At 37.8% G+C, this 72,089-nt stretch overlaps 3 protein-coding genes across 3 annotated transcripts; 1 reads left to right on the forward strand and 2 right to left on the reverse strand.

The window, feature by feature from the left end:
• Positions 1-18,734: 18,734 nt before the first annotated feature.
• On the reverse strand, positions 18,735-23,534 carry LOC145991603 (uncharacterized). Its single transcript, XM_083127665.1, has 2 exons — positions 23,419-23,534; positions 18,735-20,723 (listed from the first exon to the last, which is right to left on the reverse strand). Exon 2 carries the CDS (start codon positions 20,693-20,695, stop codon positions 19,457-19,459), a length of 1,239 nt encoding a protein of 412 aa, XP_082983791.1. The 5' UTR covers positions 20,696-20,723; positions 23,419-23,534; the 3' UTR covers positions 18,735-19,456.
• A 10,523-nt stretch (positions 23,535-34,057) lies between these two features.
• Positions 34,058-39,095, forward strand: LOC145991878 (uncharacterized). Its single transcript, XM_083127913.1, has 2 exons — positions 34,058-34,178; positions 37,826-39,095. The coding sequence occupies exon 2, from the start codon at positions 37,854-37,856 to the stop codon at positions 39,093-39,095; it is 1,242 nt and encodes a 413-aa protein (XP_082984039.1). The 5' UTR covers positions 34,058-34,178; positions 37,826-37,853.
• Positions 39,096-47,859: 8,764 nt separating this feature from the next.
• Positions 47,860-49,577, reverse strand: LOC145991604 (uncharacterized). The gene has a single exon (XM_083127666.1). The coding sequence runs from the start codon at positions 49,569-49,571 to the stop codon at positions 48,363-48,365; it is 1,209 nt and encodes a 402-aa protein (XP_082983792.1). The 5' UTR covers positions 49,572-49,577; the 3' UTR covers positions 47,860-48,362.
• Positions 49,578-72,089: the final 22,512 nt, after the last annotated feature.

The raw sequence follows: 72,089 nt of genomic DNA on the forward strand, positions 1-72,089 counted from the left end.
CCTTAGGAAAAGGACGTAAACTAGAGTCTTACCTTACATTGAAAAAAAAAACCGCTCACACGTCATCTTGTCAAACTTCCGCGTGGTTGCTACACTGTGAGGGGGTTACATAACCGAACGCACGGAACATTTGATTCACGTAGTCGACGGTAATGGCGGCAGGAGCTATCGTACAACGGAGATGCATGATTGACGAAAAATACCTTATTTACAGGCAAAATACGTTGCACGATTCTAAAAAACTATTTCCCCGGCTTCAGAAAGTTCTCAAGAACGCAATTCCGTAAGTACTTTCTCGTCTTTTCTCCTGTAAATTTTAAGAAATCCGTCTCCGGCTTATACTACTGTTACCTAAAGTAGTTTTTATGTTCATAATTTACGAAACAAAATTCGTTTTTTTACATCTGTGTAAGAAGCTGGTTTTCTACGCGGAACTTAATGTAGAAAACGTAACGAGTAAATTACCTTGCCAACCTTGGACATGGTGCCGAAAGTTTTGGCTGCTAAGAAAATTGTTGCGCACAGGAAAGCACTGTTGGGATGCTGTAATTGACTAATGCAGTAATTTTCATTTATCCATCGTGTGTTCCTGCTGTGAATTATTGCCTGAACTCGGACACATCTACAATAACCATTACCCTTACGTGAACTTTTCCTTCCCTGTTTACCTTTGTTATGAACTTGCTGACAGGCCCGTAGCCAGGAATTGTTAGTAGGGGGAGGGGGGCGAAGTCAATCCTAGAGGCATAGGCGTAGCTAGAACTATATATTTGGGTGTGCACAATGAAGAAATGATAATAGCATTTGTAATATAATTAAGCCTTGTTTTTTCCATATTAAAACCAATACGTTGCTGACCAAGGCAGTTTATTAAGATAAAACACTTAACACGTAACGTTTCGACCCTGTATCAGGGTCTTCCTCAGACGAAGAACTAAACTAAAATGATGAAAAATACTAAATACAGAAAGATTACATACACATAGCAGGGTCACAAGCCACACAACAACAAATCAAGGTGACAGTCCTTATCTATGAAGATTTCTCCAAAGGAATTAAACATCTCACCTCCTGACAGTTGTTGACTAATGGGTCTACTACACTGACAGGTGATTGGCAGGTCAAGATTAGCACCTGCTTACCACTCCCCCACCCCTCCTGCCTTTTTGGTTATGGATGAATGCCTCCTCCTCTGGTCTTCTTCTTTTCTCTTCTTTCTTCCTTCTTCATACTTCTTTTTTCTTCATTCCTTTTCTTCATCCTTTCAACTTTCTCTAACACACTCTTCCATTCCTTGTTTATCTTGAGTCCTCCATTCCAATTCATGATGTCTTCTCCTTTCTTTTCTATTTCTTTGGCCTCCTTCCATTTTCTCACTAGTTCTCTCTTCTCTTTTCCTATTCGCCTAGCCGAATCCCATTCAACTTCATGTCCTGTTTCTCTAGTGTGTTTGAATATGGCATTCCTGTCTCTCTTCAATCTCACATCATCCATGTGTTGCTTTAACCTGTCTTTAAGTCTCTTCTTCGTTTCCCCGATATATACACTTTCACATCCTCTGCACTTCACCTCGTAGATAACCCCTTCCTCTTCTTCCTCTCTCTTTTCTTCCTTCTTCTTGCTGGCTATACTTAAAATAGTGCGTCCTCCCTTCCTGTAAGTTCTTATACCCACTTTCCTCAGCACTTTGCATATCTTCTCTGTGGCATCGCCCATACTTCTTATACCAAACCATCTCTCTTTTTCTTTTTCTTCCTTCTCTTCCAGTCCTCTCTCTTTTATCTCTTTCCTTCTTCTGTTGATGTTGTGTCTGTCTTTCTTTTCATAGCCATTCTCTTCTAGTTGTTCCCACAGGCTATTAATCTTGGTTTCTTCTTCCCCTTTCTCTGTGCATATCTTCTTTATTCGGTCTTCCATGTTCCTTATAAAATTACGTTTAGTTCCATCACCCACATCACTTCTTTTGTGGCAGAACACTCCTGCCGAACACTTCTTTTGATACCATGTAGCCACAATCCCCATTCCTCTCTTCTTTTTCATCTCAATATCCAAGAAATTTAATGTTCCTTCCTGTTCCGTTTCGAGCTCAAGGAATATCCCTGCTTTCTCATCTTCTACATCTTTAACAAGTTTACTCAGCTGCCTTTTTGTTCCCTTCCATATCCCAAAACAATCATCCACATATCTACAAAACAGACTTAACTTATCTCCTCCTTTCACTATCACTTCCTTCTCCCATTCATTCATAACTAATTCCGCCAGCACAGGGCTCAAGCAAGAGCCTATATTCAGACCTTCACTAATCTTGATGATTTTACTCCCCACTCTGCTGTAGCCATTGTCCCAAATGGTTTCCAGCGCTTGTACCACTCTCTCACTATCCCATTCTCCTATAATGCTTTTCCCCACTTTCTTCCTCACTATATCCACTACGTGTCCCCTTTTGATGCTCGGGAACATGCTTCTCACGTCTAGGCTAAACATTATGATTTTATCCCCAGACTCCTTCAGACCTTTTATAAGGTCCACCACTTGCTCACTGTTTTTCACGGCTCTGCTTTCTTGTTCTCTCACTAACACTTCAATTACCTTTTTTAACTTCTTCTCCAATGGTTCCAAAATATTGTCCCTGCAATTCATCACTGGTCTCAACTTTATCTCTTCTTTATGTATTTTGGGAAAGCCTTTTAAACAGGGCAGTCTTCCTGCCTCCTTTGTGAGCTTTCTAAACCCCCTCCTTCCACAATCTTTTATGATCTTTTCTCTAATATTGCGTTCCTCTTCCATTCCACAAATCTCCTCATACGTGTCCCCTTTCAGGTCTTCAAACTTCTTCTCGTACCATTCTTTTTCCATCACAACTGTGGCCCCTCCCTTATCTGCCTGTTCCACCACCACATCGTTCCTTGTCTTGATTCTTTTCATACCCTCCCTTTCCTTCTGGCTCAAATTATCTAATCTTCTCTGTTTATCTGTTTATCTGTTTATCTATCAATGACTGGAAGGACTTGAAGAGGAAGGACATACACAAGCAGGAGCAAGAAATATTCTTGAGGGAGTGTTTGGAGAAGGGCACAACACCAAAGGGAATGAAGATAAGTAAGAAGGGATTGGATTGTCGCACCAGAAGATGGAAGAGGTTAGTACAGAAACTTGAAAAAGAAATGATATGGAATGAAATAAGAAAGAGGAAGAAGGAAATCAGAACAATAAAGGAGAAACTGGCAGGAATGGAAGAAACCATAGAAGATGGACTCACCATTTTTACTAGAGAATTCACATTCCATGAAATGAGAAGCTGGCAAGAAAACTTTAGGGAGAAGGTGAAACTGAAGATGAAGAAGAAAGGAGAAAGACTGGGATGGAGAGAGGAAAGAAGAGAAGAGGAAGAAGGTGAAGAGGGCAGGAGAAGAGTGGTTATAATCGGAGATGTTCAAATATCAGAAGAAGAGGAAGCCTTTTTGAAGTTAGGCCGAGGTTTCAAAGTGATGGAGAGAAATGTGAACTATGAAGAGATTGTATATGATATTGAGGAAGCGGTGCTACATATTGAAGAAGAGGCAGAAAGGGATAAGATTAGAAGAAGAACAGCAGCCATTTTGAAGAAAGAAATGGATAAACAGAGAAGATTAGATAATTTGAGCCAGAAGGAAAGGGAGGGTATGAAAAGAATCAAGACAAGGAACGATGTGGTGGTGGAACAGGCAGATAAGGGAGGGGCCACAGTTGTGATGGAAAAAGAATGGTACGAGAAGAAGTTTGAAGACCTGAAAGGGGACACGTATGAGGAGATTTGTGGAATGGAAGAGGAACGCAATATTAGAGAAAAGATCATAAAAGATTGTGGAAGGAGGGGGTTTAGAAAGCTCACAAAGGAGGCAGGAAGACTGCCCTGTTTAAAAGGCTTTCCCAAAATACATAAAGAAGAGATAAAGTTGAGACCAGTGATGAATTGCAGGGACAATATTTTGGAACCATTGGAGAAGAAGTTAAAAAAGGTAATTGAAGTGTTAGTGAGAGAACAAGAAAGCAGAGCCGTGAAAAACAGTGAGCAAGTGGTGGACCTTATAAAAGGTCTGAAGGAGTCTGGGGATAAAATCATAATGTTTAGCCTAGACGTGAGAAGCATGTTCCCGAGCATCAAAAGGGGACACGTAGTGGATATAGTGAGGAAGAAAGTGGGGAAAAGCATTATAGGAGAATGGGATAGTGAGAGAGTGGTACAAGCGCTGGAAACCATTTGGGACAATGGCTACAGCAGAGTGGGGAGTAAAATCATCAAGATTAGTGAAGGTCTGAATATAGGCTCTTGCTTGAGCCCTGTGCTGGCGGAATTAGTTATGAATGAATGGGAGAAGGAAGTGATAGTGAAAGGAGGAGATAAGTTAAGTCTGTTTTGTAGATATGTGGATGATTGTTTTGGGATATGGAAGGGAACAAAAAGGCAGCTGAGTAAACTTGTTAAAGATGTAGAAGATGAGAAAGCAGGGATATTCCTTGAGCTCGAAACGGAACAGGAAGGAACATTAAATTTCTTGGATATTGAGATGAAAAAGAAGAGAGGAATGGGGATTGTGGCTACATGGTATCAAAAGAAGTGTTCGGCAGGAGTGTTCTGCCACAAAAGAAGTGATGTGGGTGATGGAACTAAACGTAATTTTATAAGGAACATGGAAGACCGAATAAAGAAGATATGCACAGAGAAAGGGGAAGAAGAAACCAAGATTAATAGCCTGTGGGAACAACTAGAAGAGAATGGCTATGAAAAGAAAGACAGACACAACATCAACAGAAGAAGGAAAGAGATAAAAGAGAGAGGACTGGAAGAGAAGGAAGAAAAAGAAAAAGAGAGATGGTTTGGTATAAGAAGTATGGGCGATGCCACAGAGAAGATATGCAAAGTGCTGAGGAAAGTGGGTATAAGAACTTACAGGAAGGGAGGACGCACTATTTTAAGTATAGCCAGCAAGAAGAAGGAAGAAAAGAGAGAGGAAGAAGAGGAAGGGGTTATCTACGAGGTGAAGTGCAGAGGATGTGAAAGTGTATATATCGGGGAAACGAAGAAGAGACTTAAAGACAGGTTAAAGCAACACATGGATGATGTGAGATTGAAGAGAGACAGGAATGCCATATTCAAACACGCTAGAGAAACAGGACATGAAGTTGAATGGGATTCGGCTAGGCGAATAGGAAAAGAGAAGAGAGAACTAGTGAGAAAATGGAAGGAGGCCAAAGAAATAGAAAAGAAAGGAGAAGACATCATGAATTGGAATGGAGGACTCAAGATAAACAAGGAATGGAAGAGTGTGTTAGAGAAAGTTGAAAGGATGAAGAAAAGGAATGAAGAAAAAAGAAGTATGAAGAAGGAAGAAAGAAGAGAAAAGAAGAAGACCAGAGGAGGAGGCATTCATCCATAACCAAAAAGGCAGGAGGGGTGGGGGAGTGGTAAGCAGGTGCTAATCTTGACCTGCCAATCACCTGTCAGTGTAGTAGACCCATTAGTCAACAACTGTCAGGAGGTGAGATGTTTAATTCCTTTGGAGAAATCTTCATAGATAAGGACTGTCACCTTGATTTGTTGTTGTGTGGCTTGTGACCCTGCTATGTGTATGTAATCTTTCTGTATTTAGTATTTTTCATCATTTTAGTTTAGTTCTTCGTCTGAGGAAGACCCTGATACAGGGTCGAAACGTTACGTGTTAAGTGTTTTATCTTAATAAACTGCCTTGGTCAGCAACGTATTGGTTTTGATAATAGCATGTTTTGCAACACAATCACTTGCCTCTTTAACTGCACTGATGTTTGTAAAGGAATATAAATTCACTTAATGACAGTGTTGAAAATTTCTGAATATATGTAGTAGAAAAAAATCAAATTGCATAGAAATTACACACACACAAAATGTTCATAAATATTACAAACAAATACATCAAAATACACGTCATCTATAACGAGAGACGTCTGTCAAAAGGTACAATGTACTTAAACTCATCAATAACTTCATTTACATCAATAGACTAAGCTTTTTCCTGTTCCACAAATAGCAAGAGCAGGGCTTCCAATCTACCCTGCATCTGAGTTGCTCTTAATTTAGTTTTAACTTGGGAAAGCTTGAAGAAAGCTCTCTCTCACACGTGCAGCTTGTGACACGTATAGAAGAAAGGCGCTGTAGTACAGAGTAGAATGCAGTAAATATATTTTTTCTCCAATGACATCAAAAAATCGAAAATCTATAGACACCCGTTTCATCAGCGATAATGCACACGTTTGTACCAAGTAATGACATTTTCAACTTCTTACAAACTGCCGCTTATTTTCTCTCTTATTGAAATATCTGTCTTTAATTCTCTTTGATAAAGCAACTTCAACGAACAAAAAAAGTTTGAGCAACATCAAATAACAATATTTCGATAATGAACTTTCGGACTACCAAAGAATACAAAGATAAAGTTTAACATAAATAGGCTAATTGGGACTGTATCTACTTTATATTTACAGGTCAATAATGTTAATAGACGATTAATATGTACCAACAGCTTTGGGCTTCTCTGCAAAACTGATTAAGGAAGTCCTTTATTAATCGTGCTTCATAATGTTTCCCTCTAGTTTCCAGTATGGAAGATTTTTACGCACAAAGGAATCTAACGAGAATCCAACAACACCATTGTGTTGTGTTATGCAAAAAAAATCGAATTAATTAAATAATAATGGTTACATGTTATCTACACTTTGATGAATTGGGTAAAAATTTGTAATACATTTTTTGTAGGGCAACTTGCTAAATCATTAAAACATGGGTCCCTTACTCCACCACGGATTCTATTTGCTTCAAATGAAAGACTCTTGCATCATTACAGACAATGATTGCCTACTGGTTACGTTAACCATTTTGCAAAATATCGTGTTGTTGAAATACATGTGTTTGACACCCGACAAACAAATAGGAATCCCTTGATTGATCAATGACTTCTTGGATTACAGTGTCATCATTAATATTTCATATCAAGTTTTATAGAGGGAAATGTTGTATCATCTTTACATTATGAAAAATACCTTCCTTAATGACTATGCTACGAAACCGAACGATAATAATATGGCGGGTGCAGAGAATGATAGAAGGACGTAAGGCACAAAAATTATTTAGCGTAATAGTTAAGATGAATTATCGTCAAAGTATATCGTTTTGGACTGTGTTTTAAGTATGTGTAATATTGGACTGTGCTTAAGTAAGTGTAGTGTTATGTATTTGCTTGTACGTGTGTAAGGGCAAAGATATGTATGTGTGTGTGTGAGTGTGTGTGTGTGCCCGTACCTATAGGTTAGATTACCTTTCTTATATGTAATTTTTCTTTGTATTTTTTATTTCTCTGTAATTTTTATATTTTTTCTTTCTTTTTTTCAATATTTTAATTATTTCATATTCAATTTTTTTTGTAAACATGGTCAAGTGGAAGAAAAGGCTCCACAGCCTTAACTTCGCCATGTAAAAGAAGACGAAATAAATAAATAAATATAAGGGGCCTCCTTCACCTTATTCCACTTCCGCGGCACCAGGTCTCTCGGCCGCTTAACGCCACCACTTTTTTGAGTAGAAGCGTACAAACCCCAAATATCAGGGTTTTTTAAGCTGATACTGATTTCTACCAGTCGCAGAATGACTTAAGATATATGAATAAAATTAGGACAGTCCACTCCATAGCAGAAGAGTTGACATAATTATATGTCAAACAATTAGGTTGTGCCTGAGGTACTTTAACAGACAACGTCTTCTACGGGCACAATGTATTGTCATTTTCTTGAACCTATATTCATAGGGTGCCGCGCCTGATAACACCGACAACTTTCACAGCATGTACAGGACATCAAGGCAAACAACTTTTCTCAGTCACTATTTGATCGTCTAATTCTTCTTTCCATGTTACAAGCAATCGAAATATGGCATCTTCTGTCCTGAATGTATGCAATACCATTGATAGCTTCGCAGTTGCAAATGTTCATTTATTTTTATTGCCGTTTAAAATTCTGAGAGCAATATATAACATGCTATGGAAACGATATCATGCAAACAGTCAGGGTTAAGACTTAACTTTTCCTTTATAAAATAGATATCATAACAAACACCTATGTTGCTTATCATATTTGTCTATGCCAGCGAAGCGAGCAAGAATATTTTACGAAATGTAGTTTTATTTGTATAAAATTTGAAATCGAGGGGGCAGTTGCCCCTCTGTGCCCCCTGCAAGTGCCCTTAGCCGCCTGGAAGAAAAATGCAAGAAACACTTGAAAACTAATTCCATCTTCCCTAGATTGGACTTCCGTCCAAGATTGGGGGGGGAGGGGACAATGCCCTTGCCCCCTGTGGTTGCAGCACTGTTTGCGAGTGCCTCTTCATAAATTTCACGTCACGATTAGCTAGATGTGGCAGAAAAGCAACGCTAAGTAACAAAAATCAAACATCCACTCCATCTCTCTATCACATGAATCGCTATTACCAAAAGGTAGACTTGGGAAACAAAAAAATATGCAGTTCAAACTTCATAGCAACACATCCAAGAAAAACATCCAAATACATTAGGCACCTTCAATACAAGACTACTCAAAATGTCACAACTGTTCTAGATACTTCATATCACGAAGTCTGAATCTGGAAGGGAGTTTTCCCCCCAATTCTGATACATCATTATATGGAATCCCACACACCTTCATAAATCAGAAAATCAATAAATGTCTTTGTTATGTTGCTAGAGTAATACAGGATATAATTGTAAAGATTAGTGAGAATTCCAAGTAGGAATGTGTTCTGTATTTTTCACAGGGGGGGGGCAAAGCAGGCTCTCAGGGGGCAGTTGCTTCCCCCATGTCCCCCCTCTAGCTACGGGCCTGGTTGCTGACATCGCAGGCACGATATTTTTGTATACAGAGGAGGCTGCGAAACTAGAAGTCATGGGTTATAATGTCTGGTAAGATCTTTCATTGACTTCAACAAATGGTACTTACTCTGTTTAAATGAGCAACATAAATGATACCAAGAAAATGACGTTCGTATGAAGATTGGATATAAGCTAGAAAATGTAACAAAAAAGACAGAATATAAAGAAAATGGCTTTCATTCATAATATGATAAATAGTTCATTCATAATATTACACTGCCACAATGCTTTGGATCGGACCAACGGAACGCACTTCCAAGATTCCAGCAGGCCGTGTAGCGAGGCGGAAACGTTGTGGCAGCCAGCGGGGTCTGAGAATGGCAGCATCTCGCCATACGTCATCCGCTCATTTACCATATTAGAAGTGGTAAATAATAATTATCTGCATTCACACTTGAGATACACACGTGAAACGTCTGGATTTGGATCAAATGTGTCATGTAATTGGCTTTTTACAATTTCATTGGATTTGCAGTTATGAATTTCAAGTTTGCACTTTCCATCAAATTTTGGGACCTGCAACAGGAAACTAAAACTGTATATTCGCACATACTAACACACTCCTCCTTCATCGCTCGCCTCAAAGACACAAAACTGAGAGCTGTAAGTCGAACATAAAAAAATCAAAGCAATCTAAACGTCACAAGCTTGAATGGCCTTGTGTGCAAAAATGTGTTAAAGCAGGGTCAAAACTTGGTGTAACGCTTAGAGTGTTCACTTTGCGAATAGGAATAGCCTACATTTCGTATCTTATTCCTCTGTTGATAGTTTCTAAATCACCTAGTGTCAGTTTGTCAATATCCTATGTCCATTTTCCCCTACCATGCGGGGCAAACGAACACTGCAACACCAGGTGAATGGTCGGACTATTTTGAGACAGACGTTCCTTATTTTAAATACCATATTCTATTATTTGTTTCTTGAATGTTCACACCTTGTGAGCCAAGCATTATTTTCATTTTGCAATAAAAAGTTTCAGAGCTATTTTTAAGAATGTGCTTAGGGTGTCCGTTTGACCCATCCTTACCCTATTTCAATATTGCAATCAGCAAAATGTGTGCAAGGCAACTTGGATCGGTATCATCTTCCAACCCTCTTCTGTCATTCCTAAGTCGTCTGTTCCCATCAAAAACACTTGTACATGATCTACAGTGCTTTCATTTTGGTGTGGGCCGAGAAAGCGCGTGTGTTATAAGAATTGTTCAAATTGCTGGCCAACTGCATTCACACATTCCCGGCATCTTTTGATGAAATTTTGATTGACACGAAAAAGTTCCTCTTGCAAGTTCTGTTCGTATATTGTCTTTCAGTTCATCTGTAGTGTGGGGGCTGTTTCTGTAGACTCTATTTTGTAGGGTTATTAAACATACACTGGAATTTTATAGAAAAAATAACACGCAAACGCGCGCTCACACACACACACACACACACTGAAATTAGAGAGAAATTTCACTGCACGCTAAAACGAACAGAACTGTACTCATAAGTAAAATATTTAGGCCTACAACGTGAGTTTCTAACAGTGTGAACCCTTTCGAGTGGCGGGACCTTGAATCGGCTGTCAGTTAGTCGGTCCCTAGAAACAGTGCTTGGTTAAATTTCACCCAACGCGCGGTCATAAGTTTCAGTTTGGTATTCCAGTATCTATGTTATTTTTTTCTCGTTTTTGTCAATTGTGTGATTTAATTAAAATGTTCAAAATTAAATTTATATTATTAAATGAAAGATATTACAAATTAGAAAACAATTAACATTCATACTTAAGTCATTTTTCTTCTGGGTATTTTTTTACCCAGCGCGCGTCCTGCCGAGTTAACAATGACAAGAAAGCAACTTGCAAACAGAACAAATATGTCAACAAAAATGTCATCAAAAGATACCGGGAATGTGTGACTGCAGTGGCCACGTAGAGCTCGGATAGTTATGCACTAAAAGAACGCAAAATATTCTTGAAAATATGCACTAAAAAGTGTAAAATATGCACTTTAAAAACCCGTTTAATTTATAAATGCTGTATATTACAAGCTATGAAAGATTACATGCCAGGCAATGAATATGCATTATTCTGAATGCTCATTCGCTACACAGATTTTGTTTTCAATTTTTATGGTTCTGCGTTAAATGAAACACAATACATTACAGATCAAGATCATGATTGCATTTGATAACAAATTTTCGAACTTGAAACTCCTTCCGTTTTCAGCTAGAATAGTCTTATATTTAAAAAAACACATGTTCCACTTCGCAAGATACAAGTGGACTGTATTTTAGGGCAACAAAGTTGACACATCAAGTTCCAGGTCATCCACACATTGGCCATTTGTATGCAGAATTTTGCAAACTTTCACCATTTTTGCATACCCACTGTTCTTTTTCAATACTGCATTAAATTTCTGTACATAAACAGGATCTTCAACCTGGGCGAGGGCCTCTTTAACGTCTTCTATAATTTTGATGCTTGTTTGAAGTTGTTGAAAGAAGAAATACAGAGAAAAGATACAGAAAAGAGAAGAGAAGCGAGGAGAAGAAAAATAAATACAATATATTCTCGGTGTTGGTTGTGGATACAAAAATATGCACATCAACTTATTTTCATACAAATATGCATTTTTAGTTAAACATCCTTAAATATGCATTTGCATGTGCAAAATGCATAATTATGCCGGTATCCGCGCCATGCTGCGCCGTCTACAGGCACGTGCTATCTCAACCCAGAGCTAAAACGAACTCACCGTACAATAATTACAGCAAGGAAGTACATACGTCAAGAGATGGAAATACTCCTTCGTGGAATTTTCCCGTCTCTGCAGAAATTGCTACTCACATTGTTTAGGTCCTACATTAGCTACCAGACTTAAGTAATACGTCACTGCATAAATACTCACCGAATAGTCTGAGCGTAATAATAATCTTAATATTTACAACACTAGAACAATAAGGAGCATGGAACTCTGCCAATGTTTACTTTCTTGCTGTTCACCTTCGATACTAGGGAATGTCCCGGGTTTTTTTAGGGTTTTTTCGTGGCTTGTAGTTGTGGACCTGTGTCTAGGTACTGCATTTAGCTATGTTTTCTTTTGTTTCCATTCGTTTATTCGAAATTCATACAATGCAATGTTGCTTTAGCGAAAAAAAATTAAAATATTAAACAAAACAATTAAATTTTAAGTATTTGTGGTAATATTTAATGATTTTGATAACATTTATGGTATTATCCAAAACTTAATACTTTCCATTTCTTTATGGAGGAAAGAATACGGCGACCTGCAAATTACATGTTTATTTCAGAAGACGGAAACCAAGAAGAGCAAAAAAATAAAGATAAATAAAAATAAGTCAATTCACAGCCTATAATATGTATGAGAAATTTCCACGAACATATTTGAGTATGAGTATAAGAACCAAATATTTCTAACAGATTTAAATAGATTATTTTCTGCATGAATTTATACAATGAAAAACAATTTTCTAACCGGCTTGTGCATATGTTCATGTTGCAACAGTACATTGTGTTCTTTCATTATTTATGAGCAAGTGTGTGATATAAGATTTGTATTTGCACAATACATTTGTATTTCTATATTTCCGATATAGCAATCTTGTTTCGATTGAAAATGCGGTGTTTTCATTGGCATTGTCTTTAGTTAGTATGTTTCGAAAGTTGTTATTCTTGATTTTAAAAAAATACATTTCTTTGTTGCTTGTGCAATCAAAATTAAGCATGAGCAATTGGATTCCAAACTGAAATAAACATAGGTAATGTTAAATTTTACATATATTTGTAGTAGAATTATTTTCTTATGTTCCACGACATAATTGTTATGGCCATTCCTATTTCTTCTGCATTAAGGAAACACATTTTTAAAATTGGAAGTGAATTGATGTGGTTTTGAAGAATAGAATCTCAGGTTTTAAAATAATTATAATAGATGTAATAGCAATAATAGTATGTAGCGAAATCTGAAAGATTAGCGTTTTGTTTTCTGGTAAACATAAAGAAACCGAAAGACAAGAATCGATTTCTAGGATCTCAACTTTGTATTGAGGAGCTGAATTATTCCTTTGGATATGTGATTCGGCGATCCTTACACTGACGAACATAACATAACATACTAATTGTTAAATACAATTTCATACCAGTATATCTATAGCTATTTTTGGATTGCAAAGTGTAAGAAATTCACAGTCAAGATCATGTCTCGTTCTAATATTATAATTATACACTGTATTACGTCCTGTGAACAGAGATATTTTCTTTTATGAATGATAGTACAGAATACATTTATACGTATTGAGGGAACCATCATGATCTTAAGTTTATTGAAAATAGGTTTACACTATGTCATGTTTGTCAGATCTCTGATACACCTTATTGCCTTCTTTTGCCATTTAAATACCATAGAAGTTCCAGTCGAGTTTCTCACAGTATTCTTCCATACTGTACAGTATATGGGTATGAAAGAAAGCATAGTATGCATCAATAATGTGGCTCTCACTTACACACGATTTCAGTTTACGGAATAGGAACCTCAATTTTTAAATGCAAGGCTATAACTTTATCCTATGTTGTTAGTGAGCAATCGAAAATTGTCATTTGCATAGAGATTCAAGTACATATATACAGGTTTATTACAAAAGTAAAGTTAATTTGGTAAATGTCTGTTATATCGGAGACACATTTCTTCATTTATACAGAAGAAACTACTTACGGAAATGAGTTTCTGAAGCATTTTGAAAGTTCGTGGAGGTATTTTCTCACTGTAGAATGCTGCACAACAAGAAATATGCAATTTTGATATAATAAACTTGCATTTTGTGCAAAGCGACAAGATTATGCCGTTGTTTCCATTATGTACCTGTAGATGACGCAAGCGTCGAAAGTCACGCGGTCTCGCCAGTGTTTCCAAACGTGCCTTTTTTTACGAGATTTTTTTAACTATGCTTACCTAACCTAACCCAACCTAACCTAACCTTGCCGGAAATGGTCCGTGGGGCTATCGTGAATGGTTTTTAGGGCTATCCGTCAATGGTTTGTGATGACATAATGAACACGAACGTAGGTATTTTTCGGTTAAGAAGGTGGAAACACTGCATACCGTCCATATTGTATGTTCCGCAACGAAAGAAGAAACCAAAAGAATTACTCACAATGTGAAAACTCTAAGTTATTTTCGTGTAAAAAGCATAATGGCACCTTCAACTATGTTCCGCAATACACAATTGGTAAGTACAAACCATCCGAAGTACAAAATATCCGATTTTAATGTGTCTCCGATATAACAGATATTTACCGTTAATTTATTTTTAAGTGAAAAGAGATACAAAAGCAATTCTGGTGGGAAAGAAGAAAGGAAGTTGTAAATTTACCTGGGCAATTACAAATGTTGGATATGAGCACCCTGGGTAACACGGCAGATGTCAAAACGATAATCCATTTCTTATCGTTCCAACATATCCTCGGTTATGAGCTCCACTGCATGAGAGATCCAGTTGATTCAAACTTCTGCACCCAGCTTGTAATGCAGTGTCTATGTGGTGGTCGTTTCTTGAATTTCGCACGAAAGTCTCTCTGAACTGTAACAACTGACCCTGTTCGTGCAAATTCCATTATGCAATATGCTTGCTCTACCTTGTTTGCCATTTTAGCTATCAACAAGTAGCGCCTCTAGCGGATTTTACGTCAACTACAACCACATGTATCCCTTTTCACTTAAAAAAAATTAACCTTACTTTTGTACCATTCTTTATGAATAACGCTATATTAACCACAATTAAGTTAGAAGTTAGAAGGTATTCGACATATTGTTCGTTTATTTTAATTTTTTATATTTATTTTGTTTTCTATTGTGTGCCACCCGTGACACCAAAAAGCAATTAATTTCTCCTTTAAGTGTTACATTTTCCCCTCACCTCCACTAGAATATTCAAAGGTCAATTACCTTCTCTATTTGCCTTAAATAATTTATTCTTCGTCATTTGACAATTCAGAGAAATTAAAATAAATTTCTTATTAAGTGAAGAGGCAGTGTTTCGTTTGTCCATCCCGTGACACAAAATTATTCACTTGTAGCTACAAATCGGGACAAATATTTTAAGGGTAGTTACGTTTAATCAACAGTGTAAAGTTTCATATTTCATTGCACAGAAACTGTAAGAAAAATGTTGCTTACCTATGAGTAGAATATTTACTTTTGGAATGCCCCATAAGTTACTACATAGCTGTTCGGTGTGAACATTCCATGTAAGTTTGGGATCTAAATGAACACCAAAAATAATAATAATTATAACTGTGGTAATAATAATTAATGTATTATTTCTACTACTAAAGTTTTATCATTGGCCTGATCCCGACTTGAAAGAAAATAATTTTTAGCATTATTGTTATTGTTGATTATTATTTGAGCTAGAGTTAGTTACTTTTAAGCTTACAGTTTACGCTTATTATCTAACTATAAGAAACAGCTTTTTGCACTGCATGAAGCTAAGAATTATGCTAATTGTTCATAAATATAGCTACAATATATGGAACATTACAAGTGTAGGTATAGGCCTATAACTGAAAAACATAAGAAATGCAATAATATAATACACTTGCGTGCAAAGAAATAGACCCACCTCACACTTTTAACATAAAATGTTGTTATATTTTTTAACATCATACGTATTTATTACTGAACTTTATCTACATATAAGTAGGATTAGACGCTTCCATTTGGATAAACATTTTATGAGCCTTCAAACAGTTGGAAGAAAAAGTAGGAACAAATAAACATTTTTATATACATTCTTTGCACGCAAGTGTATATAATAAAATGATATGGACCCTATGTTATACTCGTAATATATATTGTAGGTAAAGGTAAATTTGTATTAAAGGAAACAGTGGCTGCGGTGGCTCAGTCGGTAACGCGTCTGGGTTCGGCCGGCTCAAATCCGGGAACTTTTCTGACGTTGGAAGCGGCCCAGGCGCCCACCAAGCGTCGAATGACATGGGTACCTGGGGAAAACCCTGGGGGGTAAAGGCGGTCAGGATCGTGACCGCCTTTATTTATTTGAGGCTGGGTGAGCACCTCGCTTAATGCTAGGTTAGTTTATAATATTTATTATTGTACAATAACAATTTTAACCATGATAATATGTTGCTGTCAGAAATAATAAGTTATGTCAGCGTTACGTTAAGAAAACGCAACAACTGATGTAGTTTTATAGTGGCTAAAAAAACTATTTTGCTTGTTAGAACCTATTTTAGGTTTATGCACCTAAATCAAGACTTTTTTTTAAAGGTTTTACAGGATTTTTATGTCACACAGAGGCATTTGCTTTGTTTGGTCACAAAAAAAATCAATGACGAACGTGTTTGAAACGTGCTCCCTGTCGATTTCCCTTCCTCCAAGTGCCTGGTGATTTTTCAAAGCTCTAAACAAAGCAAAATGTCTGGTGCCACTGTTACCTGTAGAATCCAAAGTGGTCTGATATGTTCACTTTCGCGTCACTTCGTTGCTTTGTGACATTCACGCCTTGCAAACTCACATTTCAGCATTGAATTTTGCACCACTGACTATGTTTTTGTTGTGCGGAGTTTGACTGTGGATAAGATGAAAAAATATGTTTGCCTAACTATACGGCGAAGAGTGGATTTTAATAACAAATTCCCAATGGTAAGTTCTGCCATCGCCGTAGGGTTAGGCAACACACACAACATTACAAAGATAGTGCGTATTTCAGGACATGGGTGTCCCATTTTCATTGCCGGTGACTGTACCTAATCATCATTTTGAAGTATTTCAAGTTTTTTTGAACCTACTTCAATATTTTTCGAGCCTAACTTAAGATTTTTAGAATCTATTTTAGGATTTTTAGAACCTGTTTTAGGATTTTCAGAGCCTATTTTAGGAACCTGAAAGCACACTTTTTAGAATCTAAAAGTCCGAGGTCTAGACATCAGCGGTGTGCATTCAGGATACGCAAGGTACTCACTGCGTACCCACAACACAGTAAGAAAAAATAAACATTTTTTCGTCTTCCCCGAACATGAAAATTCAACAATTATCGCTCCGAAAGCAGTTCCACTGCAAGAAATTCCGATTTCCGCACGAACACGCTGCTGCCTTCCTGAAGGCAGTCCCGAATGATCCCGATTGTGACCGACACCCACCCGATCCGCGTTCCTGCCGATTTCCGCAGAAAGACGCTGTTTCTTCTGCTTGGTACCCTAGAAATTCGGAAGGTAACCCCATTGGCTCATATCAGCCCGACCACGTGTTTGTGTCTGCCCGCGCTTACCCTCTCTCCCACTTCTTTCCAGGTTCTAAGCATCGAGGGTACCCAAGATTTTGACAGCGTATGCAGTGTTGACAGTAGTCAACATATTTTTTTCTGGAATGCTTAGCTTACTAGCATTTAGCAGCCACGCGTAGATAGATCACTGTTGGGTTGCAATAAAAATACATTATAAAAAGTGATACAGGAATCAGACAGGAGGGCAAGAATATGTAGTGGTGGAAGATCATATTTAATATACGCGTAAACTATCACATATAAAATATTTATGTGAGATTAAAGTTACACTAGCAAGTTTTTTTTTTTTTCGTATAGGGAGGTGAGGACCAGAATGGACTGTCACTGTGTCGAGGGGAAAATATGTGAACAATTTGCAAGTTTCGCACAATTCTCAGAGTATGAGAATATCTGTTTATCTCCTTTCGGGATCAACATTTCCTTTGAGTTCCATAGCATGGGTGTTGATTGTTGACCCAACGATATGAATGAATGATAAAAGAAAAACATAATAAAACACAATGCTTACAATGGGATTAGAATGAGCCCCCCCCCCCCCCCTTCTTCCGCCAGACATTGCAAAGTGATGTACGGTAGTTTAGCTTTTGAAGTGTTCTGGGATGTATGCTGACGTATTTTCTACTTGTCCTTAATTATCTCCCTTCTACAAAATACTTTGTCGACTGGCAACTCCGATTCATTCGTCCACAAGAACGCGTGGTTTTCGGGCATAGCGGACTGGACACAACGTACTGTGGGAGGTTGACTTTTGCTTTCTTCTGTCGTGTGAAATTTGCAGCGAGTGTTTCGTTCATATTATTTACATTACAGGATCTCTATTGTTTGTCGGTGCTGTGAAGTGATAAAATAGGGGGACCGGGAGTTATTGATGAGTGATGACATACTGGAGAAGGGATTTTCGGAATTTACGAAAAAAGTGTAAACAATCCGAAATGGAAGGTCTGTTCCTGATTTGGAAAAATTGTTTCAGGCAGGAGTTGTGAAGGATGGTAAGCAGTATATTAGTCATTTTGATTTTTGAGAAGAAGAAAAAATATCTCTACAGAGTGATTGACTGAGTAGAAAAACAGTGAAACTTTATTGTTGGCCTTATTCGTTGGTTTCCTCTGCGAAAGATGTTGTGAAATAGTACAGGATACTGAGATTTATCAAATTTATTACATGAAATTTGAAAGGACGGAAAATGATTGAGCCATTTCCTTCCCGTTCAATGTTCATCGCACTGCATGAAGGAAATAATCAAAGTTGAATTGTTGGACTCTACGTAGCTACTATCAGAATATATTTGCGAATATAAAATATCATACATATATTTTACCTCGTTACATTTGGATATTGATACAAGGATGAGAAATTTCCCATTATAAAATTGTAGAAAAAAGTTATTTTCTGAATAACATGATGGCCAGGGAGGGGTGGGGGGGGGGTTCTGGCCCCCATAATTCATTTCGGTTGGCCACTTGTTGTGTACCCTAGTTTAAATGTCACCGCACGCCACTGCTAGACATGACACATGAAAGACGACAATGACAAAGGAATTAAGTATACAGGTTCATTGAATTATCACAGAAGGGCTAATGTTTGGTCTAAAAGAGTATTTATTTAATTTGTCTTCCTTGTTAGGGACGTTCAACCGCCGCCCCTCTGGCTCAGCCCCTGTCTACACTCCATTAAAAATGTTGTTTTGCCTCTCAGAAATAAAGACTGAATAGGCTAATGAGGACGGTGGGATCCGAACTCCTGTGCTCTTCTCCCAGCCTGGATCGTTGCACGTTTCACCCGTATGAAATGAATGTAGATCGGCAAAATTGCTGAATTTTTTGAGGTGCCATGTGCGCGATTCTCAGAACAACGGTTAGATTGGTTGATTGATTGCGTTGGTGTTTTAAGTCCACTTTATGCACAGCAAGGCTAATCGGGACTGTACCTACCGTTTGAAGTGGAATCAGAACCACTACGTGCCTCCACCGGGTATCGAACCCGGGATCCTTTGATTACAAGGCTACTACTACGCCATCGGGGAGGTCCAACATTGGTTAAATATAACTTTAGCCTTGTTTTTTACCCGGTGGAGGCACATAGTGGTTCGGATCGCACTTTAAACTGTAGGTCCAGTCCCGATTAGCCTTACTGTACATAAGGTGGACTTAAAACAACAATTCAATCAATCAATCAACACAAAAAGAAAGTTGTGTTGGATATCGCTCGCGGACCACATTCAAGTTCTACTAGTTGCACCCATGTTTACTGCATGTACACTTGTATTTCATCGGCTGCTCATATCCATCATCTGCATGGTACTGTTCAATTGAGGAATGGCGGTCGCCTCGGATTTTGTGCAACAGGTCCTCGTGGCATCTGCGGCAAGGAAGGACAGGCATGTACTGCATCGGGTTAGTTGGTACAAACTCGGTTGGGTACTTTGGAGGGGCTGGTGGAAGTCGCTCGAGTTGCTCGGCGTACCTTTGGGAGGGTAAGATGGGTACCTCGTACCCCTCACCAGGATCTTCGATGTTAGTTGTTGTCGTGGTGCTCAGCGACTTTGCCACCAAACGCAATGGTCGCCTACGAAATTTCCCCTGCTGAAGCCGTGATGTGAAGGTGTCCTCTGTTGATTGAGAGCTTCGGCACTTCCTGTGAAGAACCACAAGTAGTATCAACAACAGCACCCCACACAAGGACACCAAGGCGCAAAGGAGTAGAATTCCTGTGGTCTGAAGATTCAAGATTCCTTCATCTAAGTAACACTTATCACTAGAATTGGCATTCTGAATAACACTCCCATACTTTTCCATGACAACTCTATGTTTCTCATCACACAGTGGAACCCCATCAGAGAGATACACGTTCTTTAGCTGTGGAAGATATTCCAATGTTAGTTCGAACGCTGTCGCGTATATTTCATTCCCTCTAAGATCCAAAGTCTCCAAATCAATTAGCCCCATAAATGTAGCATGAGACAGACTGGTTATTCCACACTGGGATAACCTTAATGTGACTAGAGAAGGTATAATCAAGAATGGCTTGTCGGTAGGAACATGCAAGTAGATATTGGAGCTAAGATCCAAATCTGTCAGCTTCATGTTGTGAACAAAAGTGTGAAACCCCAGTTTCGTGATCTCGTTGGACGATAAATCCAACACTTCCAAGTCCTTCAAAGGCTTGAAAACTTTGTGCTCTGTTTCGGCGATTGAATTATGACCCAAGTACAATCTCCTCACTCGATTGAATTCAGTGAAGGTACTATCTTCTAGAGTTGAAATGATGGTGTATTCCACCCTCAGGATTTGAAGTAACCCTCGCTTGTCTGAAGGAATAGCAACCAATGAGGTTCCATTGCAATATCCTGCTATACTTATTTCCTCATTTCCAATTAATTTGCAACATTCGCATTGGTAAAACTGACACCAAATTGCCACAACAGCAATCAGAAGATTCGGTTTTCCAATTATCAATAAAAACTCCATTTTGAGCCTTTTCTTAAATTATTGGAACCTGAAACGAAAAAAGAGTGTGTGAATTTACTCTTATGTTGAAAGAACTAACTGGTATTGTAAATTAAAATAATCTGATGACGCCATTACTGAACCAATAGGACTATTTCATTCAATTTTTTCACCGAAAAACTTATTTGTGTGAATTAATACAACACGTTTGCACACAAAACTTGGTAACTTTTCCAAAATTGTCATATTTTGACCAAATTACTTGGTAACTCTAAGCAAATGTACTAAAATAATTTGATTTGTGCATACAGGATTGATTTGTTGTTTTGAGTCCACTTTATGCACAGACAGACTAATCGGAACTGAACCTACAGTTTGGAACCGAATCAATGAATCATAATTCAGCAGAAGATGCAGGGTGCACAGAACATCTATACATACTCCACATCTTCAGTTAACCCTTCTACTGCTGTTATGTATTCGTTAAAGATGATTATTTGAAAGAGTTAAAATAAATAGAAAATTGTCATTATTACTCTAGCAACAATAATCTATTGCTTCTCGCATCTTTAAGGATCATTTATTGCGTAAAAGCTGTGAAACATTCATTGAATTTTTACCATGACGTCTCTCTTTATACTCATCAAAAATAAATGCTTCCGTGCTACCATCTATGAACGAAAAGTATAAGCTTTATGTTTTAAGAGTGTAATTACATAGTCTGTCAAGAGTGGAGTAATGGAGATAATACAATCTGTAATTAGATGTTGTTGTGGAAGGGTGTCGAGTACATGCATTTTGATGGAAGGGTGGTGAGTTTGACTTGTTTTTTAAGTCCATTTTTTTGCACAGATGGGTTAATCTGGACTAGACCTACGGTTTATAGTTGGATGGAACCATTATGTGCCTCCACCGGGTATCGAATCCTAGACCTCTTGATTACAAGGTGACAACGCAGTGGCGGCGATTGGGTTCTCAACAGGATAGTAAGGTGCCAGAACTGGGAAGGCAAGGACAGTTTGGTAGATAAGGTTTAGCATAGTTCTGCGGAAAAAGTGAAAAAAAGTGGAGGGGCACTTCCCACTCCGCCCCTAATCGCCTCCACTGTGGCGACGTTAAGGAAACGAGGCGACATGGTCAAAGGGCGCATTGGAACCTTGCCCGATGGACCAGTCCGCCCCTGACCGGAACCTTTGACCTTGCCTTGTTGTGAGTAATGCTGACTTCGCCAGTGTTTATCTCTTATGTGTCGATATTAGGAAAGCGAAATTGATCATTCTTAAAGTTTTCGTTAACATTAACTTGATTTATAGCGGGACATATCCTAGCATATCTGTTCGAGAAATTAATATTAAAATGGCATGCATATATATATAGCCTATATATATATATATATATATATATATATATATATATATATATATATATATATATTAGTTTAGCTGCCCATTGCGACATACACAAGGTTTTAGAACGTGCACATAGGGCTGGAAGAGTTGAAATTTTAAAAAAAGAATAATAAAATAAGGAATTTTGCTCAGCTGTAGAAGTTTGAAGAATATATTTGATAGGAATCCCTTTCGTCACCACTTTCGTGTGATGGATTTATAGACATTCAGAATTAGACAGCGTGATAGAATAAGAAAATCAGAACTGTTAAACTGTTCATTAGCGAATAAGGTAAGCAGTCAAGCATTTTGCATACATTTCACAGGGGCCCCGGGTTCGAATCCCGTGTATTCTTTTCACCACTCATTCTCATCTTCGCCATTAGCCAAAAGTGGTAGAAAAGCAACGCTAAATAAAAATAAAAAAACAATCACTCAAATCCTCCTCCGCCTAAGGCTTTGGGTTCCGACTGTGGGACGCCACGGGTTCGAGTCCGACTGGATTCACTCTCTAGGTTCTTGGCCTGTGTATAGCACCGGTGGTAATAGACCATCGTGAGATATATGCGGACCTACGAGTGAGTAGCCGGATATCTCCTGTATCGGCTGAGGGTTCGACGTGCTGACCCCACGTCACCCCATTACCGGTTGAAGATCTCCACACCTCTAGGTAGGATTGTGGGAGGATAGACTGGCAGTCGGGAGATAGGACAAGACCCTTACAGGCTGTAGAGCCACGTGTTATTATTATTATCATTTATTATATAGGCCTAATCTATTCTCGGTCCAGTGTAAGAATGAAGTCACTGTAAACAGATGCATGTGGCTTTTGCTAGATCTTATTGGTTGGTCTCGATTACACCTTTTGTTTCGCTAGGGAAAAGTATAGCCAGGAGCTCAACCAAGCTACTGTAGTAAAGGCGTGTGACTTAAATATGTGCATTACATTAACAATGGAAGAGCTGAGTTAAATTAAATTAAGGCTTCATCAATTGGCAAGCAGGCACTTCTCACAAGTCACGTAGTTTTGTTTACAATCGCTTCATTCTTTCTGTGGACGAAGAATAAGTATGAGTGATGATATGATGAAATTGATGAATGAACACTCACAAACATCCATGCCCAGGCCAGGATTCGTACCCGGGATACCTGGCTTCGTAGTGCGATGTGCTAACTACTCCGCCAGGGGGGCGGCAAAATCAATTTGGACACTCGTTTCGATAAAATCTAATAAGTGAATGCATCATTGAAAAATGAATAATGAGCAATTCTACAGTATTCTCATCACTCAAACTAACATTCATACAAATATATGTTAATATTTTATATGCACATGAATATGGCGTAATCAAATACCTTCAGATCGGTTTGTTTTTCCTTCCATACCCGTCTGTTCACCGAGCTAAGTTTTTCTCCTCCACCCTCCTCCAGCAAGTAAGAAACGTTTTCCTGACTTTAGACACTAACACGCCACAGTCATCTGAGAGTCTTGCAAATCCTTAAAAATAAACAGCGTGCTGATAAAGTGAGCTTTATCCTATGACGCCTATGACGCCTATGACCTGCATGGTTATCAGTCATGAAGTAAGTAGAGCTAATATTTACATCGTAAAAGCACACAACTCTCCAACGAACAGTTGAGTCATGCATCTGTTGATGAGAAATGTACACGGTAATAAAGAGGTTTCGGATTGGATCCCGATGGAGGCACATCGTTGTTCAGGTCCTACTTTCAACTGTTCGTAAAGTCAAAGGCGGGCAGAGTCACAGAAACTTTATTATTATTATTATTATTATTATTATTATTACATTATTGTTATTATTACTACTACCACTACATACATTTGTAATTTCCACATTCTGTATATCTATAGGCTATACAGTTTGAATAACTGTATACTTAGCATTCATTCATTCATGTAGGACAGAAAGCTGTTTTTTGTAGTTAGCTAAAATAGACTGTAAGCTTAAAACCCCTTTCCTGTGAGATTTTTCTGACAAAATGGTTTCCCGTTCTGTGTATTTTTTTTTCTGAGTTTGCGTAGCAATATTTTTAAATAGCTACTGCTTCAGCACAATTCATTCGAGTATCATCGTTCATACGTCTTTCTCTTCAAAATAGACCAGGCTTTCAAATGGTACTACGCACATGTGCACATCATGTATGAGGAAAGGGAAATCGGGGATAATTCGGGAAATGTCCCTCCGAAAAATCCCTTTTGGTAACTTTGGGCCCCTCTGGACCGGCCCTGGATATAGGTACCCGATTACAATCTACCTTGAAAAATACTATGGTCTATACGTAATGCGTCCGCCAAGTTTCATTGCAATATCTTCAATAGGTATGAGGGATGAGGGAAAAAAAATATTTCGCAATCCTGTTTGAAAATACTATTAGATAATATTAGAAACTCACAAACTCAAAAACCAACAATAAATCACCAACAGTTCAAATAACGCCACACCAAAAAAAATGTACATAAAGCAACTGACTAAACGTTGCACACAAACGAACTCACGTTTGAACTTTGTCAGCATAACACAAAAACAGTTTACTTTCCTCTGAACTTCTTCTTCTTCTTCTTCTTCTTCTTTGTCGGCACTGAAAATCGTAACTAAATAAAAGGTCGTTGTTTCTTCAATAGCAAAACATATGTTTGACCAACAAAAAACTTATTATTCCGTTCAACACATGTTACTTCAATCAGAGATGTTTGCGGGCGTAATATTACGCCCAACACAGAATAAGCTATAGTGACAAAGGGCGTAATATTACGCCGAACACAGAAGTAGTAGTTCCTTACGGCCTGTAAGTCACAGGAAAACATTTTTTTATTATAAAACATATCTCAAATTTTACTGTTCGAATTACATTAACCCTTTCCAGGGTTTCCGAGGGTCACATTATAGGTCAAGATCAAATTGCCAGCCCCCGTGGCGGAGTGATTAGCACATCGCGCTACGACGCCTGGGGTCCCGCATTCGAATCCCGGCCTGGACATGGGTATCATTTTTGAGTGTCCCTTCATCAATTTCATCATATCATCACTCATCCTCCTATTCAGGATTAGCCAAAAGAAAAGCGAACTCAAACAAATTAAATCAAACAGTCAACAAGTCAAGTATGTCTGACTGTCAAGGTGTTCAACTGTTGTAGAAATTCATTGTGCCTATTGCAACAACTATAGATGTTCCAAAATGTGAAATTCTATTTCCTTTGTTGTAATAGGATAACGAAATGTCATATAAATTGATATACTTGTAAATTACGTTTACTCACTTGTTTCTCGTTGGCAATTTAGATATTTTTGTCTTCTGCAACAGATTTCTTTATCACAATGATTTACAACACTTCTTTCTTTGTATGAATGCATCAACCTATTCCGAATTTTTAATATGTCGAAGATTATGAAGCTGCATATAGAACATAAATTTTGTTCTTATGGAAATGGGTTATCGTCTCAAAATTGAAATTGTGTGACCAGTGGTATGAATAATTCACGGATCTAGTAACGAAGAGAATTTACCAGTCGTAAGAGAATTATTTAATTTTTCCTTTTGTGGAGAAATACCAGATACAGTGGCACCCTGACAGGCACAACGAGAGTAACTAAAGTGCTGAAATTGAGTCGAGCACTACAGAGACATCTATCGTAGAATAACCAAAGACAGAAACAAGGAAAACGTTCGTGGGGCCAACGATAGTATAGTCCAGGGGCATTTGTAATCCCGTGGGTTTTGAATGAAGGGAATATATGATTATCGGTAATATGTTGCTAGTGTGGTACACAATAACACACTATCAGGTGTTTTGTCCGCAATTGTGGCAGAAAGCCTGTGTGACGTCATAAATCCAAGATGGCTACCGCTTCATGCACTAACTAAGAAAATCCATCATAACTCCTTTAATAGTGGTTTTGGAAAATTTTTATAGATACATGTTCTATTTAGAATTGAAAAAGGAACAAAATTGATTCTTACAGTTTTTTTCATATCTCGCACTGTTATAGAGATATATCTAGTGAAACTATTTCGTGCCCTTTTCTGCAAGGATTCTATGCATATTTTACACTTTACTTGACATTCTGGCATATAAAGGGGGAAAATTATGGCCTGTGATATTTCGTTGATGCCTACTATTGTGGCGTATTACCTGTGTGACATCATACATCCAAGATGGCTGCCTCTGCAGACATTAACAAACAAAAATGACCATATCTCCTTAACTCCTTTGGGAGTCATTGACCATTTGTAAGTTTGTTGGGTTTTTACACGAAGGGAAGACATGTGTATGGAGGATGCTTTCATTTGGAGGCATGCAATCATGTATTACTACAGGTGTTTTGCTGGATAATGTGTCAGAGACCATACAGGACTTCCCAAATCCAAGATGGCCACCTTGAAGGTTCTGCACATGAAATACTGTCTATAACCTGATTTAGAGTTCGTTTATCAGATTTTCTGTTAATAAATAACAAGTGAAAAATATTAATTATTATTATTATTATCGTTATCATTACTATTATTATAAAAATTACAGTAAAGGAGTAATAACATCACCTGTGAATTCCGCATTGTCTTTTGAAATTTAAGCAGCTCACCTGTCATCAAGATTGAGAGGGGTTGTAATCATGAACATTTCCTCTTTCCGCAACCACATTTCAACTGTAATCTTCTCTGAAGTTCTAGGTAGTGTGAATATGACAAAAATGATCATTTTGTCATCCTCATTTTCTTCTTTCTTCATTGAACAGCCTATTGGGCTGGGTAGATTTGGATGTTTCTTTTCTTGATTTTATTTCACTCCAATACTTGGAAGTAACTCTTCCTGGTGAAAGGTGTGAGGGTCACTTTGGCGGCAGCGTTCACACTATCTACTAAAGGTATTCCAGTTTGTGTTTGTACTTGCAAAGAAGGCAAAAAAGTGGTTGTTGAAGGCATTTGATGGCGCAGAAGATGATGTGCTTGAATCTCTTGCAAATCTTGGTTCTCCTGGATTCGATGAACCAGATGACAGAATGAAAGAATGAATTGTTTTATTTTACTTCTCGTTTCTGCTACTTTTGGCTAATTTCAAAGATGAAAATGAATTATAAGATGAAATAGCTGAAAGGACAATCACAAACACATATGGGCAGCACACAACTCAAGTCCCATGGGTCCAGACGCTAGAGCATTGATTGATTGATTGAGATGGTGATTTATTAAAGTCCACTTTATGCACAGTAAGGCTAATTGGGACTGGGCCTACAATTTAATGTGTGATCTGAACCGCTATATGTGTTTCCACCGGGTGACGAACTCGGGACCCCTTGATTACAAGCCGAGAACGATACCACTGTGCCATCGGGGAAGCCCTAGACGTCAAACTAATGTTAGTCTGCAAAATGCAGTCCTGGGTGTACTTCGTGAAAGTGAGGTTGATATTGGTCTCTTACACCCCGAATATGATGACAGGATTTTGCATGACACCTAAATAAAATATTTCGGCAAATTACGATGGTATGTGTTTGCGAAAAGGGATGTTCAAGGCTCACGTCTTGCTTCAACCAAAGGTTCCCTCACACTTTTTATCAGATGGAGTTATTTCCAAGCATTGGAGTCAAATAAAAGCAGAAAAGGGTCATCCAAATCTACCCATCCCAATAAGCTGTTGATGGGAAAAGAGAAAATGAGGATGACAAGAAGATCATTCCTGTCATATTCACACTGCCTACAGCTTCAGAGAATGTTGAATGAGGAAGTCACCGGCGACGTCATTACTCCTTTACCATAATACGGTAGTGTCCAAAAAGTAGAAAAATGGAAGGGGGAGACCTGCACGATCACCATAAATAATCATCAAGGAGTGTAACTCACCTTACGTGCTTAGGCAATAGTACTGCTGTGTCAAGAGGCCCGTGATTGAAAGGTAAACAAAACACAACATATCAGAACAAGAGTGCCTCATTCTGCATCGAACGTTCATTGTGATCGGAGGACAATCTCTTGGTAAAGTGTTCAATGTACAGTAAGAACATGGCACAAAGACGTCAGCGAAGAATCATCGGACCTCTGGAAGCAGGTCAAACACAGACTGAAGTCACGGCAGCGTTGACTGTGCCACAGTCATTTCCAGGTTTTGACGACGGTTACAAGAAACAGTATATGTTCATGATAGGCCAGACCAAGGTTGTCAACGAGTAGGAACGCCACAACAGGGCCGATATCTGGCTTTAACTGCACGACTAAACCGGACGATGCCTGCAAGACAACTGTCCTCAAGACTTAGAGTTTCTCTCGCCAAACTGTGTACCTGAGACTCAGGACAGCTGGTTTCTATGTGTGTCCCGCTTCATCCAGTGCACAGAAGAGCCCGCTTACAATGGAGTCAGCATAATCGAAATTGAACCCTGAACGAACGGAGGAACGTGCTCTTTCACAAATTCAGTTTGCAAAATGATTTCCGTCGCACATTTATCTGGAGAGAACCTAGATCACGATTTAATCCAAGGAATATCGTGGAAAGTCAGTTTCGTAGAGATGGAATACTGGTATGGGAAGACATCATGCTCAACGGGCGTACAGAGCTGCACGTCTCTGCTGGAGGTACTCTTACTGCCCAGAGGCACAGAAACGAGGTATTCCAACAACATGTGCGACTTTTCAGAGGCGCAGTCGGCTCAAGGATGAAAAGATGATAATTCATGTGCGCCTCGAACCAAATTGGTGGATGACTTTCTCGTGAGTAATTCCACCGCATGGACTGGCCAACAAGGTTCCCAGACATAAATCCTGTAGTGTCTTACGGAGACAAGTTAGCTCGCGATCCTCCACCAAAGACATTTCCAGAGCTCCGCACTCCTCTTCATGGGAAATGGTACCAGCTGCCTATAGAACTCTTGAACCACCTTGTAAATAGCGTTCTACGTCGTTGCAAGGTTGTGTAGCTGTTATAGGGGTAACTTCACCCCATACAAACCTCTTTATTTTTCGTCAAGGAAGTATCTTCTATTTTCTTTTTTGCACTAAAAACAATTGTTAATTTCATGTATTCTACTCTATTGTACACCATATAACGTTTTGATTAATTTTCACTATGTTTTATGCAGTTCTGTCACTTTAATAATAAAACATTTTCTCATATCTTAGTTATGCTTAACTTTTGGACACTACTGTAGTTATAAAAATTATAATAATTTTTTTCACTTCTTAATTATTAACAGAAAATGCCTGTGGAAAAATCTGATAATCGAACTCTAAATCTAAGGTGGCCATCTTGGATTTCGGACGTCATGTATGGTTTTTTGACACATTGTAATACATGATTGCATGCCTCCAAATGAAAGCATCCTCCATACACATGTCTTCCCTTCGTGTAAAAAATCCAACAAACTTACAAATGATCAAAATTACTCCTAAAGAAGTTAAGGAGATAGGGTCGTTTTTGTTTGTTATGTCTTGGATTTATGATGTCACACAGGCAATACGCCACAATAGTAGACATCAACAAAATATCACAGGCAGTAATTTTCCCTTTATATGCCAGAATGTCAAGTAAAGTGTAAAATATGCACAGAATCCTTGCAGAAAAGGGCACGAAATAGTTTCACTAGATATTTCTCCATAACAGTGCGAGATATGAAAAAAAACCTGTAAGAATCAATTTTGTTCCTTTTTCAATTCTGCACAAAACAGGTATGTATATAAAAAAATTTCCAAAACCACTATTAAAGGAGTTATGATGGATTTTCTTAGTTAGTGCATGATGTGGTAGCCATCTTGGATTTATGACGTCACACAGGCCTTCTGCTACAATTGCTGTCAAAACACCTGGTAGTACGTTATTGTGTACCACACTAGCAACATATTACCGGTAGTCATATATTCCCTTCATTCAAAAACCCACGGACTATAGAAATATTGACATATGCCCCTGGACTAGTATGCCCACTATCAGATATACTCAGATAGTCAGACCCAGCGCTTGAAGTGGAAAATGTTAGCTGGGGGGATGTTTTGTTAACCTTGAGTGACATTCCTATGGTCTAACATGGTAACAATGATGCAGTTTAGAGGGATGCTTTGCTAAAATCCTACTAGCTGGGGGAATGCCATCCCCTCGCATCCCCTCACTTCGAACATTGGGCAGACCTCGAGTGGGCGTACAGTTTACAGTGCAATTCAAACCAATACACAGAGTGCCTAGCATAATAGCCACTACGAGATTGGCGATACCCAGTTAACACCCACCACGATCTTCTCAGCTAGTGAACTTTACTCCAAACACAACTTTCATATGCAAATTCACGATTCTATTAATTACGAATTACGATTTGATTCATTGATTTGATTTATTTTACTTCGCTTTTTTGCCACTCTCGGCTACTCGCGAAGATGAGGATGAGAGATGATATGATGAAATTGATGAAGGGACACTCACGAAAAAAACTCTAAATTCGAACCTGGGACGCCTGGCGTAGCGGTATACTAACCACTCCGCCACGGAGGCCGGCTATATTAGTTACGACTCTCCAATGGTCGAGAAGAGGTGTGTGTGGGGGAATGGTATCCTCCCTGTTAGCAAGATTTTCGCAAAGCATCCCCCCAATTAACCCCAAGGCTCGACCAAACATCCCCCTCCAGCTAACAATTTCCACTTCAAGCGCTGCACTCTTCGCTCACGCTTGAATTGATATGCACTTCACCTCCGACCCTTTCCTTGGCACCATTAGTCAGTCAGTCACCTTTCTCAATAACCAGATAAGGACATAGAAATAAACAATGATAATAAATAGCCGTTAGTCACTTGTGAAGATGCACAAGTCGAAGAAGTTACCAGAGTAGTCAAGAGATGGGGCTAATAACATAACGCCGGAAGTTAAAAATAGCGCCGCTACGTAAGTATCAGACGTTAGAACTACAATCAGCGTAATCGTCGAAAATCCTAAATACATAAAAAAATGAACATTTATTTTACTAACTGCGCTTATTTGTACCTTAGTGTGTCGCCAGAGAATTTCAATCACGTGGGCTGAATAGTGGAAAAAATATTTACAAGTGAGCTCTACTTTTGTGATCATGTACGATTACACTATGTTTCTTTTTTCTTCTGTTTTTCTGTCTTTCTTCCTACCTCTCGCTCTGTCATTTTCCTCAATACTTCCTCTGTTTCTGTATTTCCTTCATTCCTTATTTCTCGCTCTCTTTTGTTTCCTTCTTCCACTGTTTCGATCTCTTTCATTCATTTTCTATTTCCCTTTCCCTATCTATTCTCTGTCCCGGCTATCTCTGGAGCAAGCGAATAAAAACAAGCCTCTGCGCAAGTAGTGGCGAGAGACGGTTCCACCAATGAATACGTGAGAAGGAACGGTATTGCGTGGAGGGAAAGGGAAAGCGACTCCAGTTACCAGCCTTCGCAGCAGCGCGTACTTACTTCTTCGCTCTGCCCACTCGATTCCCTCCTCTTCTCTGCCGCTATGCACGGCCTTGCTCCAGAGATAAACGGTACAGAGTATATGATCTTTGCTCTGCTTTAGTGATTCTGAGAATTTCTCCTGTAAGCCATTCTCGTGGCAGGTAGGTGGATTGAGTCTATTTTACGGATGGCTAGAGCCAGTGACGTATCTCACTGTCAAGTGGTCCTGGGCTATGAATAGAATTAAATTTACCAACTCATAAGAAATCAGGTTGCCAACTCATAAGAAATCAGGTTGCGAACTCATAGGAAATCATGTTGCCAACCCATAAGAAATCAGGTTGCCAACTCATAAGAAATCAGGTTGCCAACGCATAGGAAATCAGGTTACCAACTCATAAGAAATCGCGTTGCCAACTCCAGAATCAGCATCATCAACTCACTGATATGAATAATATTATTTAGAATTTCTGATCGATTTTTCTCCTGTATTTTATTCTCTAGACTTTAGACTTCGCAGATATCCTAGCTAGCCCAGAATATACGCTCCTGGCTAGAGCTCACCTGATCGCAGTACGTGAACGAAGTGGTGGTAGAACTTATGACAAGGAAGACAAGAAAGTGAAAGATACTGATACTGTCCAAGCATCACATTGAGCGGACAGTAAAACAGTTCCTCTTCATAAGAGCATCGGATATGTTTTTAATAGTAGAACTCTGAAATGCGCTCATAAAACACAGCACGTCTTTGTAATGCAGGAAATCGGGATAACACCGAACTACCGAAGGAATATTAAGGTGATTATTTGCGATAAACACATAAGCTTCTTGATTGGCACGTTATCATATTGTAGTAGATGTGGTTGTTAGTGACAACGAGGAAAGATTGTTATTAGAGGAAGTTATGTATGTCAATCTGGTGATACGTGAGTCAACTTTAATGAAATTATGTTGAATTTATCAAGGAAGTTGTGGCTTCTGAATTCAAAGGAAGCTTGACATGGAGAAAAATGTATTGGCCATGGCATCCTCGTAAAAATGTCAAAAAAGGCAAGGTAGAAAAATTGTACGTATACCCTCAAATACAGTTCTGTGCCTGACCTCCTAGAAACAAATTTTGGCAATGTCCATGGTTTAATTCAATAATCGACAGAATCTCTCTCACTCTCTCAAACACCCCCCCCCCCCCCGCACACACACATGTACACATATTATTTTCTGATTATTACCCATGGAACATATCGCGGTGACGCACTAAAAGCAGCTCCAATATGTTTCTGCACATACATATAGAAACTTGAAGACAATTTATAGCTATTTCCCTATCAAGTGCAAAATGAGAGTGAAATGCAAAAGACGTAATTAAACATACACTAACATTGTCACCAGACAAAGAAGCATCGATATAATCTAAACTTTTTTCTTAGATAAGAACGGTTTGAAAACATTCTTTCTGAAATGAAGTCATGATTCGGGAAAAACATGTCAAATAGACAATGGAGGAAAGATAATACATCTTAACATTCAGTGCAAAAGAGTGCAGCGTAGTTGATATTCAAAATCTCATAAAAAAACGTTAGTCCGAAACAAAACACAACTGCAAAATAAAGTGTTATCTGCTGGCATCATCAATTATACATATACAGGGTGATTATAGATGGTCTGTTCAATTTTAATATTTACTGCCATCTCTTTTATGGATCGAGTTAAATTTGCCGGCGCTCGGGTCGACTTTCGATCTCGCCACAGAAGTTCCCTGGTTCTAATTCCGGATGGATAAGTCTCCATTCATCAATTTCATTCCATCCTCATTCATCCTCGTCGCCGCGATTAGCCAAAATGGCAGAAAAGCAATGTTATATAACAAAGAAATTTGAAATCGAATACAGATTGATAACGCAGAAAGCAGAGTGCAGCAGCACTTCAAGTACTTAAATGGTTTGTTTACTCTTGTGCTGGGGAATGCTAAAGGATAAATCTCATGTGCTACAATAAGTAACTGGTGTTGGAGATACAGGAAAAATATACATTAGATCCTTCTGATGATCTAATATGCATATTACATCTCGAATTATACAGGGTGGACCACGGAAAATAGTAATTTATCCTTTACTTTTAAAACTACTCTTTAGAGGATGTTTTGGTGAGGTTGAATGCACAAAATCCAAAGCCAGTGTAGGCCTATGTTTGTATCCGTGTGTGTTCGTCACGATCATTCGTGGTGCATTCTTCCTCAAAATCTATAATTTTAAGCATGAACTAATCATGAAGACAGAAAATGCAAAGATTATCTTTGTTGATATATTGAACGTCGACTTTTACGTGATAAGGTTCAGAATCGCGTCAGCATACTATTGTTTTCTTAAGAACTTTTGATTCTCTAATTTTTTAAAAAAATAATAATCGCTCATCTCGATAAGAATATTTCTTACAACGCAGCACATTCACTTATCACTTATCATGTATAAGACCCAATGAATCCCCGACAAAGTTTTTCAATAGTATCTCTAATACTCTAATAATATATTATTGACTTAATAACGATAAGATAATAATAATAACAAACTTCCGCAAACGACAGCTTGTCTGCAAGAGTTTTGCCTTCAGGGAAGCCGTGTGAAGGCACTGGAGGTGTTTAGTGTCGGACAAGGGACTATTTTCAGATAGGGCATGCAGGATTTAGTGCACATATTGTGAAAATTGCATTTTCAATAGTCAGGTATGTTATCTTTAACATGTGTTGCCATGATTTTTTTTTTTTAATTTTGAGCTCTTTGGTAATTAGTGTTTCCATGTCCTCCCCCTTTCATCTAACTTTGGTAGAAGCTTAAAACTCTTTCTCCAATCATGTAATAGCTACCCTCATGTTTTTTTTTAGTTCTCTTTGCATAAGGTTTAACTATGGACTCATCATTTATTTTACACCGCATGTCATGTTTCTTATTTACAACAGTTTCCAATGTACTGCTTGGGGCATTAAGTCAATATTTACATTTATATTGTTTATAAGCAAATATTTAGTAACTAAGGCCGGCTTTAGGCGAATGCATTTCCTTTAGCATTTTTGCTAGCATAAATGCTATGTAAAAACTCCCAAAATTCTTATAGCAGGTAGTACTTTACATGCGAGCATTTCATGTAACTTTTCGCCTAGCTTTTGCGATTACAATGTATAACATAGACAGCATGAAAGGCACGTCGAGTTACACCATCTATGATGAGTGCACGGTGTTTATATTTGAAACAACTAAAATATTCTTCTATACGTGTACAGTAAACGTTGTAAAGTATGTGTTTAAGGAGCGCCATTGTTTTGTACCTAATACCGTTTTATGCGAAACGTTATTCCTCTCGGTTGAATAGTTATCGGCTTTTAAAAATGTGAAGTGATACGTTGTTTACATCTCAGCCGCCATTACACCTGCACTCGTGATCTAGAGATCGCTTCTGATTGGTTACGCTACGAAAAATGATTCGGACCGAGCCTATCCTTGAGAAATGTCATGAAACATGCCATGGCATATAAAATGCCATAAGATTTTTCACTTTACACGGTAACATTTTGACCATGGTACAAATGTTAAGACAAATGCTTTCGTCTAAAGCGGGCATAACTCTCTAGCCTTCTTAAACCCGAAGGTTTATGGCTGTAGCAACACAAGCCTCCCATCTGTCCCTATCCTGGGCAAGATCAATCCAATCTTTTCCATACTTACCGATTTCCTTTAGGTCCATCTCAATGTTATCCCTCCATCTTCCAAATATTTCCTCCACTGTTAACTTTTTGTAAACCTTAAGACATCATTGAAAAATAAAATAAAAACATATACATTTGGAATCAGGAGCGTATATTCTACGCTACCTAGACCAGGCCCGTACCTAGAACTGGGGGGGGGAGGCAGATCCGAAAATGTGAAAGATCCGAAATGCTATCGGATTGACTGGGTTGGGTTTCTTTGACTTCGCTTTTCTGCCATTTTTGGCTAATCACGACGGTTATGTTGAGTGATGATGTGATGAAATTGACGAAAGAACACTCACAATGAACACTTATTCTCAAGTGCTATGGTGTCGTCATAGCATACTGTGCTAACCATCATGGTGGTCCGAAAAATGATGTTGGAGTATTAGATGTGACCAGAAATGTTATGGTAGTATTTCACCTAGAGCTAAATTACAATTGTAAGTGGCAATATTATGGTCCAAAGTAACGGAAAAAAATCCAACTCATCGATAGACACCCCTCCTCCCCCAGACCAGACAATCAGAAACACAATCGCTTACAGACAAGGACTGTCACACGAGGTACAGCTTGGTGCTAATTGCTCACATTCAGTTCTCAGAAGTATTCGAATAGTACCTAACTTACTGTCCTGTTCACCCCCTTTGGAGGAATGGGGCCTTGCAGCGGATTCTCTTTTCTTTGCCATCTTCTTATCTCGATCCACCTATTCCCTTGTCTCTCTGCCTCTCTTTGTACTGTACTCCTCCAGGTGTTTCTGGGTCTTCCTCTTCTCCTTGCACCTTGTGAATTCCAATCGAAGGCTTTTTTTGCTATGTTTTCGTTGCCTTGTCTCAAGGTGTGTCCTATCCATTTCCATTTCCTGTTTCCTTTCTGCACTTCTTTTTGATTTGTTCTTTTCCATAACCCCTGCTTGGGTATTACTTCAAAGTATCTGATTCCTAGGATAAATCTCAAACATCTTCTTATGTATGTATACTTTAAGCTTATTTCTTATACTTTGAGTTTCTTTCCATGTTTCACAGCCATAGAGTAAAAGAGATTTCATATTTGTATTAAATAATCTCATTTTTGTTTTGCTGGTTATATATTTGGATCTCCATATCGATGAGAACATTGAGAAAGCTGTTCTTGCTTTCATTATCCTGGCATCCACATCTTCTTCTGACCCATCTGACGTGGAAATAATGCCTAGGTAGATAATTGTTTTAGCCTCTGGATGTCCTCATGTCCAAGTTTCAACTTAGTTTCAACCTTATTGTGAACCATATATATATATATATATATTTGCTTTGTTTATATTTATCTGTAGACCCACTTCTCTTGCTGCCTTATTTAGGTCCTGTAATTTACTCTGAATGTCTGTAATTGGTTAACAGGGCTAATAGGCATACATCATCTGCAAACTTTAAATCTTCCAACCTTCCTGTCATGTCCCATAAAAATCCTGTTTCTTCTTGCTGCTTCCATAACCTCATCCAGAACTAAAACGAACAGGATTAGAGACAGAAGACAGCCTTGTCTGACACCACCCAGACAAGGAAAAGTTCCCTTTGTGCAGAACACAGCAGAAGTAGTTTTCATACATTTTCTGGATAATGGATAGTGGATCTTCTTAGGTACTCCCAACTTGACCAGTCTCTTGTATCTTCTTTTTTTATTTACTGAATCAAATGCTTTAGCGAAATCAATAAAGGCTAGATACAAAGAGGCTATTTCATTCCAATGATTGTTCCACTATCACCCTGACACAAGTTATTAGATTTGTACACGATCTTCCTGCTCTATATCCATATTGTTCTTTCCTCAGTCTTTGTTCAAATTCCTTTTTCATTCTATTCAGTATTATAGTTGTAAACACTTTGCTTGGAATGGATGAAAGCGTGATGCCCCTCCAGTTTTAACATTTGGATAAGTAGACTTTCTTCAGGATCTTAACCAACAGCCCCTTCTCTCAATCCTGTGGCAAGGATTCTTCATCCGATATCCTGTTGAATATTGGATGCAGAATTTCTGAGGTAATTTTTGGATGTACCTTTGGCACTTCTGAGTTTATATTATTAATCCCTGGTGCTTTCTCTGTCTTTGTTTCCTTTATTGCTCTGATGATTTCTGCTATAGTTATGGGGTCTATGTTAATGGTTAGTTCACGTGTTCTTTCTTTCAAATCCTGAAATTCATCATGCTCTTGCACTTCCTCTGGATCACTTCCAATTCTATTCAGCACTTCCGGGAAGTGTTCTCTCCATCTTTCTATTTGATCTTTTTCATCCGCCAAAAGCTTGCCATGTTTATCCTTTAGTGGTCTGTCAGCATTGAAGGGTCTCTTTGACAGATTTTTTGTTATCTGATATAAGTAGTTTTCTGCTGTCTTTTAAGAAGGCAGCTCTCTGCGCTTCTTCTGCAAGGTTGTTAATGTCTTTACTTCTCTGTTCTTGCTTTGGTATTGTCCATTGACGTCTTGGCATTGCTCCCATGGTTTCAAAACAAACCAGTTTTTCTGTGAGACAATAGATTAGATGTTCCTATGGGTGCAGTAATGACATCACAAAGTCTGTTTTATTTTTAATGCAAATGTATCCTTTAAATATGCCAGCTAATTAAATTTTTCTTTTCAATTTCAGGTTTCAATTTATTTAAAAAATTCTCGAAATGGAGTTCAAGTTGAACAATGGACTATTGAACTTTCTGATTGTTGTTGTGCTATTTTGTTGTCAGCTCTACCAGTGTCAACCTTGCAAATTAATTAACAATGAAGGAATGAGCATGACCGGATATTGCAATGGAACTTCGATGGTTGATATTCCACCAGATAAGCGAGGGTCACTTCAAATCCTGAGGGTGGAAAATACTAAGATTAAAACTTTAGAAGATAGTACCTTCAAAGAGTTCCCTCGAGTGAAGAGATTGTACTTGTGCCATAATTCAATCGCTGAAATTGAACAAAAAGCTTTCAAGCCTTTGAAGGATTTGGAAGTGTTGAATTTATCGTCCAACGTCATCACAAACCTGGGGTTTACCACTTTTATTCACAACACGAAGTTAACAGATTTGGATCTTAGCTCAAATAGATTCTTGCATGTTCCTGCCGACAAGCCTTTCTTGATTATACCTTCTCTGATCACATTAAGGTTATCCCACTGTGGAATAACCGGTCTTTCTGAATCAACATTTACGGAGCTAAGTGATTTGCAAACTATAGACCTTAGAGGGAATGCAATATTCGCTAAATCATTCGATCAATCATTGAACTCTCTTCCAGAGTTGAAGTCATTGTATGTCTCTGATGGTGTTCCGCTGTGTGATGAGACGTATGGAGATGTCATGGAAATGTATAGGAGTGTTATACATAATGTAAATTCTAGTGATAAGTGTTACTTAGATGAAGGCAACTTTGATCTTCAGATTTCTGAAACTCTGCTACTCTGCGCCTTGGTGTCCTTGTGTGGGGTGCTGTTGTTTATACTACTTGTGGTTCTTCAGAGGAAATGCCGCAGCCCTCAATCAACAGAGGACACCTTCACATCACGGCTTCAGCAGGGAAGATTTCGCAGGAAGCCACAGCGATTGATCTCAGTCTCTCTGAGTACCACAACGGCAACTACTAACATCGAAGATCCTGAAGATGGGTACGAGGTACCCATCTTACCGTCCCAAAGGCACGCCGAGCAAGTCGAGCGACTTCCACCAGCCCCTCCAATGTACCCAACCGAGTTTGTACCTACTAACCCGATGCAGTACATGCCTGTCCTTCCTTGCCGCATATGCCACGAGGACCTGTTGCACAAAATCCGAGGCGACTGTCAGTCCTCCATTGATGAATACTATGCAGATGATGGGTATGAGCAACCGATGAAATACAAGTGCAAATGCAGTCAATATGGGTGCAACTAGCAGAACTTCAATGTCTCAACATGCAATGTGGTACCAAAGGGAATACATTAACAGACCCTTTTTCTAATGGCTTCATTGGCCAACCTTACCACAAACTTGGTATGTATTAAGGCCAGAAATGGTAGATTGGCAGTTGGCAAACTGTACCATCCATAGTGCATTCATAGCCTTGTATTAATGGTGTGAAAATGCCTTTACTAAGAACTAAATGATCTTAAATGATTCAATGTGTGGAATAGGGGAATAAAATTATTTCTTAAGTTAACATAACATTAGTGTGACAATAAAAAATTCAAGGAATCGTTTGGATACAAATTGGAATATTGCACTACTTAAAATCATGAATTTAACGATGTTGTATTCACTGAAAATGAATGCAATGATTCGTTTCTAGCTGAAAATTAAAGAACGTGAACTCCATCTCTTAAACTTACAAAAATGTTTCAGCATTTTCTGAGAGCTACATGTGTAACATACTTATAAAGCTATTGCCGTATAATCAAAGGGACTAGGATTCGATTCCAGGTGAGAGAGCAGTGCAGAGGTTCAGATCAGTACATCAGGTGGGACTAACATCAATATTTGCCAAACTTGTCAATCCAGGGTAACACTGTAATACAATTCCAAACAGTACAGATATCTACACACTTGATAAGCTGATAAGTTTCCACATATAAATGTCTTTATATTTTTGTAAATGTACCTGAAAGAAGTCACAAGATGGGACGGATTGAGTGCAATTTCTAAATACTAAACTATGCACGAAAATGTTTTAATATGTAATACATATGTGCTGATTGAAGCAATACAATTTTGTTAAAGTGATTGATAAAATAAGATGTAATCGTTAGAAGAAAGGTTAATGTGATGCAGATGACATATGTTATGAAGAAAGAAATGGACAGAAAATTCTTGCAGAATTTTCTCGAACAACAATACTCATTACTTTTAATAATGTAATTTTTTAATTTTGTGAGTACTGAAGACTGGATGTTCGTACGTTAAATAACATAATTTTGTATTTTATCAGATTTTTGTGACACTAGGGTGAATAATACAGAATCCAAGGTCAATATTTTGGTAGAAATGAATGTTGATATTCAAGATTCGACTGGCACATGAAAATCCACCTTCCTTGACTGAAATTTATTTTTATATCAATGTTTTATAAATACATCTACAAAGTGACTTGAGTTATGGTGTGGTGATTTTTATGTAGTATTTTTATATTATATTATGACTCATGTGCATAATCGTATCAGTAAAAGTGGCAATTGTGTATTGTGCTTTTCATTGTTAACTTTTTGTGGTATTACCAAAAACAACAGCACCTACTGCATATGGATGATGTATTTGACTCAAACCTCAAACAGTGAACTCTGTTCGTGTTTCATTGTGTTACGAACTGCTTTGAAACGTTCTTGACATCTTCTATACGTAGATAATGACAGAAATAGGTATTTAAGTAGAAAGTCAATTGTTGTGAGTTTTTCTATAAAAAAAAATATATCTTCAAGTTTCCTTAAAGAGGTCAGATGCACTTAGAAAACTTGAAACAATGGAGTTACATAAGCAATGATAGCATTGACAGACAGAATTGCAGTAAATCTACTAATCAATCAAGATATTATTCGCTGTTATCAGATTGCAAAGTTATTTCGGTTGATGAAAATTGAAAACATGTTTATCTTTCATCCACGATCAACGCAAGTTGTGTGTATCATATTCACACCGATTTCATTAGTTATGTTAATTGACTATGCGCATGCTCTACCACAAGGTTGCCCTTCCCCAACCCCAAAGCCTGTGATGCATCCCCCTCCAAGGAGTACCCACAAGGGGGGAGGGGCAATGGCGACACCATGCTGCAATACATGCGGTGAGGAGGGGGTAATTCACAATGTACAGTCAAGGACATTTCTGTGTTGTAAGGATCCCATTGAAAGTCAATCGAATTGTTCCAACCTAGAAGTGTCCATGACTGTACTCCATTAGTAATTCATTTACTTTAGCTGGATGCAAGCCACTTTTGCTACTAGGTGGAGGGGAGATTTGCCACTAAGCTATCCTAGGCTATAGCCTAGGGGCTGCAAGTCAAGAGGGAGCGCACGAGACACTGAAGGGGCAGAAGCGACACAGACCATCGATTATTACATTTGCTTAATATTATAATAATAGCAAATAAAACAACTATTTAACCGTGCAGTACGAGAAAGTTAGTTTTGGGGAGGGAGGCCCACACTTTTTATTTTATCATTAACCTTGAAGAAACCATTTTGTTATTAAATCACTGCTTCCTTTGTTGATCATATATGTACAGTTATTTATTAATTATAATAATTACAAAAATTACCATCATTAATAAGAAGTAATAACCAATTATTGCTTGAGTGTCACACACATATTTTACCATTCACTGAAACTCACAAACACCATAATAACTTTTCATTAATGCTATTTTGTTTATTAATTATAATAATTACAAAAATTACCATAATTACCAACTAATTGCACACTCTCAATGGCATGAGTGTCTCGAATGACACGCATTCAAAGATGGCACCTGATATGCCTACCGAGTGCACTTTGCCTCCTATTTACATTACATTTATGTTTTTATGAACAAAAGTATTACAGAAATATTGTGAACACGCTAGGGAACAATGAAATTTGTTTTCAATAGTTTATAAAAACATTTACAGTTGAAGAATCGAAAATATAGAGGTGGTGGGCCTCACAGCCGCCCTCGGGTAAGCAGGGGTTAAAAATTTGAACAGTGATTTTCCCAAACTTTGGTATTGCTCCGATTATCATTAAATGCCAGTGAAGGTGAGTGTTCTCTTGTTAAATCTAACTTTATTATTTTATTAAAGTTTAGTGAATAATTTTTGATCGTATGTGTCTCTGTTTTAAAGTTTACAAGTGTTATTAATACAGAACATGGAATTAGTGGAAGTGAAGTGTCCTCTGTGAGTGTCCATTCATCAATTTCATCATATCATCACTCATCCTCATCGTCGCGATTAGCCAAGATTCACAGAAAAGCGAAGTTAAATAAACCCAATCAATCAATTATATTAGAGAGCTTTAATTGCTATCTACATATGTATGATGCACCACTCAGGTCACTCATTGCCGAAATATAAGGTTCGATGGTACAGGGTGATCCAAGAAAGTTTGACAACATTTATCAGACAGCACAATACTTGTTGCTCAACTATGTGTTCTATATGTCTTCCGTAATTGTCGATGGCAATCTCCATACATAAGCATAGCAACAATAGCATGGAAGTGCTCCCTTGTTACATTCTGCAGATTACTTGAAATAGGTATGAAGCACTGTTTTTTCAATAATTCCCACAAAATGCATCACACGCAGACAGATCAGGACTTAGTACAGAATAAGGAAATTCTGAGTTTCTAAAAGTCAACGATCTTAACACGTGGTTCTGTGCTTTATACAAATGCGTTAACTGATATTATGCTCATAATATTTAATTCAGACTACTTAACACTTTCGGTTACCTCTTTTCGTCCACCCTGTATTATCATACTTTGTGAAACACAAACAAGTTGCCACGTAAAAGTAATGGTATTTAGTAATATAGATCTACAATGTGGAAACAATATCATTGGCTTGTACAGTATTTCTGTAAAACCGGTGTAAATTATGGTCTGACACTAAAACAATGTTGATACAAGAAAACCTAACCTGGCATTACCAGTTTTTGTGATTGAATATTTCTTGATTTAATATAGCTAACCAGCCTACATGATATGATCATACTTTATTATATGGATTGCATATGCATATATTTTAATGTAGTGTATGTAATTCATACGATATTCATACTAGCAATATATTTTCGTTCTTTCTTATATCTTTACTTTGGCCTGTAACACTCTTTGTTTATAAAAATCCAGTGTTTGGAAGTAACTAGTTATTTCTAACGCAGATACTATTTTTTAAGAATTGTACCTGTAACTAGCTACTTTTAAAAGCAAGCAGCTGCAAATACATCAGATGCTTAAAAACTACAATAATTCGTAAATTTTCCCTACTACATTCCAACGTTTTGAGTTGTTGGAAACCGCAACAGATATGGTCATAACAGCTATTTCGTGATACGCAAGAAACCTTGTCGATTACAAATATCAAAATTAACGCTACCTAGGATTTATTTCATTTTAAAATCTACAAGTCATATTTCATTTGATAAGCATTTATTCTACAATAACAATTTTCGAAACATAACAATTAAAAACAATGACAATAAAAGGTACTGCAATTTAAATTCAATCAGATTATAATATCAAATATGAACTAATCGAATAAATATGCATGTTTAAAGAATAAACATTTCAAAACGTTAGGAATTATAATAGAAATATACGTCAAGTAGTACTTCTCAAAGGAAAATTAAAACAATATTTCAGTACCATAATGTGTTTTCGATATTTTCATCTTAAACTCTCTTATCACACATAACTTTCAAAATTAAAGTTGGAAAAATTAAATATTTCTATTTTTATAGATTTAAAAATTAGTGTAAAGATAAAGTTATAGGAAGTTATTTTGGCAAGTCATACATTGTCAGTTCAAAGCAACAGAATTAAAAATTACTATCATAAATATTATATTTTAATATAATTTATTTAAAATTTCCGTCTTTGTTTTATGCACAGAAAGGCTAATTCGGACTGGACCTACAGCTTAAAGTGGGATTCGAACCACTACGTGCCTCCACCGGCATCGAACTCGGAACCCCTTGATCACAAAGCGACGTCGATACTACTGCGCCATCGGGGAGGCCGAAAAATGTATTTCCAGTAATGAACTGGAATATAATGTAATTCAAACTAAAGCACTGTGGAAGCGTCCCCGTTAGGGTAGTGGTAACGTAGTCAGTGACCTTGTAATCAAGGGGTCCTGGGTTCGATACCCGATGGAAGTACATAGCTGTTTGGATCCAACTTGAAACTGTAGACACAGTTTCGATTGGCCCATCTGTGCATAAAAGTAGACTTAATTCAAATTCATAGTCAAACAAAGAAATTCAAGCACGACGAGTCGCAAATTTACAGAATCATTTCACATACAAAAACATTATATATGTGTACATTGCTAACCAGTCTTTTAAATTTATTGAAACATCATTGTGTTGATAATTAACATTAATTATTGCATACAAAATACGTAATTTTTACTAACTAAAATAATTTTGAATATTGTATTTCAAGATAAAATCTCATGGATTTTTAAACGTCCTTCAAAAAAGAAACCATTGTTTATCAATATAATGCATATATATATATACGTATATATACAATATAATATTGTATTTTAAACCGGGTTCATAGCTAGGTCGTCATATATACTCTCCGTAAACTCGTGTTGAATATCCATCTCAAATACCCTTTAATCTATAGCCAGGTCGTCATCAAAATGTAGAGTTTGTATTGTTTAAAACTTTAAATATTATTTTTTAAATTTTAAAAGTTTGCATCAAGAGAAAAATTAATGCCCAAAAAGAAGGTGTTATAAACTCCTACTAAAATTGATATCACAGATATCTTCGTAATTTTGTTTTATTCATATGGTACCACCATTTTATTACATCCACCGTTAAACGTAATTTTTATGTGAATATATTCTAGTTCAAATGATGTTGCTCTACTCACTATAATTTTTCAGGAAATTGTTTGCTGGTTTATCATTTATCACTCAAATATATTGATAGAATCTAAATTAATTAAGTTGTAATGAATTGCCAACTATTCTACATGTTTTTATCAGTTTAAGTTAATAAAAATAACACATGCACACAAACAGAAATACTTACAGCATACATTTACTTATATATTAACATACATGTTAATACATGAAAGAACATAGTGCAGCCATGGCTGTTGCAACATGAAATTACGCATAAGCCGCTTATAAATCGTTTTAATTGTACCAAATGTTGATCCAATCCAGAAAATAATTTAAATCATTTACATGTAATTTTATATTGTGACGAATTCTTAAAATTTACTTCTTTTGAAATGTTTTCTATTTCCCTAAAGCAACAACGAGTTGTATGAGCTTGGAATAAAGTACATGCATGTACAAACATAAACAAACGCACTCACAAGAATACATACAGTTAGAGATTCAAAACCACGAGGTGCGAAAAAACAAAAACGGGAATTCCCCTTAAACCGGAAAGTGAAGAGTGAAAAAGTGAGCATTAGCATAAATCCATGTTCCATGTAGTATAGTATTAACTTGATTATTTCAATCAGACCAGTTGATGCGTGTTTATGCAACGACGTGTCATTTCTGTCTGACAGATAATGTCAGACCTAAGAAAATGTGAGTAATAATTTCTGGCGAAACTGGAAAATTCCACAGCAAAGACTGTGCAGGTCTTGACCAAAGCTTGCTGGAATGCTTGATCGTCATGTACACGTGTTTTTGATGGGAACCGACGGTTTAGGAATGGAGGAACAAGCTTGAAAGAATTATATCAATCCAGGCTGCCCTTGCACACATTTACTGATTGCAATATTGAAATATGTTTTCTGCAAGACGATCCTGCTAAGGGTCACAGTAAAATCCTCCATCCTGAAATAAGTTAATTTGTTTCGCTCAAATGCAATTTAAGTCCTAGATATCTAACGTTCGTGATTTCAGCTCAAAAGTTCTAAATGTACAAGATATACAAATGTCACAAGACTGATGACTTGCTCCAAAACTCCAATGGGTTTCTATGAGAGGAAAAATGGTGGAAAAACAATGTTATTACTAAGGACATTTTAAAAGGAATAATATATACTCGTGCTCTACGCATCGAAATCAATCTATGAAACATAACCAGGACCAAGATCTTACCATGACAGGGCCCACACACTAAATATGAGTGTTACTTGCAATTTATGGTAAGTTAAGTTTTCGAGTTGTCGCCGACATGCTAACTTCAGCACAGTTAAGTAAAAAACAATGCTGGATTTTATTGAATCACACTACATATTTTTTTCTGTGTTGCCATCAGTAAATATGTGGAAGGGCAGTCTGTATGGAACACTCTTTTAAGCTTGTTCCTCCATTCAAAAACCTTCAGTTCTAATCATAGACACCTGTACGTATCATGGAATATTGCAGTAACTTAGGCCAAGTGCTGCAAAATTTCATCACAGATTATTCCCGTCTCTCTTGAAACTTGACACTGGCGTGTTTTTTGGATCTGACTTTATGAATCAAACGGGAATGAACATATCTTTGTGTAAACTCTCATCAACCCTGTCTGAATGAATCGATCAAGTTGATACTTGCACTCTAACAAGATGGAACATGCCCTTTGCTCAGTTTGCTTTTTCGCTCTTTACTTTTGAGTTATAGGGGAATTCCCGTTTGTTTTTTGTTGCACCTCGTCCGGTAAGTTCAAAACCAAACCTTCTTTTGCTTTCTTGTAATTTTTTAATACAACTGTTGTATTCAAAAATTTGAAGAACGCAAAAGAAGGCACGTGCTTTTGTACTTACAAATATGAATTCTCAAAAAATGTAAAAAAATATAAAAAGTATACAAAACTGATATTTAGAACTCAAAATTATGATTACTTTTGTTCAGGAAGAAATAGTCTATCTTAATGGAACATCGAACTTAAATATTTATTAGTAGTATTTAATAGTATTTAATTAGTATTTAAGAGCTGTAGCATATTGAAAGTTTCTTTGTCGACAGAATGTTTTAATGTTATAAGGATTTGTATCGGATAAAATAGGGTGGCATGTTTTAGAACATATGGGAGACGTACTATTGTCAAGAAGTAGGAAAAAATGTAGTTTCGACCAGGACTCCAACTGGGCCTTCGTTAATGCTCTACAAACTAAGATATTGAGCCAACCCTGCCTTCGCCTGATTGTTCTATCAGTTGGTGGATCAATGCCAGTGGCATGGGTTCGAATCCTGGTCAAGACTGTTATTTTCGCTAGGTTTTGCGATAATTTAATTTCATTCTTTATGAGTATGACTCATTAATGTATATTTCTGAGAGACAACCATGCTGGATTTCAAATCTATATTTCTTGTTTACAATTTCAGTTAATTGATCTTTAGATATTTCTCAAAATTATTAGAGCTCAATTTTAATTGCAAAATTGATTTTCCAATGGTTTTATATAATGAGGTTTTATAGTTTTTCTAATATTATAAATACAATCTGTTTTGGTTTAACTTTGTCTTCCAAAACTTACCTGAATTCTTCATTTATCAATGATTTTTGAATTGTAGAGATTTTGCTATCCAAATTCACAACTTCCGACGCAAGATAAATATTCAAGAATTGCACCAGTGATTTAGTATATTTGACAAACTAAAAATGCTTGTAGTTGAAATATCGAAAAGTCCAGTAATTTGTGTTTAGATCGCATTCCAGGGCAAAATGGCAGTGTACTATGATTAAAGGTAGTACATAATTGCACTGCTGACTACTATTCTCAGAGAAATATGGTGTTTTGTATTTTGTTTGTTAATTTTCAAATTAATAGTTAATGCTCATATCTACATTTCAGTTTTAAAATAATTATTATATAACCGAATATTTTATAAATGTAATTTCACTCCAATTATAAGTACTTTATATTCAAATAAAAATGTATTTGCCCTTCAAACAATATCTGTGCATATCATATATTTTTTACGAGAAATAACAGATACTGAAATTAAAGATTACCACATTATTTTAGAAATATTACGAAATTGTGAATCGTTGTTCTCAGTGAAGTACTTTGACTGAAATCGTATTTAAGATAAAATACAGAATGAGTTATCATAAATTTATGTCGCGTTCTATTCCTTCCAGAACAAAAGTATATCTTTGCTTCTCCGAGACTCTTATGTATCAGAAAAAATAACTTAAGATCATGCGTTATCCATTTCCAAACTTAACTCATGGCTTTTTCAGAACATTATTTCTTATTTTCCCCGAATATCGTTCATTTTAACCTAGTTTATAAGTTCTTACCTATAATCTTATCTTACATTACCACTTACCTTGTTCATCAACATTTATTTGTTCATTATTCCTACAGGTTGGTGTAATTCCTGTCGACAAGTGCTGAAATATTCTCCCGAGTTTTGGACCACATGTGTTCTGGAGAAGATGACATGCTTTCGAGAGCTAAGCCTCATTCTTTTGCTGAAGATGAGTTGCGCTAGCTCTCAAAAGCTCGGATTCTTCTCCGATCACCTGGTCCATAACTCGTAAGAACATCATTAGACTAGCCTCCTGGAACTACACTGTCTCTATTTGTATCTGTATCATGATCAGTTTCACGTAAACCTTCTTCTAAATCAGTTGTTCCTGTAGATGCACTAAATATTACCCAAGTGGCGCACATTTCAGACCTCACTTCTATTACAACATCAGGATCCTCTTGTCTCAAAGGGTTCATACCTCTTCGCCGTCTCATAACATACACGTGCCGAGCCCAAGACAGGAACACTACAAACAATAGCGAAATTATAACGGAAATAATTACTACATAAATATATATGCTGTACTTTGAACTTGATGTAATGATAAGTGTGCTGTCAACTATTGTGGACTGAGTAGTTGAAGACGTTTCACCGTAAGTCGGATGGTTAGTAGTGGTGATTGTTGTAGACTCAGTAACATTCACAGTAGTTGCCGTGATAACGTCAACAGTAGTTGTCGTGGTTCTACTCGTCGTGGATGTGCTGCTTTCTGGAGATGATATGCAGTTGCCAGTAATGTCTTTTAGGCCTTCCAGGAGATGACCACAAAAATGCTGGTTGTCATGGAGACAGGGTTTCAATGATGAACACTGAAGAGGATTGCCTTGCAACTCCAACACGCGTAAAACAGGTAGCTGTTTTGTCAAGAGAATCAAATCAACAACCTTCAAGTTGTTTCCCTCCAGATCAACACGACTTAGTTTAACCATTCCTGCAAATGTTTCTTCCGGAAGATCCGCCAGCTGGTTTCCTCCCAACAATAGCTTCTCCAGATTGGGTACGTTGACGAGGAAAGGAGAATTTTGAGATATTTTTGAAATCTGATTGTTACGAAGATCCAGGGATCTTAGTTGTGGGTTTTCTGAGAATGTGTCAGGATTCAGATGGCTAAGGCGGTTCCAAGAAAGTATTACTTTTCTCAGATCTGGAAGTCCATTAAATGTTTCCTTGCACACGTTTTTCAGCCGATTGTGGGAGGCATTGATGTGAGTCAGTGAGTTCAAACCAAAGCTTTGGAACAGGTGACATGAAAGTTCTTCTGACAGAACATCTACTAGTGTTATAGATGTTGTCTCCGGTGGCAAATCAGCTGGAATGATGTTCACGAAATCCAAGTCTCTACACTTTGCAATCTTCTCCAACCTCTCCTCAAAGCAAAAACATGGTGATGAGCACATGAAGTCCTTACCGTGGACTAACGTTATCAGGAGCAACAAGTCTTGAACTCTCATTATGATCTCTTTCTTCGGACGGACCTGCAAGAGAAAATTATATTAGAGTTTGTAAGTCTTGAGCTTTATTGTCAACGAATGCTGAAGTTCTCTCCGGTTGTCGACGAGGTCAGTTCTGGAGAAGATTCTGAACTTCAAAAAGAGTCAACGTCACTACCCTATTCTATCGTGTGCCGTGTATATAAGGCCAAGAACGCGAACTGCCGAGAAGACGCTGCACACGATTGACCTGCCATCTATCAAAATACCGGGATGCTCAAATACGCAATCTCAAAACGAAAAGTGTTTTCCAGAACTCACTTGGTCGATACCTAAGGGAAGCCACTTCTACATTTTATATTTTATGGATATCTAGTACTTCTTTTCAATAAGGTATGCACTGGGATGTATTCTGCTTTTTACTAGTGAGTTAATACAGAATTTATCATGAGTAAGTGATTTTTTTTAGTGGTCTTGTGTCAACCTGACCGCATGTCAGAACATTTTTGCTGTGCTTATCGTTTGATGTTTACACAGGAGCATTAGACCAGAAAGTTTAGTGTGCGTTGATTGTCACAAAATAATCGGAATTATCGAGATATTCTCTCCGATGGAATTTCTGATATTGGAAAGATACGGTGTTTCACATCCAAACGAAGGGAAGAGAGGGTCGTTAAATGTACAAAAGTTGGTGTAACTGGGAAGATAAGCAATACTAAATTGTTGAATATTATACTCTGTCCCTACCTAACAACTTATTTTGTAGAATAATCATGTTTGTCAAGTGTCGTAAAAATATTCTGGTTACTTTCTTGAGTGTTATCTTGAGTAGCAGGAAACTGTTGGCATGTTTGTTAAGATTCCTATCTTCATGATATGTGCCTTTATGGCACGGGGCTATATGCACACTCATCTTTTATCTACAACAAAATGTCCACGATAGGCAAACTAAGTTCTTCGTAGTTACGTCCATCTGTACTTTTTATTAATGTAAAGACTTATTTTTACACATAGCTGAATGCTCTTACAACATGGTTTTGTAGAATTCATAAGATTTAAGATGTGGTTCATACGAAACTATCTAATTGGAAAATCTTTTTTGACTTCTTTCTTAGTGAAAGATAGTACGTTTTCATAACATATTTCTGTCCTTTCCGAAGTGAATTTACTCGACAAACATATTGTTCAAGTGCATTAACATTTCTTTACATACAAATTACATGAGCATTAGAACAAGTGCTGGTCAGAACGTCCAAAATAACGGTTTACACACACAATTATATGCAGTGTCAGCTGCTTAATACGTGCTAGGGTGCAATAGTACGTTACTCAATTTGCTAAAATGAAAACAAGGAATAGGACAAATTTCATAGATAAAACACTGAAGTGAAATGAGACTTCTCACGTTAAGAGGCTCAAAAAATTCCAGGGTGCTATGTATTTTCTGCACGCTGTTAAGCTACAACGAATACCGTGCTATTGGCTTCATAGCACGTTTTCGACACCTCGCGCACGAATACAACCCCGTCATTCCCCTCTGCTAGCGTACTGCAAACAACCGCAGCACGGTAAGTGTCGCTATCTCGACATAAGAAAGTTTGCGTCCACCTTATCGTCTCTGTCAGAATAACATCTTTTAATGTCGTTTCCGTTGGTTATTTGTGTGCATTTATGTAATGTGTCATATATATTAGCACCAGCTGTAAGGATTTGGACCACAAATTAGCCTTTAATCTATTTTGGTGGTAAATTGTAAAGATTGCAACTATGAGAGTATAATCCATGCATTTCTGGCTTCCGAGAGTGTTTTCTGCTATGAAAAATACATGTTTGAATACGTTAAATTGATATTTGATCTAAATTACCTCTTTTTAATGCTAGAAATCTATTCCCTAATGTTTTTGCAGCACTTCGGTGGTTAGGAGGAAACAAACGTGCATTTTTCAAACCGGCCTCAGACCGGTTTATTGTGTTAGGTTTGTGACAGTGAGGCTAATTGTTCATGTAAAGGATCAGTTGTGTTTTGTTATTCCAAGCCCTGGCGTACGTGCGTGGGGGTGGAGGTGGTAGGGCTACATCCCCTCCAGAAATTTTGAGAAAATCAAAAACTTTTACATGAAAGTAGTAAAGAACTCGAAAAAAAGTGGTAAAATTGCAAAATCTCGCCCCACTTTTACAATCCCAGCATCCTCCAAAAGAAAATCTTGCGTACTCTAGTGTTTCCAAGTGCGTGTGTGTGTGTGCATGTAGGGAGGAGGGGGAGGAGGTTCATGTAAATGCAAGAAAGAATATCATCACCTGCGACACTCATCTTTCCAAAGTCACGAGAGCTTATAGATGCTTATAAGCCAGTTCCTATCTGCCAAACCATACATATGTTATGTGTGACTTTAATGTCAAAGTTGTTATGTTTGTGTTATTATGCATGTATTTATCTACCTTTACCCGCATAATATTTCCAATATTATATCACTTAATAACAAGGCTACTTACAGAGATGTTAGCCGTTTCCAATTCCATCACAGATTGCACATAACGCATTTCAAAATGGCTCTCAACTCATTGTTATCTTTAATAGATAAATTCTTATCTTTCTGTTTTGAATTGTATCATTTCATCTTTCCACTGATTAATAAGAATAGAAAATGATCGAAATTTTAAGTTTATCACTAAAAGTGTTGCAACTTATATCACTAACAGCTTTTTTTTAACGAAGAAGTCCTAGGTTTGATGCCCGATGGAGGAATAAAGTGGCTCGGAACCCAATTTGTTTTGGTTTTTGTTTTAAGTGCACTTTATGCACATATAGGCAATTCGGGACTGGACCTACAGTTTAATGAGATATTCGAGCCACTATGTGCTTACACCGGGTATGGAACTGCGTACCCTTTCATTATTAGACGCCGACGTTACCACTACGCCATCGAGGAAACCCAGATCGCCACTTTAAATTGTAGGTCCAGTCCCTATTTGTCTATCTTGTACATAAAGAAGACTTTAAAACAAACTTAACCAGCACTTAGCCTGTTTCCACCTATCAGACGGGGAAGGTCCCTTAACAAACATGAAACTTCCACAGATCACACAATCCAAATAACTACAAATAATTTTTACTGTGAAATCTTCAAACATTCTGAAGTATTTTGTCATCACATGGGCTACTAAAATATGGAGCGTGCTTTAAGTGTGGCGGGGAGATGAAATACAAGCGTATTTAGATGCTATTTTTATAACCATGCTCACTGTCTTAAATTTAGATATTCTGAGTTAAAATAATAGCTAGTTATTTGGAGGGGTTCAAATAATTTGAACTTGGTGTAATAATACGTGGGTTGTAAACTAAGTAGTCGAAAACGTTTCATTCTCAATGGAATGATTAGTGGTGGCATTCGCTGTAGACTTAGTACCCCCTTTCTGTTAAATCTTTTTTCCTCCTGTTCTATATTCTCCTGTCCCTCTCTTCTCCTTTCCTCGGTGCCGTGCTGTTAGCGAACGTGCTCGTATCGAACACGTGCTCTTAGCGAACACAGTTACTGAAGGATTTGCAGGTGCGTGCTGCTAGCGAACACGCGAACTTGTCCTGTCTTATTTGTCCTTGAAACTGGTCAGCATGCAAGTGTTGCCAGTGATAAGCCAACTTGCGTGAAGAAACACCTCAGTGGCTGGTGCCTCTTGACCTGCCCTGACTCACCCCTTATCATTCTTCAATCGGATCTTCCTTGTCGCACAACAGTTTTGCTACCTTGTGTTCTGACGTCAGACGAGGAATGCCTACAAGGTTAGGTTAGGCCTGTTACGTTAGGCTTCATTAGCATAAATTCAATGAAAAATTATTATTTAAGCTAAGCGAACTAAACATAGCTAGCCTAACCTAACAACGTAGGCATTTAGCCTAAAATTAAAAACCTTTCTCCCGTGACGTCAGAACAAAAGGTTTCTCAAGATAAATATATCAATATTTTAACAAAAACTTTCATGGAGTTAACCTAAATCGTTGAGGATCCTTCATTTAGCTAATTTTAAACACAAAATGATTATAAGGTATCACTGGCAACACTTGCATGTTGACCACTTTCAAGGACAAACAAGACATGGCAAGTTTGTGTGTTCGCTAACAGCACAATCCTTTCCTTCCGGTGTTCGCTAAGAGCACGTGTTCGCTACGAGCACGGAATCCTTTTCTCACGCTCCTATTTCCAGAGTTGTTAAAGGTCCAGGAATTTTAAATAAATTCAATTCCGGTCAAGAAGAGAAAATCAGCAAGAGTAAGTGGGGTCAGAACCTTTTTATCTGTAAAATATTTCAATTTGGTCCAGCAACCATATTTTCGGATCAATTTAAATACGATCCAGGAACCTCTTTTTTTTCCAGATCAATTTAAATACGGTCCGGGGGCCTTTTTTTCGGATCAATTTAAACACGGTCCAAAAACAATGAAACAATTACGCAACTTGGATCGAATTCAAATTGTGCGAGAAAAAAGGTTTTGGTCATGTTGCGGAACCCAATAAAACCCATTAGAATGTCTGAGTTCCTGGGTCTTTAAGAAACCTGCCTATTTCTTGCCATGTCTAATTCCCCAGATCATCTTTTCCTTATTATTATTTATTATTATTAAAGTAGGGTTACAATTAAGCTTACATTTTTTTTACATTGATTCCGAACTACAAAAACAGCTTTTTGCCCTACATGAATTAATATACAGTTACGCTATTTGTTTATAAGTATACATAAAATGGAATATTATAAATTTATATAATTGAAAAATATAAGAAATAGACTAAAATAAACATTTTTTGGAGCTACGTTTTATGAAGGAGGAAATGAGGTAGAATAGGCACAGTGTCAGTATTCATAGATTAATGTCCTAATCTCTTGTTTAAATTTGGCCAAATTTCTCTTCTTTCTGCAATTTACAGGTAGTTGATTCCACGCTTTACTTGCCACAGATGACAGGAATTTTGATCCGTATCTTGCCTTGTTACATTTTGGTATTCGGATACTGTTGGTGTTGTTGGATCGCAGATTGGGATAATGTATATTGCTAGATATCATTACTTTGTCGTTTAATAAGTGGTGGTACGTGTTAATTGCCTGGTGAATTTTTAGTAGAAATGCATATTTTCGTCTGGATTCCAGCGTGGGTAATTGGAGCTCTTCTCTGCTTGCACGTGAGGTCGTGTGCGCTGTATTTCTTATGCTACGAATAGCCCAAATTTGCATTTTCTCTAGTTTCGTGTTGTTATTTCTATTAATCCCATAAAGTACAGAGGAACAGTATTCAAGTAACGGCCTAATAAATGCTTTGTAGAACGCTAATTTGTGGGCAAGGTGTACATATTTGCAGACAAATTGAAACTGCTTGATTCTAGGTGCTGCGCGTGAACACATTCTTTTTACATGTTGTGAAAAGGATAAACTTTTATCTAGGTGCATACCGAGATATTTTAGAGATTCACATGGTTTTATATTGAAATTTCCTATTTTAATGTTGTCAATTAGCGTAGTGTTATTATTTTCACTGGATAGTATTAATACTTGGGTCTTAGACTCGTTCACTTTCAACATGTTAGATTGATACCACTCAAGAACTTCGGGCACATTTTCCTCAATATTTGAAATTACTTTTTCTTCTACTTACCCCCTTTCCTTCTTCCCCTTGGTCTTTTCCTCTTGTCTGTGACTCTACATTCACAAATAACTAATTACTTGATTTCTATTGCGTGCAAGTTTATAAAATGAACAGGGAACTATTGAGATTAAGAACGCTGTATCAATGTCGATATTTGTTTTAAGTTGTTGATTTCGATTCGTTTTTGTTATATGTAAGAAGATTGACTTAAAATGTCTTGTGTCAGAAATCGAAAATGAGTTTATATCAAATGTTATAAAGTGAAATAATATTTTGTAAGTTGAGTTGCGTTGTTTAATTCTTTGAATGTAAGTATAATAACATGATGAAAACCAGTTGAGCGCTGAGGACTTGAAATTTAATTTTAAAATTGTGTTAAAGTCTGCTCATCCTTAGCGTACAATATATATTCAGTGTGAAGTATCGTTGCATGTCCTACACCCTGTTTCTTTCTCCTGTTTTTATTCTGCTGCTAATTTTACTTCTTTCTTTTCACTGTTCATTTTTCTTCTCTAATTTCCTCTTTTCCTTTCGCTCTGTTATTCCTTTTTCATCTTAAAAACTAGTATTGAAGGAGTACTACTGGTGACATGTTAAGATAGATATCTATGATTAGCAGACAAAGGGATTTCTCGAAACTTCTCGAAGCTTCCGAAGCCTTGAGTCATTGAAGCTAATCAAGAAAATTAAAGATTCGAGAGGTTGATTGTGTTTACGGATCACCTGACTGATAACGCGAGAGAACAATTCATGAGCTCAGGGGAAAAAGAGGTGAACGTGACAAAATTGTGTGTGGTGGGGGTGTGATGGTGCACGCGCGTGTGTGTGTGTATGTGTATATAATGGAATTCATGTAATTTCAAGCTCGTAGAATAGAGTGGTAAAGATGCCATGCCAATTTTTGACTAATATTCGCCCTCCATAATGACAAAATCGCAGGTTTGTTTAAGTTCACTTTACGCACAGAAAGGCTAATCGGGAGTGTACTTAGGGAGCTACTTCGCATTTCTGCCACCTTTTGATTATCGCGAAGATGAGGATGAGTGATGAGATGATGAAATTGATAATTAATCGGGCACACAAAGAACATCCATGCCCAGACCTGGATTCGAACCCGGGACCCCTGGCGTCGTAGTGTGGTGTGTATTATTATAAGAAGAGAATGATCCAAGGAATATATATATATCGTTAGAGCAAACGTCATGAAGAAATTTGGAAATTATCGTTTAAATCGAAGAGGATTACTAAAAAAAATGGTAACACACTTAGCTTAAAAATTACGGAAAAATCTTCCTCGTTTCATAAGCTCTCAAAAATGATACAATGTTGTCAACTGGCACACGGGTTGGGGGGAAATCTGAATAAAAAGCGCAGAAGGCGCGTTGTAGACTCCCATCATCTTACAAGAATTCTGTGGACGGACGAATCAAAATTCGACCGTGATGGTATTACGAATTTTCATAATGCGCATTTTTGGTCATAGCCCCAGAAAATCTAAAGAAAAGGCTCACCAGAGAAAATTCTCACTAAATGGGAATCATCCACAATCATGTGATCGGGCCGTTCTATCTGCCACAAAACCTAAACGGCATTACCTACGAAAACTAAGGGAAGAATTGACGACGCTGCTGGAGGATGTGCCGCTCGCCACAAAAGGTGGTATGATTTACCAACATGGTGGCTGACCAGCTCACTATTTCCGGGGTGTGCGACAGTGGCTGGACGACAATTATCCCATGCGATGGATTGGTAGAGGCGGACCGACCCCCTGGCCGGCGAGGAGTCCGGACTTGACGCCATGGGACTTTTACATTTGGAGTCACATGAAAGAGTTAGGTCGTGTCCGGATTGGCAAACGCTCCGTCCCGTTCTCTCCCGTTGCTCTCGCGTGCCGTCGAAGTCACGTCCAAGTCGTCCGAATCTACATGTCCCCTTGTAGTACGGTTGTCACTTTTCCCGCCAGGTGTCAGCCCTAACTTCACCCACCGCGCTCTGGGGCGCAGGCGCATCGCACGGAAGCAGAAGGCAGACGCCAAACAAACATGACAATGATTTCCACCTATTTACTACTCATATTAAAAATGTAACACGCTATTTCATCATTTACAATTTTTCTACATTTAGTATTATTGATAAAATGTTAAAGTATAACTGAGTTTACATCCTCTAATCAGTATATGTTGCCTGTACAAAGTGAAAGTTAGAATATGGCTGCCAAGCGCAGCGTCACAGCGAGTTCAAGCGTGCATCTGTCGCGCCTCTCTGCTCTTCCCTCCGACTCCACGTCTGCCGCGAATTCGGACAACGGAGGTTGGCTGAATCCCCGGATGGAACGGTGCTCTAGGTGACATCTGCTGCCGATTCGGACGCGGCCTTAGTCTACAATACACCAGTGGATTCCCAAGAAGAGTTGAGAGAGAGAAATGTGAGAGTCGCCCAATACATAAGAGACTTGAGTGTCAACGCGAGTGACTGTGTCTGAAGTACGCCGCAGGCTGGAGGAGGCAATTTGAACAGGATTTGTAGTTTTTGCAATAGTTAGTTCTGACAACCTGGAATCATGAGAATGGTAAATAACATTATTACATCACTCATTTTAGTTCCTTTTTTCTCACAACCGACAACTTCTTTTCACTTTACAAAGAGGTCTACAACGCGCCTTCTCCGCTTTATATTCAGATTTTTCCCCCAACCCGTGTGCCAGTTGACAATATTTGTATCGTTTTGGAGAGCTTATGAAACGAGGAAGTTTTTCCGTAATTTTTACGCTAAGTGTGTTACCATTTTTTGAGTAATCCTCTTCGATTTAAACGATAATTTCCAAATTTCTTCATGACGTGTGCTCCAATGACTGTTTCTTTTGTGGGTATGGGAATTTTGGGCAAGATTTTTTTTCCAGTAGTCACTCATTCGTCAGCTGTTAGCAACATGTCGATTAAGTGCCCAGGGTGTAGTAGTTTTTTCACAATTAGTAGTTTTTTGGTTGCAAGTCGGAATATGTCACGAAAATCTACAAACTGCAATAACTCGAAACCCATTGATTTCCGACCCTCGGTGCATAGTGTCAAATTTGTTGCAAATGTGCTCTAGTATTACCCCTTTCCAGGAATAGGTCGAATTACCAATCACCCTGTATATATATATATATATATATACCTAACCATGTGACAATAAAACTTCGCTAATATTGCATCTGGATTTTAGAATATCAGTTGGTAAGATTATGTACAAAATTTTCCATTCCTTCTTTCTTCTTACATATTGCTTGTTTGAGTTTGTTTTTAAGTAAACTTTATGAACTGAAAGGTTAATTGGGACCGAGCCTAGTTTAAAGCGGATGCAGCATGTGCACCCACTGGATATAGAACCCGGGATCCTTTGATTACGAGGCGAAAACGTTTTTATATTTTGAAAAGAGCACGTGGTCACTTTTCAGATCAACAAAGTTAAAAGAAATATGTAATTTTGCAATATGTAAGATGACAGAGAAAGATACCCAAAAAAATATGAGTTCTTGGGGATCGTATTCCTGAGAGTTTAAGAAAAGGGTGTGGCGAGAATTAGAATTTCACTTTTCACTAGCAATTGTCGATAATTTTTAATTGATTTGTGTGTGTGTGTTAATAATTGCTTGTTGGACACGTTGAATGTTTGACTGATGATCTCGCCTATCTTTAAACTCTGTTCCTCATATACAGAAGTACTTATTTGCTAGATTAAAAGAACACGTGTGTTCAAGTTTATTTACTAAATTTGGTAAATTTGCCAGATTATTTTGTAATTCTAAACAAATGTGGATGATCATTACTGAAAGAATTTGTTCATTTAGATCAATTGTTTGGTAACTTTAAACAAACGTACAAGATTTTAAAAATAATTTGGTAACGGTGAAAAGTTATTTGCTTGCATTTGAGCAAATGTTTGGTTACCAGAAACGTTTTTTTTTTTTAATTCCAAACAAATCATTTTCTCAATGATATTTCTTCCCGTTCGTCGATTTTATCTCAATATGATTCACCCTCATCATCGCGATTAAGGTAAATATGTTCGAAAGCTACATAAATTATAAAATACAAATACAATGGAACATGTTACATTAATGTGTGTATGCAGTCTTGTTATTGTAATAAAATTATTTATATCACAACTTGTTTTCCAATAGGAAGGGGAATCGTAAGAATATATCCAAGAAAATTTTGAACATGCATATGTTTATTGCAGTTACATTGTAATGGTAGGTAAGAAAATATTAAGTAAGCAAAAAATAAGGATTTTACAGTCTGTTCATTTGTATTATCCTTGCACATAATTACTAATAAATATACACATCTTTACACAATGAGTCTACATCTTGCTACCTAGGTATTTGTTCTCTTTTTTACCATAAGTTTTCATCAGAACACACAGTATCAAGATGTTTACTCGAGTATTAAATCCTACCTATTTGATATAAATAATTACATAAACACTACGACACAGTATGAATCTTTCACTACTTTTAATACAAATATAGGTACCAGTCTTTAATACTGCTCTATTGAGGTAAAGATTTCTTACTAAGAATTCTAAATAAATAATTACATTCTACAACAAATATGCCTCTTTCTCTCGATTTTAGTCTGTAAATGTAGACATGTATTGCTCCATTTTGATAAACTCACATTGTTAAGTATGCATTTCCACAATTACTATTAGTATTTCTGATATTTAACTTATCATCTCTTTTTACTAGATTTTCAATACAAGTTCTCATAGTGATTCGAGACATCCTACCAACATTTATACATTTCATTAGAATTCAATCACACAATATCTTACGTTTTATGAACTTAAGTTGACATAGACGTGCGAACATCCTCTGATTACGGAGGGGAAGGGGGGAGGCAAAATCCCTGAAGAAATCTCAATCAGGGAAAGAGAAACTACATTTCACATTGCAGTTTTACAAACTCTGTAATGAAGCGCAAGCTCTTCTACTTGCGTTCTTTTAAAAACCAGCGCCCACGTATAGTAAATTGAAACCAGGGGAGGTTGCATGTATTGCTGTGATGAAGCAAACAAGTTGCTGCATCGTTCTATATTAGAAGAACTCAAACTTTCATGGAACAAATATTCCCCATGGAGGTTGCCAGAAATGTTTGTATAGTGGGTCAGGTCATAGATAAGAATTAGAAAAAAGTAGAAAGATAGATAAGATAAGGATAAGAATTTCTTAGATAAGAAAGTAGAAATGACAAAAATAAAAATTATTATGTCATGTTTATGTTTGTTATTATACAATAATAAAAAACAATATTATTACAAATGTATTATTATTATAAGTACAGTATAATAATATCTTTTGGGAATTACTTCTACTCGATAAACCAGAATAGTGAATATCTAGCACAACAGTTCTTTATTTCATTTATATTTCACACTGTTACTGTTACGTTAATCCTCTCTCCCCATCCGCCCGTACATGTGCCTTTGTATTTTGACACAATATCTTTAATACGTATTTTGGAATGAAACTAAGAATGTAGAGTATTTTTTCCGTTGTTTCATAATGAACTAGAAGTCCAACGCATTATTTATAAACTCCTATATCGCTATATTGGCTGCAAAGTGCATTCAGCTGTAGAAACACTCCTTTCACGATATGATTCAGTAGTCCATCTGCAATTATCAACATGCTATAAATGTACAATAAGCAACATACCCATAACTGAACACAACTCAACATTTCTGGATGGACTGCACATTCAGTTCTAAAACTATTTCAAGCAAACAGCCTAACTTGTAATGTATAAATACAATACCATGCAATTACATTTTCTTGACATATCTACCATAAAAATAAAAGTTGGTAGCATAATATTATTTTTCTTTTTTCTTCTTGCAAATGATTTTTCTAGGTAGACATTGATTGCTTCATTCAAACTGATCCAAAAGTCTTGGCATTATCTCACCCTCATGTTGATGTAGTGTTATTCTAGAAAGAAGAAAAATAAATAACAATAGAGCAATGACTGCAAAGACACCAATGCAAATGTATAAAATGTAATTTGATGAAGGTCCATGGTTTTGTTTGATAATGGAAGTGTCTATACTTAAACTGCTTGCCTCAGTGGTGCTTGTGCTAATGGTAGATGAGCTTCTTCTTGTTGTAGGCTCGCTGGTAGTTGTGAACGCAATACTCTTCGATGCAATGCTCGAAGCTTCGGTTGAGGTGAACATCTCGGCACTCGAGGATGCTGTCGTCGTGCTTGCAATGTTACAGCTTTCGATGAAGATCTTCAGACCAATACGAAGTTTGTCACACTTTATGTGTTCGGCATCATTGCTCAAACTTTCGACCTGACAACTATCTACCACTGTTGAGCACAGATGACGGTTGTGCCCAAGATACAACATACGCAATGAAGGTAACCGTTTCAGGAGTTGAGCGAGATCAATGCTCGTTAGTGGATTACCTTCTATATCAAGGTATCTCAAGTTCACAAACCCTTGAAAGGCCTCTGGAGGGAGAGCCTGAAGATTATTGTCTGTCAACTTAAGTCTCGACAGGTTCGACACGCCGACTAGGAATGGGGAGTTGGAAAGTTGTGTGAGAAGATTCTGCTGAAGGTTCAAAGTCCGCAGAAGTGAGTTGTTGATGAACAACTCAGGAGGAAGTTGTCTGAGGCGATTCCTGGATAGATCAACAGTTGTCAGGTTCGGTAGTCCAAAGAAAGTATCGCTGTCCACATTCACCAACCAGTTCCTCGAGAGGTCTATCTGAGAGAGGGACCTCGATCCATGCCTGTAGAACACACGTCCAGGTAGTGTGTCTGTCATGATGTCCTGCAGCTTCAAGATCTTGGTCTCTTGTGGCACGCTTTCTGGAGGAAGATGAACGAAATCTACGTCTCTGCATTCTGCTCTCTCCTCTCTGCCTTGTTCCTTAACACAGAAGCATGGAGATGACGGACAGTCAAACTCTTTTTCCTCCACCAGAGGGGCGGTGAGGAATACCACGATTGGTAGTATCAAGGTCTGCATTGACTCTAACTTCATTTTGATGAAGCCCTGAAAGGAAAATGCAGAAACAAGTTTATTACATGTAATACACAGTGTGACTACTAAGTTTTAGGACTGCACGCTATAAGGCAGACACCCACAGGATAAGGGACGAGCAAGTATCAATCTGTGCTTAGTGTTGTCTGAGTGAGTTAAACAGTGGTTGTGATTTGTGGTGTGGATCGGAGCTGTGCGAGGAGGCCTCGTTATTGATGTGAGTACGGAGCAAAATATTAGCGATCAAATTCTGTTTTAAAGCTGGAAAAAGTGCGAGAGCTCGGAATAATAAATGCGACTTATGGACTGTTCTAATGTTTTCCGATGGTGTGGACTATTTCATGATGGACAAGAAAACGTTAAAGGCGACACAAGGAGTGGTCCATGTTGGTCATTTTCTTGGATTAGCAGGGTGTAATCCACAAAGAATAAAGACTAATCTGTACTTCATGTAAAGTTTAAAGTGGGATCCGAAACACTGTGCAATATGTCTCCAGCGAGTATCGAACTGACAATTCTCATCATTGTCGAAATCCGACTGCTTCCTTTTGCAAGACAGCGCCCCGTCCCACAACCGTCAATGCGTTTTTGGCCTAACAAAATCTGACTGTGCTAGCCACCCTCCGAATTCGCCAGAATTAGCACATTCTGATTACTTTATATTTCAAAAAGTGAAATCCCACCTTGTGTCTTCTTGGCTCTATTTCGGAAATCAAGAAAGCCCTGACAATTACATTTAACACAAAGGAAGACTTCTGCAGAGGCCATAGGTTGTGTGACCATGCAAAGCAGTGTGTACTTCAGGGGATGTGTGTCGAAGGCTAAACAATAAAAGTGTCATTTCATTCACACAAATGCTTTTCAAAAAGCTAGTCCTAAAGCTTAGACACACTGTGTATATTTCTTTAATCTCAGGCCACCGTGGCGGAGTGGTTAGCACATTGCGCTACGACGCCAGGGGTCCCGGGTTCAAATCCCGGCTTGGGCATGCATGTTTGTGAGTGTCCTCCATTCATCAATTTCATCATATCATCACTCATCCCCATCTTCGCAAATTAGCCAAAAGTGGCACAAGAAGCGAAGTAAAATAAAACAAATCAATCAATTAATCTTCAATCTCAGGCAAAAATTTACTAAATATATACAATAATCCAATAGAAAAATTGCAAAGAAGGAACATGTGACCGTAAAGAGGAGGAGGTATTTCCCTGTGGGCAACCATTGAGTTGATGTATCCATGGACGTCCGGAAGAGGGGCAAGAAGTGGCCACGGCCCTCCGGGAAAATGAATGTCCACCTAAAAATTACATATTTCACACATAATATCATTTCAGTCACAGTAATTTATGTTAATTATTATAAGGGCGTTGAAGGAAAATGATAATTTGAGGCTGAAGCGGTGCTTTTGAGGGGGCATCAGTATTTAGGGGAAAATATGCCTCCCTTGACCCCCTGGAAAATAATTGCCTTGCTTTCCTCTCAATGGAAAAAATCCTGCGGACGTCCATCCAGAGGGTGGGAACAGCGTGTAATATAAAACATCCCTGCCACATCTGAAGGTGTGAAATTGGGATATGATAATGATCAAATCTTTGACTATTCGAACCTTTCAAATTATTCGGGATATAAAGGCTTCTTATTTGAAACTCAAAGAATTGTGCATGTATTACTAAGAGTAACCCGTATCTCCATTGATTAAAGGTCCCGGGTTCGATCCCCGGCCTGTTCAAATCCGGGAACTTTTCTAGCGATGGAAGCGGCCCCGGCGCCCACCCAGCGTCGAATGACATGGGTACCTGGGGGGTAAAGGCGGTCAGGGGCGTGATGCTGATCACATCATCCCCACACACCTTCATGGCGTGGTGCAATGCACAGGGGAGCACTTTACCTATTTTTACTTTTCTTTTTTATCTGTATTGGGAAAAGAAGCATCGAGGCACAGAAAGTAAATTCCTTATTCTGTGGTGAAGAGAAAGCGACGGATAAAGTGTAAAGTGGTTGTGAGCAGAGATGTCTAGCCTCCGGAGGTCCGGCCGAAGCCTCAGCCTAGGCCTCTAAGAGCTTTGTGAGGCAGGAGGCCGAGTTTGAGGTCGGAGGCTGAGGCCATGTGAGGCTGGAGGTCGATCTTCAGCTAGGAGGTCGAAGTCAACTGGACATCTGTGGTTGTGAGACAGGAAACGAGGAATGATGGAAGATTCTCGTCTGTAGGTTATTTATTTAATCATGATTAGACAACAATGTAGTGATGTGATAAGAAATTATCTTCAAAATGTGAAATCTTTAACAATTTTTTTCTTTGATCGTGTACGTACAAATTCAATTTCAGACCATTTCAGATTTCCAGCACTTGTCGATTGTCGATTTTGAGGGGTCTTGAAATATGTGTTTAAATTTCAATTGCATTCTGTAGCAACGGCTTTGTAACAAGAAGAAGAACATTATACACGCAATCGCTCAGGCAAGTTTTCAAGGGCAAAGGAAACTGATAAGGCGCCCCTATCTCTTTCCACTTATGTGGATTGATTGATTGATTCATTTGCTTTATTTTACGCTTCTTGTGCCACTTTAGGCTAATTTGTGAAGGTTGGGATGAGTGATGATATGATGAAATTGATGAATGGACACCAACAGACATCCATGCTCAGGCCAGGATTCGAACCCGGGGCCCCTGACGTCGTAGCGCGATGTGTTAACCACTCCGCCACGGGTGCCGACTCCCCTTCTGTAGGCTTTATGAAGAGATGCCTAGAAACACAGTCACAACTCTTTCGATCTTTAAAGACAAGTTGTTAAGCTTCCCGCAGGAAATTCGAACCAGCGCGCGTCCCAAAGCCTGACGCCTTACACAGCAACCCTTCTGGTTGCAAATGTTCATCCACTGGGGGATGACACATACACATGCTTATGATTCCAAAGAATTTACTGGAACCTCCCCTCTCGACCTGGACATATTTAAAATACTACACCGGTGTATTGTGAGTATCCGTGCAAATTCATTACTTTTTTTTTCTTTTTTTGCAAATTTTGCATTTAGTAAGGGAGGGAATTTTTGCTGTTGTTTAGCCGTTAATAACTACTGCGTGAGGATCTTGTTATTTGGAACAAAATCCTAAAATAAGGCCCAGCACCTAGTCATCATATGCTTTTTAAACAGTCTTTACTGTAAAAATACATGTGACAGAAATCTAATGTTTTCACTATCCATGTTAAGCAATTATACTAGCCAAGCGCTCTAGAAATATTAGTCTATACGCGGAATTGCTACAATTTTTGGAATTACGTGGGCAGTGACATGTTTATTTATTTATTTATTCGTTTGCTTCCAACAGAGAGAGAATCTCCAATTACAGGAAAGCTTACATAAATTATATTCAAATAATAAACATATAACAGTAGACTACATATAAACACACACACACACACACACACACACACACACACACACCATAAATGAAGTACTGCAGGAAAGGAACATATATCCATCAATACACACATATATTCATTGTTCAGAACATAGCCTTCACATAGTATTGAACGAGAAAAAAATATTTAACATATATATGACATACATAGTCACCATAGATACAAGAGATGAGTAAGGAGAATAGAAGGTAAAATAATTTCAGAAAATTCGAAAATAATGCACACTAAAATGGAATCACATATATATCACATACTTTAAGATAGTTTCATCTCGTAAGCAGATACCTGATTCTTGTTATAATATAAGTACCGTAGAAATCTTTTTTGAATTTGCTGTATTCTATTTTTATAAGATATAAACCCAGGAGACCATACAACCGACGCATATTCGAGTTTACTTCTTATCATATTGTTATACAATAGCATAATGACATTTAAATTATTTATGCTCTTTGAGCTTCTTATGAGAAATCCTAGCCGTCGATATGCATCCTTAACAATATTCGAGATATGTTCCTCAAAGGATAAATTATAATCAACAACAACACCAAGATCTTTGACAGAGTACACTTTTTCCAGCTTTTCATTACTAATTCTGTATGAATACTCATATGGGCGTTTATTGATCGAAAATACCATAAAGCTACATTTTTTAATATTAAACCTTAGATCGTTATCCATACTCCAATCATAGAGTACATTTATATCATTCTGAAGATCTAACATATCTTGAGTGCAATTAATTTCTTTATACAGTTTATACAGTTTATGTTGCAAATCGTTTATAAATATAATAAACAGAAGTGGACCAAGGTTCGAACTTTGGGGGAGTCCAGAATTTACAACGTATTGATGTTTATCTGATTGTTTGTAAGTCACATATTGTTTCCTATTGTGAAGATACGAAATAATGAGAGATAACATGTCGCTCGTAAAACCAAAGTTTGCAAGTTTACGTAGTAATACATCGTGATTTAATTTATCAAAGGCTTTGGAGAAATCCACGTAAATAGTGTGAACACTTGACCGGTTATGAATTGCATTATAAACATCTTGAAGTAAATTTACTAAATTTGTTACAGTGGATCTATGATTAAAATTCTAGTATATAGAATTTGTTCTAGTACTTTGACTGAAGCACTGAGGATTGCAACTGGTTACTTTGGAGATGGGAGAACATTGGTAAGTCTATAAAGCATATACATACACAATATTACACAATTTTTAGGGCACGTTTTTCAAATTTATATTGCATATTTGGTTGTATTCAATGCATATTTGCATGCATATTTTGTACTTTTAAGTGTTTATCTGCTCCCTACTTATATAAGACGAAGAACTTTTGGAATCTGCCTCCCAAGTAAAGCCCCAATATCGATTCTGGCCCCACCCCTGAGTTAGGTCTCAAGAGTCAAGATACGCTCATGCCCTTGCAAGAATGGCATCACCGAAGGAATTGGTGTTGAGCACATGCCTGTGTCAACATCAGTGGCGGATCCAGAAGTAAAGGTTGTGGGGGGGGGGATATCAGTCAAGTACCTCACCTCATTGAGAATCAAATCTAACCTACACTTGTACTGTTTTACATAAAAATCGAACCCGAAGTCAGAATTTTATTTCTGGTGCTCATCCCTTATGAGCAGCCGCCATCTAAAGGCAAAAAAGGTGGCGGGAGGGGGGGGGGGGAGGTAGAAGCCCTGAAGATGAATTTCTGAGTATATTACAACTTATCATATAAGATGTTTAATCAAGCCAATGAAGTAAAATTAATTACCACTGTACACTATTTCCAACGAAACATTTGTAGGATTTCGAGGAGGAGGGGCTCAGCCTCAGGAGCCGCCTTCCTCTTGGCTACGTACCTGATAAATATCATACTGAAAACAGAAACCAAGCTAGTTCCAGAGATTAGATTGGTTTGTTAATTTTACTTTCGGCTAATCGAGATGATGTGAATGAGTGAAGACATGGAAATTGATGTAGGGTCACTCACAAAGATTGATCGATTGATTGATTGATTTAGTGTTTAAGTCCATTTTATGCACTGTAAGGCTAATCGAGACTGGACCTAAAGTTTAAAGTTGGATCCGAACACTATGTGCCTCCACCGGGTATCGAACACTCACAAAGAACACCCATGTCCAATACGGGACACGAACCAGGGACTCCTAACATTGTATCGCGCTGTGGTAACCACTCCACCATGTCACGGGCCAGTTCCGACGACACAATGAGAAATGCAAGGAAGAAATGTTTCCCAAGAGCGACGACAGATGGCAGCGCGCCATATAAAAAGAAGCAAAGTTAATTGTAGAAACTAGGAGCGGAGAAGAGTGATTATATATATTATAGTAAATGCAAAATCCATAAAGGAAGAGTATAAAAATTATAAGAGGAGTGATTAAAATGTTGTAAATAGCCAATTAAGATAATTAAGAAAAGTTAATAAGTAAGCAAATGAATTCAGAAATGTATCTGAGTATTCTTATGGAAAAATAGGTGTCCAAAACAGAAATAGATTGTTATTATTGTATTTCGCTATCATAGTTCCTCCTTTTGTCACGGAACGATCAGATATAAGTAGTAAAGTAAATAAACAAAGAGAACAAAAACATATTCTCTCAAGGGGTATCTGTTTCGATCCACTTTTGAGACATACAGTGTGTACAAAAAAGAATGTCCTAGTTTTAAATTGTTATAACTTCTTGTAGAATACGTGAACAGTGTTCATTCATGACTTGAATGTTTGAAATTTTGTTGGTGTTCATTAGTTCTCCGTTTTGCAGCTTGGCGGCGCTGGCGTAGCAAAGGAATAGAATAGGCGAGATGGCGAGCCCCAAGCAGAAGTCCTTCTGTGTTCTGAACTTTGTGAAATGTGAATTAGTGATATCTGTGCAGCGTGCTTTCCGTGCGAAGTTCCTAAACTCAATGTGTTCTGTGTAGTGTCTCGAAGTCAAGTGTATGGGCCGTTCTTCTTCGCGGAAGAAACTGTGACAGGGGTAGCCTACCTAGATATACTTTAAGAATGGTTGTTCCCACAACTTCTAGCAGCTGAATCAGAGAACTTTTTCTGGAAAGAAGATGGTGCTCCCCCTCACTGGTACACTTGTGTGCGGGAATGGTTAAATGGTGTGGTCCCCGACCTCTGGATTGGTCGTACTGGAAAGAATGACAGGGCTTGCTTGTCATGGCCCCCCAAGCCACCTGATCTGACCCCTTGTGATTTTTTTGTGGGGTTTTATTATTATTATTTATTATTATTCTGTACCTCCGCTTCCAAATGATGTACCAGAATTGCGACGTCGAATACGAACAACTGTAACCTCAATTACTACAGACATGTCTGTTAGAGTGTGGGAAGAGATGTCTTATCGTTTGGATGTGTGCCGGGTCACACATTGAACATTTGAGAACCAAAAAACTGTGAGTGTTACTCTTTCGTTTAATATATATATCATTGTTGTACGCCAAATATGTATGAAATAACAGAGGGTCAAAAATAGGACATTATTTTTTGTACACCCGGTATTTCACAGTGGTTCGGATCCAAATTTAAACTGTAGGTCCAGTTCGAATTGACCTATTAGTGAATAAAGTGGACTTAAATCAAACTTCAGTAATGTGAAAACCTGGCAGTTGAGAGGAGCGATCGCAGGGACTTGAACCCAGCACCCCTGGTGTCGTAGTTGGTTGTGATAACCACTAATGGAAGCATTGGTTTATAAAACTTAGTTTTTATGACACTTTTGGGTAATCGCGAAGATGAGGATGAGATATTACATGATGAAATTGATGAAGCGACACTTACAAAGAATACCCTTGTCCAGACCGCGATTCGAACCCGGGGTCCTTGGAGTCGTAGCGAGCTGTGATAACGTCCGCCACGGACGTTGATAATATTAAGAACGTAACCCAAAGTTAATGCAAACATGAGTTCCATTGAACGTTTCACGGAAACTTAGCGTATACACTTTGAAAAGTTGGGATTATAGCACTGAGTATAATAATGAATAAGCATTTGAACTCACCTTATCTTTATAGGTGTTTATAACTAAAGCTGATAGTACACTTTAACTGTAATTAGCAACTAACGTTGATAGTATTTAACTGTAATTGGCAGCAGTCATAAATCTATCGCAGAACGGTGTATAGTGTCCCACTAATTAACTGTTTATAATTCCACAACGTGTGATGTTCTACCAAAACAATCTTATCTTCCTCTCATCATAGCTTGATTACATCGCCAGGTAATACCAAGAAGTTGATTGGCTGACTGCTTCACCTCACCGTTGCGCCATCCGGTCGTGTGATATACTGAAAGATCAGATGTGACGTAATTTTCTCTGGAATTTTTCTTGATAAATACTATGCATGTAAAGTTCTACACATTAGGAAAGAAATTCAATCTTTATCAGTCTTGTCTAACAGTGAAGTGTCTCGTTGGTTGGTTGAGTTGGATTATTTTACTTCGCGTTTATGTCATTTTCTCTAATCGCGAAGACGATGATGACTGATGATATGATGAACACCCATGCCGGGATTCGAACCCGGGACCCGTGTGCTAAGCGTGAAGTATCACGTGTTTACCACCTACGTTGCCGATTGTCCCCAGCAGGACGCCCTAAGCAAAGCCTATTTCCATTGATTTTGTACAAAATATTCGAAGGGACCATATTAGTGTGACGTCACATTGAGTCCAAACTCTTTCGTCACACGGTGTGTCCCTATGCGACAGCATTGGATTTTGGATCGGAAGAGTAACTTTAAGGATGGTGACAACTATTATGAAACAAATTTTGATGTGTATTGTACATCAATGTATAAAGACGAGATTTCGGAGAATAACACAGTCGCCTTGTAACAAAAGGTCCCCATGTTTGATTCCCACATTGCATAGTGGTTCGGATCTCCCTTTAAACTGTAAGTCCGGTCCCGACTACCCCATCCGATCGTAAACTACACTTACAGGCCAGTCAATAAGGGATGCTTTGGGGTCCAATAAGAAAAAAATCCTGGAAATCTGAAACAAATTCTATTGTCTTTGTAAAAGTGTTCTTAACAACATATTTATTTTGCACCCCTCTACCATCCGGGCTTTGCCCGCCATCCTTGAAAAATTGCGCCCAAAATCAGTTTTTTGCAAATATCTCGGTTAGAAAGCATTTTACAGCAAAATAGTTGATGACAAAAAATAATCTTCATAAAATTATCTACAAAAACTGTTCTATGCATTTTTCTTTTAGGTGGTGCCGTTTACGTGCTAGAGGAGCGAGAAATTTCACTTTTTCCCCACCACATTTTGCAAGAGCGAAACTCAGGGAAACCTCTTTTGCATGATGTTTTGTAGCATTTACCTTCTCTAAAACTGGAATTATTAAGGTTATTACAGAATGTCATTTAAGGGTTCAACTTGTTTTATCATTGCCCACAGTAGTTTATGGGAAATATTTTGCGTCACCTATGTATGTGTAGGATATGCTTGGTCTCAAAGAGAAGATAAGCCACAATTAAATATGTTTACTGTCCAAGAAGGTTATTTCACAATAAAACGATGGAAAAGTTATGGTCCGGGATCTGGTCAGATATGACGATTGAACAGATCGTGAAGAGCTCCATGAAGAGTTGTGGGGAATGGCAGAGCAGTGATTGACTCAGTGCTAAGTGGATTCTTGACATGTCTATTAGTTTACAGATAAATTAGAAGAGCAGCATGTCGATGCACGAAAGTCTTGAATATCAGTAGATAAGCAAGACTTCCAGTTCTTTTGTCAGTGATTTTCACCTCAACCACCATTCATTGCCTGATTTTGATGGTATTGAGTCAATATTTACAGGAATAACAAGGGATAAGGAAGTAAATTCTCCTGCCCGTTCTCAGTGATGAGGAGAACCAAGAAGTCCTTTCTTTATGATCCTTGGTTACCACTCTCAAAAAGTAAAGAAGTTGGAGATGCTATTTACATCATTGATGAAGAATTCTTGATTCACAGAGTTGTTTGCTAACAGCGAGAAATGTTTGATACCATTCTAGATAGGTGCATTAACCCCTCCCCTGTGAAATTTCAAGACAAAATGGTTTCCCGTTCTGTGTATTTTTTTTCTGAGTTTGCGTAGTAATATTTTTTAAGTAGCTACTGCTTCAGCACAATTCATCCGAGTATCATGGTTTATACGTCCTTCTCTTGTCACGTGCCAGTTCCGACGACACAATGAAAAACACAAGGAAGAAATGTTTCCCGAAAGCGACGATAGATGGCAGCACGCCATATAAAGAAGATCAGAGTTCATTATAGAAACTAGGAGCGGAGAAGAGCGATTATATATATACTGCTGGACAAAATAAACCGGACACTTGCATTTTTTGTGATAACGCATAAATTCTGATTCGAAGGCTAAGTAAATGTTGCAGAAACTGAATTAAGTACGAATGCATAAACAAAGTCCGT

The sequence above is a fragment of the Lepisma saccharinum genome, chromosome 8 (assembly GCF_977018435.1).
Source record: "Lepisma saccharinum chromosome 8, izLepSacc3.1, whole genome shotgun sequence".
Taxonomy (NCBI): Eukaryota; Metazoa; Arthropoda; class Insecta; order Zygentoma; family Lepismatidae; genus Lepisma; species Lepisma saccharinum.

Coding starts and splice junctions, on each gene's coding strand:
- LOC145991603 (XM_083127665.1), bottom strand. CDS start 20,695: ATGGAGTTTTTATTGATAATTGGAAAACCGAATCTTCTGATTGCTGTT.
- LOC145991878 (XM_083127913.1), top strand. CDS start 37,854: ATGGAGTTCAAGTTGAACAATGGACTATTGAACTTTCTGATTGTTGTT.
- LOC145991604 (XM_083127666.1), bottom strand. CDS start 49,571: ATGAGAGTTCAAGACTTGTTGCTCCTGATAACGTTAGTCCACGGTAAG.